The sequence below is a fragment of the Apodemus sylvaticus genome, chromosome 3, assembly GCF_947179515.1.
Source record: "Apodemus sylvaticus chromosome 3, mApoSyl1.1, whole genome shotgun sequence".
NCBI classification, from domain to species: Eukaryota; Metazoa; Chordata; class Mammalia; order Rodentia; family Muridae; genus Apodemus; species Apodemus sylvaticus.
The window spans coordinates 101,701,125-101,773,213 of record NC_067474.1 but is presented as its reverse complement, the minus strand read 5'-3'; the positions used below and the strand labels follow the sequence as shown (position 1 = coordinate 101,773,213).

The following is a 72,089-nucleotide window of genomic DNA, read 5'->3' as shown; positions in this document are numbered from 1 at the left end:
ACCACAGATGTACCCATGCACACTCACACAGAGTTATTGAATTCATTTACTATGTATGCATTGCTCTTTAAGAGACATTTCAGCCTTAGCTGTCTCCTTTACTCTAAGTGGAACGTGATGCCCAAGGCTCCTTGTGTTTATGTAACCAGGCAGTGATTGAGCAGAACCTTCCCAGCACAGAGTCTCTTCAGGATGGACAAACAGATGGTGCTTTTCCTCTTTGTTCCCCCAAGTGACTCACTACAGACAAAGTGCTTCCTCTGACATCTCTCTCTATATTTCTGTACATTTGTCATGACAGTGCTTGCATTCTATTTGGTGTATTGAACAAATAGCATTTCCAATTTAGAGAAACACCAGAAACAAATTCCTGTTGGTCACATGGTCATGCTTCACTGGTCCTTCAAAGTCAGGATCAACATTTACAGTAAGTTCTGCAGGGGTCTTCAGCGTCTAACTATTACCCTGACCCTCAACACTGTTTCTTCATTTGGTGTGGATGTGTGTAGGGAGCTGACAGAGGAATGCCTGGACTTTTGGAGTTGGAGCTGAGGTGAAACACAGAGTTGAGCAAAGGCTATAGACCAAATGATCCTTGGCCTTATAATCTTACTTTTTATGCTTTATTAAGCTTTGGTTTCTTTTTTCGTTAACTCTGTGGTCTTGATAGAATGCTGTATCTTTGTTTTATAAATCAATGTGCTTTATGAAATTCTGTATCTGTATTTTTAACTCCCCATGCATATTTAAACTTTGGGAGCTTGTCGCTTTATTATGGTTCTGTGCTTAAATAAACACACACACACACACACACACACACACACACACGCGCGCGCGCGCGCGCATTGAGTGAAGAAAAATTTGGATGCACCATATCTTTTACTGCTTTCAGCTTCTTATAGCTTTTCAACAAAAAGTTCTCTATGTAAGAAACAATTAGCTTGTAGGTAAAAATGTTACAAAAACAAGGGAATTAAAAAAGGCATCAGTAACAAGTTCACAGGAATGTTGCATACTCTACGATCATTGTAAGTCCAAAACAATAGTTTTTACATGGCCTTGCCTTATCCTAGTGCACATTTGTGGCTTCATCCTTGAACCTGAATGTTTTTCTTTGAACACAAATTTGTCCCAAGCATGTTAATCTTTTAGTGCAATTATGAAAAGCTATGGTATTTATTATTATGCACCCTCTACTTACTATTATAAGGAGTGGGCACATTCTATTCTTGATTCTAACTTTATTACATCTTTCTAGAAAAAAAATCTGAAACCATCTCCTAAAATGTTCTTTCTAGAATTACTTGAATCAAATAAGGAATTCTTTAAAAATCATTAATTCATCTAAGCAATATTAATTCATGAAAGTTCATCTTTATGTTGATCTGCAGGGAATTTACCAAATAGGATGGTTTGATGCCCAGGAATTATTAGATCTTATAATAGTGATAGGGAAGGCATGTAAATTGCAAGAAGCAATACTGAGATGAAGTCTTTCAGAGTCTTGCTTCTCAGAGTTCACCCATAATAAACCATTCAAAAAAACAGTGGGCCATCTCCAAGAAAGTCATCCACTAGAATTTGCCTGTCCTACACAAATCCTGACAGAGTCTGACCCAAAGATGGTGCTTCTTCTGAAATTCCATGGCACTTATTCAATAGCTATCACATTTACTAGCATTCAGCTATAGAGAGAACCTCATCCTCAGCCCTCCATCTTGTACCTAACTGCACAGGAGTGCACTTACAAGCATGACTTCAGAACTCATCCTGGAAGTGATGTCCCCTTGGTTTTGGATTCATAAACAATACAAGACTACTGTTTTCAGCTATAGAATTCATGTGAAGAACTTGTGTTTTCAATTGAACACATAGTACATGAGTACCTGAGTAAGGGAAGTCAGAGACTGGTTAAGTGTAGGAATGAGTTGATCACAAAAGACTAAGTCACAATTTGACAGTAGAAAGATATTCTGCCTTCCTTCTGCACACTGTGCTGGTTGCATATATAGAAGATTACTGTGTACTAGAGAAATATAAATATTTAGATTTTTCCCATCAATGAATGAGAAATAGGAGATGTGTGTATCTACTCATGTAAACACTAAGCATTGACATATGCATCCACAATACTTGGCACCCTGGCCTTGTATCTAACTTCTATACTGCAGAGTATTAGTTTAAAACATTGATAATACTGGGCATCCATCCTGTGTACAGTCTCCAAACCTAGACACTATTGTGGATGCCAAGAAGTGTTTGCTGAAAGGAGCCTGATATACCTGACTCCTGAGAGGCTCTGACACAGCCTGACAAAGACAGAGGTATCCAACCAATGGACTGAGCATGGGGTCTCCAATGGAAGAGTTAGAAAAAGGACCCAAGAAGAGCTGAAGAGGTTTGCAACCCCATAGGAAGAACAACAATATCAACCAATATGACCCCCCAAGAGCTCCGAGAGACTAAATCACCAATCAAAGAGTACACATGGAGGGACCCATGTCTCCAGTTGGATATGTAGCAGAGGAAGGTCTTGTCATGCATCAATGGGAGGAGAGGCCCTTGGTCCTGGGAAGGCTTGATGCCCCAGTGTAGGTAAATTTGAGAGCAAAGAGGTGGGTGTGGGTAGGTGGGTGGGAGAAGACCCTCATAGAAGCAGGGGGTGGATGGGATAGGTTGTTTCTAGTGTGGGTAGGGGGAACTGGGAAAAGGGATAGCATTTTATTTTATTTTTTTTTTTTTTTGGTTTTTTTTTTGTTTTTTTTGAATCTTTTTTTTATTCGATTTATTTTTTATTTACATTTCAAATGATTTCCCCACTCCCAAAGAGTCCCGTAAGCCCCCTTCTCTCCCCCTGTCCTCCCACCCACCCCTTCCCACTTCCCCGTTCTGGTTTTGCTGAATACTGCTTCATTGAGTATTTCCAGAACAAGGGGCCACTCTTCCTTTCTTCTTGTACCTCATTTGATGTGTGGATTATGTTTTGGGTAATCTAGGTTTCTAGGTTAATATCCACTTATTAGTGAGTGCATACCATGATTCATCTTTTGAGTCTGGGTTACCTCACTTAGTATGATGTTCTCTAGCTCCATCCATTTACCTAAGAATTTCATGAATTCGTTGTTTCTAATGGCTGAATAGTACTCCATTGTGTAGATATCCCACATTTTTTGCATCCACTCTTCTGTTGAGGGATACCTGGGTTCTTTCCAACACCTGGCAATTATAAATAGGGCTGCTATGAACATAGTAGAGCATGTATCCTTATTACATGGTGGGGAATCCTCTGGGTATATGCCCAGGAGTGGTATAGCAGGATCTTCTGGAAGTGAGGTGCCCAGTTTTCGGAGGAACCGCCAGACTGATTTCCAGAGTGCTTGTACCAATTTGCAACCCCACCAGCAGTGGAGGAGTGTTCCTCTTTCTCCACACCCTCTCCAACACCTGCTATCTCCTGAATTTTTAATCTTAGCCATTCTGACTGGTGTAAGGTGAAATCTCAGGGTTGTTTTGATTTGCATTTCCTTAATGACTACTGATGTTGAGCATTTTTTAAGATGCTTCTCCGCCATCCGAAGTTCTTCAGGTGAGAATTCTTTGTTTAACTCTGTACCCCATTTTTTAATAGGGTTGTTTGGTTTTCTGGAATCTAACTTCTTGAGTTCTTTATATATATTGGATATTAGCCCTCTATCTGATGTAGGATTGGTGAAGATCTTTAGGGATAGCATTTTAAATATGAATAAAGAAAATAAACATTGGTAATATTTGAAAAGATGTAAAGAATGAAAAGGTCAAAGTAGATTTTTTTAAAGAAAAATTTATAGAACGTGGAAAATTAACTGGATATATATGTATTTGTTACACTGAAGAAAATATAAATCTGTATCAAATTAAAGTAGAAAATAAGTTAGATAATCAATCAATCAATAAATAAATAAATAAATAAATCTGAATGGGTGGAGAACAAATGTCTTTAGAGATTTACAAATCATTGCTCACTACTGCAGAAGCATCTAGGCAATTTGTTTCAATTCATGTCAAAATGGCTGATATTTTTGAGATGGTAGAATCTGGGCAGTGCAATGCAGTGTCCTAGTCCAGGAGAGTCCTCTCTACTTTATTGCAGGACTTGCTCTTTCTCCTCACTTAGACTTGCCAGCAACTTGACTGAGGAAGAGAGGGCTCTCCAGACTTCTGCTCTGACCACCTCCCAGGCACAGGGGCTGTTTCTTCACTCTCAGGTACACAGTGATCCCGTGGAAGTATTTTTTTAACAGCCAGTTCCTGCACCCCCACCTGCTGCATCAGACAGATTTTGCAGTGTCATTCTGCTGGTGGAGGTCATTGCAGAGTGAGTCTAGGAGGGCTGCATCCCAAGCAGCAGATGAGTCCTTTGATGTGAAGAGGGTCAGGACCTGCTGGGTCAGCACAAACAGGACAGGGATGGCTTGAGCCTTCTGCATGCTGGGCTTCCACCTTCTCCTGGGTGAATCCAAAGTCCTTCCTGTCCTTCAGGCAGGAGACAGGGGAGAGTGTTCTCATTTGTACCAGGAGTGTAAAGGCTCTCTTGTTCCTGAGGTTATGAGTCTGAGGCAGGTCACATCTAAGAGAGAAAATTGACCAGTAGCTCATCACCACCAGGATCATCAGGAAAGCACAGAGCCTAACCATTGTGGATCTTGCAGATGCTGCTGGAACTCTAGGCCGTTTTATCCTGAACCTTCCCCTCTAGGTTCTCTGAAGACCCTTCTATGTGGATGTGTCTTAAATAGGAGAAAATCACTAGTTTCTAATTTCTAAATGTCTTCCCCTGTCTTTCCAATTTTTTCTCTGTTTTTAACCGATTTTTTTTGTGTGTGTGTCTGGGCATTTTTTTATTAATGATTTTAGTTTTCATTATTACGCCAACTTTCTCTGCTCTCTTCAACAAAGCCATTTAGAACTTTTCCACTGAATGAATAATCATTATCTTTTACAATATATATTGTATATATATATATATATATATATATATATATATATATATATATATATATCGTATATGTGAAATTTACTCATTTAATAAAAGAATGAAGAAAATTTCACCCAAAGTATGTTCTTAAGAGCTGTTGAATTGTTTATTCACCAGTATTCTTACAGCACATACATGAGTATCTGATTGGTTTCCCAGCACCCATGTAAATTCAGGTACAGCAGCACATATAACTATTCCTGAAACTTGGAAAGAGAAACAGACAGGTCCCTAGAAATCAATCCCATACCATCTAAGTATTAGTTGGAGTTTCTTCCAAGTGACTAAAGACTGTTGGAAGCCTTTGAAATCACAGATCAGGCAGAAGAAAGAAATTCAAAATTGTCTCCATCATTTTTTTCCTTTTTGTAGGGAAGGGTTCATTTGTGTGTTCTCTCCGTGGCCTCAAAGCATAAGACTCAAATAATGACTTTGAAATCAAATTTTAATTTTTCAACTATACCTCAAATATATTCCATATAAATAGTAAGTCTCATTTCCAATAAAAACAATCAGCATGGTAGAAAGTCAAAGTGCATACATGTATGAAAACACACACCAAGTATCCAGACTGGCTTCATATCTAAATATTGCTCTTTTGGGAACAATTATTTAGTCTGTCTACAATGTCTTCCTTGCTTCTTTGAAGTTGGAAATGATGCTTTCATGGTTCTATGAGTTTCCCTTACTATGTAGACACTGGGCAGAGCTTTCATAGCACAGATTCTCTTCAGAACAAAGAAGTAGATTATGTTATTGCTATTGTTATTCCCATTGGTGACTTATTACAGTTGACAGAGCTTCGCTGATAGTTCTCTCTCAGGAACCAGTTCCTGCAGGTGATGAGGTTGTGCCTCACTGTTTCCTCAAAGTCAGGATGAAGACAGACATCTCCCTTTCTGTCCACCCTTTGTGCACTGATGTCTATGGTGTTCCTCAGCCTATAATAATTGCACCCACCCTGAAGTCTGATTCAGTCTCTTTTGTCTGCCTATCTCTCTCCCTATCTCCCTACCCTCCTTTCTGTCTCCGTCTCTTTGTCTCTTTCTATGTCTCTAAGTATCTCTGTCTTTCTGTGTCTGTCTCTCTCTGTCTCTCTCTGCCTCTTTGTGTGTGTATGTGTGTATAGAGTCTGATTTTAATATGATGCCATTTTTCCAAGTACCATGTTACTTGTTGGTGAGATTTGAGTCTACTCATACTTTCTGCTTCAGAGTAGCATGATATCTTTAGACCTCCCTCTAGAAACTTACCGCCTGAGAGGGCACTTACCACATCAAGATGCTGTCAAAACTCATACTGGATACGATGTGTCTTTGGTTTTCAAAAACCATAAATTCTAGAAGTCTGCTGTTCTTATGCCTCCTGTGTTCATACGGATGGATTTTTATTTCACTAGTGACCCATACTCCCAGGAATCAGAGAGTAAAGACTACTCAGACATTAACAGCAAAACAACGTTTTGTTTGTATTTTTGAAGACATTTTCCAGTTTTTCTTAATTTCATTCATAGCAATAAGTACTAATTGTTCTGAAAAATGATCTTTTTATAAAACACACTCAATCATCAAATACTTGTTCTGTTTGAAATATTTGTAAGAATATAGTGACACACTGTTGGTTGAACATTTGGTTGTTTTTCAAGAGAAAACACAAACTAAATTTGTTTTCCAGTTTGGTTGAAGTGAGGGAGGAAAGGGTCTTGCTTCCCCATCTCCATTCATCTCCAAACTGCGTGGAAGGGACATTCAGACTATTTCTCCACAGAGAAAAAACTTTACATCCTTCAGTTGTACACAAATCTTCATTTAATTGCACTAAATTTTGAAGTGGTAAAATTAAATTGTGGAATTCTGCCTTACTGTGTTTTCATTACATTTATTTCTTAATAACATCAGAGAGTAAAATGAAGCAAGTAGATAGTATGCACTCTAATGTTCATAACAGTTATTTCTTTCTTTCTTTCTTTATTTATTTATCCTACTTTCCTAGAGCGCAAAACACATATTTGATTTTACTACTGGAATAAAAACGTGGTGTCAGTGTCATGAAAGCAAAGAGAGGACATGACTTTGGCTCTTCTGATAGGGAAGTGATACCACTCATGTCAGTGACATTCAATATAGCACTTGTGGAAATCACATTTTATGATTTTTTCATTAAAATGATAATATGAAAATAGTTACCTAAGATTTAACGAAGTTTCAATAAAAGTGTAACAATATTACATTCACAAACAAAATCGTGATTCTCAAATACTCACAGAAGCATAAAGTGCAGTGGGGGTATCACAGCACCTGACTACATGTAGTACAGAGTTGTAGGCATCAGAACAGCAGAGCACTAACACAAAAGCACTGTGAGGCTCAGTGCTTTGAGATAGTTGTCCTAGAAATAAATATAGACAGCTACATCCACCTGAATTTCACTGAATTAGCAACAGCACACATTGGAGCTGTGGCATCTCTTCTGTAACTGGGACTGGGAGAATGAAATTAGATCTCTGTCTGCCACTGTGGACAACAATCAAATCAAAATAAAGAAAGGCCTGAATGTAAGTACAAAAAAAATCTGAAGTTGGTAAAACAGACACAGAGATAAAAACTTCACCATAATGAGAGGCAAGGGCTTTATTAAAAGGATCCAGACAACCCAGGAAACAACAAGAAGTAAGAAATGGGAAATTGGCACAACAACTAATATAAAATGTCAATGCTTCTGCTTAGCAAAGGAAAAAGGGGAAAGGATAAAAATCCCAAGGAGACACTATTCTCGAGGCAACAGCCCTCCTTCTGCCTTGTAAATGCCCTCATGTTTTACAGGCTTTAACAGCCAACAGGTCCCAGACACTCAGTCTAGAAATACGAGGCAGTTACACAGCCTGGAAAGTCAGAGTTAGCCCCCAGAACACCCTGCACTCAGTCTTTAGCCCTTCCTTGCTCTCTGGGATCTTTCTCAGACTGACAGAAGCACACATAGATTTCGATCATACTGTTGTTTCCACTAGTGTTCTGCCAGAGACTTTCTCTTTGCTTCCCTTTCCTCTCAAGCATGAAAACCCCCATTCCCCACTCCAAACACACTACATAATCACAGAATTGCCCCCCTCTGAATTATACATTATAGTTTAGTATTTTCATTATGTTGTACCTCCATGGGCACCAAGTTTCTTAAACACTTTGCATGCTTCAGATATGCACTTAAAATGACCCTTTGTGAGACCTACACCACATCTGGCACAGAGAGGATACCGCTTCCTGATGCTCTCTAGAGAACTGACAGGAGCAGGATATTAGTTCACCTAACCCCTTTCTGCTGCTTCTACCCCTTCCTCCTCCCCTGTCACCACCTCTGGCAGTCAGGGGTGGGAGAACTGTGCCACATCTGGCACAGAGAGGACACCACTTGCTGATGCTCTCTAGAGAACCAACAGGAGCAGGGCATTTGAGAATTAGCAGAAGCAGGGCATTTGATCCTTGTCAAGTCTGCCACAGGGGAGATCCCATCTCCTGATACTTCCTGGAGAATCAGTTGTTTGCAGGGCATTGGACAGGAAGAGAATCCCAGGAATACAGAAGCACTGGCCAGCAGGATAGAGAAAATAGTGTCAGCAAAACCAGCTAACACCAGAGATAACGTGATCCAAGATCATTGCCACTAGAAACCAAGGCAGCATGGCACCATCAGATCCCAGCTCTCCCACAACAGCAAATCCTGCATACTCCATCACATCAGAAAAGCAAGAACCAGATTTGAAATCACATCTCATATCACTGATGAAGGACTTCAAGAAGGACATAAATAACTACCTTAAGGAAATACAAGAGAACATGGGTCAACAGGTAGAAGCACAAAAAACCCTTAAAGAAGGACAAGAGAATATGGATCAAAAGGTAGAAGCCCTTAAAGAGGAAATACAAAAATCTCTTAAAGAAATATGGGAGAATATGGGTCAACATGTTGAAGCCCTTAAAGAGGCAATACACAAATCCCATAGGGAATTAGCAGAGAACATGGGTCAACATGCAGAAACCCATAAAGAGGAATCACAAAAATCCCTAAAACAAACACAAGAGAACATGGATCAACAGGTAGAAGCCCTTAAAGAGGTAACACAACAATTCCTTAAAGAATTTCAGGAAAAAACAAACAAACAAGTGAAGGAACTGAGCAAAACTATCCAGGATCTAAACCTGGAAATAAAATCAACAAAGAAATCACAAAGTGAGACATCTCTGAAGATAGAAAACCTTGGTAAGAATTCAGGAGTCATAGATGCAAGCATCAACAACAGAATACAAGAGAGAGAAGAAAGAATCTCAGATGCTGAAGATTCCATAGAAATCATTGACTCAACAGTCAAAGAAAATGCAAAATGCAAAAAGCTTGTATCCCAAAACATCCAAGAACTCCAGGACACAATGAGAAGACCAAACCTAAGGATTATAGGAATAGAAGAAAGTGAGGATTTACATCTTAAAGGCCCAATAAATATCTTCAACAGAATTATAGAAGAAAACTTCTCTAACCAAAAGAAAGAGATGCCCATGAACAAACAGGAAGCCTACAGAACTCCAAACAGATTGGACCAGAGCAGAAACTCCTCCTTTCACATAATAATCAAAACACCAAATGCACTAAACAAAGAAAGAATATTAAAAGCAGTGAGAGAAGAAGGTCAAGTAACTTATAAAGGCAGACCTATTAGAATTACACCAGACTTCTCTCCAGAGACTATGAAAGCTAGAAGAGCCTGAGCAGATGTCATACAGACCCTAAGAGAACATAAATGTCAGCCCAGACTACTATACCCAGCAAAACTTTCAATTACCATAGATGGCAAAAACAAGACATTCCATGACAAAAGCAAATTTACACAGTATCTTTCTACAAATCAAGCTCTGTAAAGGATAATGGGTGGAAAATACCAACACAAGACAGCGAACCACACTGTAGAAAAATCAATAAGGTAATCTTTCATCAAACCCAATAGAAGATAGCTACACAACCAGAATGTCAACTTTACCTAAGAAGATAACAGTAAGCAACAATCATTTTTCCTTAATATCTCTTAATATCAATGGTCTCAATTCCCCTATAAAAAGACATAGACTAATGGACTGGATACTTAAACAGGACCCAACGTTTTGTTGCATGCAAGAAGCCTACCTCAGTGATAAACACAGGCACTATTTAAGAGTCAAAGGATGGAAAATAATTCTCCAAGCAAATGGTCCCAAGAAACAAGCTGGAGTGGCCATTCTTATATCAGATAAAATTGACTTTCAACCAAAAGTTGTCAAAAAAGATAAGGAGGGACACTTCATACTGGTCAAAGGAAAAGTCTACAAAGATGAACTCTCAATTCTGAACATCTATGCTCTGAATACAAGATCACCCACATTCATAAAAGATACTTTAATAAAGCTCAAAATGCACATTGTACCCCACACAGTAATAGTGGGAGACTTCAACACCCCACTCTCAAAAATGGACAAATCATGGAATCAGAAGCTAAACAAAGATACAGTGAAACTAACTGAAGTTATGAACCAAATTTATCTAACAGATATTTATAGAACATTCCACCCTATAGCAAAAGAATATGCCTTCATCTCACCACCTCATGGTACCTTCTCCAAAACTGACCATATAATTGGTCACAAAACAGGCCTCAACAGATACAGAAATATTGAAATTATTCCATGTATCTTATCAGATCACCATGGCCTAAGGCTAGTCCTAAGCTCAAGCAAAACACACATACACATGGACCTTGAACAATGTTCTTCTTAAGACAGCTTGGCCAAGGAAGAAATAAAGAAAGAAATTAATGACCTTTTAGAATCGAATGAAAATGAAGGCACATCATACCAAAATTTATGGGACACAATGAAAGCAGTGCTAAGAGGAAAACTTGCCTCAAAAAAGAGAATGGAGAGAGCTTACACTACCAGCTTGACAGTACACTTGAAAGCTCTAGAACAAAAGAAAGCAAATACCCCAAGATTAGTAGACGGCAGGAAATAATCAAACTTAGGGTAAAAATCAACCAAACAGAACCAAAAAGAACTATGAAAGAATGAACAAAACAAGGAGCTGGTTATTTGAAAAAATCAACAAGATAAATAAACCCTTAGCCAGACTAACCAGAGCGCACAGAGACAGTTTCCAAATTAATAAAATCAGAAATGAAAAGTTAGACATAACAACAGAAACTGTGGAAATTCAAAAAATCATCAGATCCTATTACAAGAGTTTATTTATACTCAACAAGGTTTGAAAACCTGGATGAAATGGACAACTTTCTAGATACATACCAGGTACCAATGCTAAAACCAGATCAGATAAATCATGTAAATAGTCCCATAATGCTGAGGAAATAGAAGCAGTCATTAATAGTCTCCCATCAAAAAAACCCAACAAAACAAAACAAAAAAAAACAAAAACAAAAAGCCCAGGACCAGATGGGTTTAGCAGGGAATTCTATCAGATCCTCAAAGAAGTGTTAATACCAATCCTGTTCAAAATTTTTTCACGAAATAGATACTCAAGGAACACTACCGAATTCATTCTATGAAGCCACAATAAGGCTTATATCTAAACCAAACAAAGACCAAAGAAGGAAGGAGAACTTCAGACCGATCTACCTCATGAACACTGATGCAAAAATACTGAACAAAATCCTGGCCAACTGAATCCAAGAATGCATCAAATCTATAATTCAACACGATCAGGTAGGCTTCATCCCAGGGATGCAGTGATGGTTCAGTATATGGAAATCTGTAAATGTAACCCACTACATAAACAAACTAAAGGGAAAAAAAAAAACCACATGGTCAGGAAGCTCAAGAAGAAGGAGAACTTAAGGGTGCTTTGGTTCCTCTAAGAAAGGGAACAAAATACTCACAGAAGCGATAAGGGAGACAATGTGTGGAGCAGAGACTGAAGTAAAGGCCACCCAAAGAGTGTCCTACCTGGGGATTCATCCTATAAACAGTCAACAAACCCTGACACTACTAAAGACGACAAGAAGTATATACCAAAAGGAGCATGCCATGGCTGCTTCCTAAGGAGCCCTGCCAGAGATTTACAAATATAGAGGCAGATGCTAGCAACCAACTATTGGACTGGGCATGGGGTCCCCAATGGAGGAGCTGGAGGGTGGTCCAGAGGAGCTGAAGGGGTTTACAGACCCATGGGAAGAACAATGATTTGGGCTACCTAGATGCTCCAATACTCCCAGGGACTGAATCATAAACCAAAGGGCATACATTGTTCCAGCCAAAAATGTGGCAGAGGAAGGCCTTGTTGGGCATCAGTGGGAGGAATGGCCCTTGGTCAGGTAAAGGCTCAACAAAGGCCCCAACAAAGGGAAACCGAGGGGGGGAGGTGGGAGTATGTAGGATGGAGGGGCATATACGTGGAGGCAGGGCAAGGGAGGAGGAGTTGGGGTCTTTGGGGAGGGGGGAAATTGGGAAAAGGTTTACCATGGCAATGTAAATGAAGATGATATTCAATTAAAAAAATGAATACATCATGCCATCTCATTCTTTGAGACAAAATTGTAATCCTGTCTTCCTTGGCAACAGAAATTTCATAGAAGACTAAAACGGCAGCCGGCCTCTAGACAGATGTACTGGCAAAGTTACAATTAAATTCTGCATTCACTCAGTCTCAGCTCGCAAGGAAACAAAAAGCAACAGACAGCACTAAGTATAGCATTCCTCGGCTTATCATCAGATCTACACACTAGCATATGTAGAAGAAGGGGTGTTCCCACTCAACACATGTATTCCCAGGGGGCAGCTGGGAGATGCACCTCTAGCAGGGGCTCTCAGGACATCAGTCTCAACGCCCTGAGAACCTTTCTGCCCCTTCATTCAGTTTAGCAATATGAGTTTCCCTACCCTGTCCAGACATGGCTTCACAGTTCCAAGTTTAAGAGGAATCCTGTTGTCAGTTCTACCCTATCCACTCACTCTACTTTTTTTTTTATTAAGTATCTTCTTTATTTACATTGCCAATGGTAAAACCTTTCCTAATTTCCCCCTCCCAAGAGCCCTCCTCCGCAAAGATTCCCAACCCCTCCTTCCACCCCCTGCCTCCATGTATATACCCCTCTGCCTGACACATTCCCAACTCCCCCCAATCCCCCAGCCATTTCCCTTTGTTTTAACCATGTGTTCTCTTTAGCATGTAACAGTCAGAAGACAACTATGAATAAGGAACACAGGTATTTTACCAAGATGCACATAGGGCCTCTGGCTACAGCTGTCCTCTGGGTGTAGTGGTACTAGGGTCTTTCCTTCATCCATCCTCTTCCCTGCACAAGTCCTAAGTGCAGATGATGCAAGTGAGAGGATTAACAAAGGCCAGGCCCAGAAGACAGCCCTCCCCATAGACTAGTCTAACCTTTTATTGTTTTTAACATCCTTTAGGCACTGGGACTTACTACCTGGAGACATTAACTGAGATGCACACCTAACCAATGGCTAGACAACTTGAACCAACCAACAGCTACAGTGCCTTTTTCTGAGTGCTAATCTTGCCCTAGCCCACCTCCATTACCTAGTAACAGTATCTGCTCAAAGGCCAAACTTAACCTCCATTTTCCCAGTGTGAACCTTCCTATGAAAGAGCAAAATAATCCTTAAAAAGTGCTGTCAGCCCTCTATTTTTACCATGGTGTGCATTTTTATATTTATGCATTAGGGTAAGCATGTGTGCACATGGGTGCCACTGCACTTGTGGGGAGGCTGAAAGACAAGCTGCAAATTACCTTTCTCCTATCAAGTGGATCATGGAAATCAAACTCAGGTCACCAGGTTGGTGGCAAGCACCTTTACATGCTGAGCCACCCTACCAGTCCATTTTGCAGTTCCTTACTGTTTTGAGACAAAGTCATTTACCCCTGGATGACGCAGAGCACAGAGATCAACCTTCCGCAGCCTGAAATTAAAGGCATGCATTAACACATCAAGTCTATTATGCACTTAAAAGGCTAGAGACCAAATGTTCCCAATAAGCACTTCAGTTTCCCCAGCAAGGTTCCACTGCAGTGAATACACTGCACACCTAACAAAGGCTGTGGTCAGAAACTGCCTTCTAAACAGCAAGGTTCTTCTCTAGCCCCTCTTCCAATTCTCTCCACCCCGGAGTCCTGTGGATGCATCTGTCATATTTTTGTGGGATACTAACAATTTCACTTCCTAAGTGGCTTTATGGTATTTTCCCTACAAATTTTAACATAATTTACAAACCTGTCTTTTCACTAACTGTACTTTGTCACTCACTGGCACTTCTTTACTGTCTAGGAAGACTAGGTGCTGCAAATTTGTACATATGTCTCCTATACATTGCAAAGTAAGATGCACATCAAGGAACAATGGATAATCTTGCATTACCAAACTTGCATTAGCATTAGACCTTTCTTTTTTTTCTTCCTCCCTCCCAGATGCTCACAAGCAAGACTGCATTGCAAAGAAGCAGTTTCTCTTTCTAGTTCCAAAAGACAGCACTTCACCAAGAGTCTAAAAAGGACAGTCTACAACACGCATTACTTATGTCTATTGTTAAAAAGGCACTGCAGCTGTTGGTTGGTTCAAGTTGTCTAGCAATTGGTTAGGTGTGCATCTCAGTTAATGTAACATCCTGGGTGAAATATAACTTTATGCACTACTAAACACCTAGGAAGACTAAATGTTTCAGATGGGGACATACATTTGTCCCTTCTATACATAGTAGTGCTGAAACCACACACACGAAACTAGTTAGATCTCAAAATGTCTTCTGCTGAGAACATTCTGGTGACACAGGCACCTTTCACTTGGATGATACACCTCTTGCCCAGTATGTACAATATATACAGTATAGCAAAGTTACATGAGATTCACACAGTACACAGGTTGATGGGTAAGCTAGAAATGTCTAGTACACTAATGGAATCATTATGCAGTTCCTTCCATCCCACCTCTTAACTCCACTGAAAAAGTCCCGCTGGCACACTGCTCTCAGGGGTGGGTTAACAATTCTGTTTCTACACACAGTATTTCTCCAGTTTAAAAAACTATATACACAAAATATTATTCTATTACTTGTACCTTTAAATGTATTAAGCGATTTTAAATATCTAAAAGACTAGCTGTTTCATGTAAGAACTTAACTGCTATTGACACAGCACTGGTAAATAAAACTGTATGTAAAGCAATGGTTGCTATTTGAGTATCTTCTAAATATAACCATTTGGGCTACAACCTGCTTTCTTCTCCCTTCAAACTGGTAGACAAATACAGGCAGGTGTGATGCTCAGAAAGAGCTGAACAAATTCCTATCCCCAAGCCACTTGCAGAACAAAATTTTCTATGAATTTTAACAGTGTACACTATGTGCTAAATTTACTGCTCTGCCATGCACTGGCAACCGCTTTTACATCTAAAGTCTAGAGGTTGAAAATTTACACATTTCTCCATTTTATACAGTATACATACAGCAAAACAAAAAGCAAGTATATAGAAATGGCATCTGGAAAGGTCCCATATACACACACTACTACATGACCTCTGTCACTGCCTCCCAGCACCTCCTCCAAACCCATGAGCAAGAACAGACATTTCTGCTCAGAGGGCTCATCATTCTGCTCCCAAGAGACAATGGTTCATGAGTTTTTGCAAAAAGATATTATAAAGTGGTATTTCACTACCTCTACATTTAACATACGTTGGGCACTTCTAAACATCTAGATAGACCAGATGTTTCAGGTAAGGACTGTTGTCCGCTATGTACACAGCAGTCCAGTAAATTGCACACATGAAACTAGAGTAAATAAAAATTCTTTAACACAAAATGTAAAAAAAGTATTGTTCACTAACTCTACTTTGTCCTACACTGGCAACCTCTTTAACATCTAGAGTGACCAGATGTTGTAAATTAGGACTCCTTTGTCCTTCCATACACTGTGTACACAGAGAAGACAAACAAACTGGGATCATGGTTCCTTTCCACCCACGGACCACGGGGGCTTAGAGCTCTGGACTTCCTTCTCCTGGGAACCAGGGCACAAACACAGTGTGGTCAACTCAGGAGAGGTTTGGCTATCCCTCTCCAAACAATATTTCCAACGAATCCTAAGTAAAAGGTATTTACAGAATGTTTTACTGCTTATAAAATATGTGCGGCACTTCAGAACAGCTAGAAAGACATTCTCCAAAAACCTGGCATTTTCAAACTTACTCAAATACACACACACACACACACACACACACACACATACACACAAGCACACAAATACAAGGTGGGGGTAAGAAATGAGGAATAAAATGCATACACAATATAATGAGAGAGAGAGAGAGAGAGAGAGAGAGAGAGAGAGAGAGAGAGAGAGAGAGAGAGAGAGAGAGAGAGAGAGAGACCTTGTCTTCACAGGAGCAGTCTGGCTCTGGACCTCTTCCTCCTCCTGCTGGATCCTATAAGCTACTGAACAAACAGGGATGAGTGTCTCTTCTGGGTCTTTCTAGAGGCGACCTAAACAATTCCATGTCAAGGTCACTTGTAGAAGACATGTCTACAATCTTCTTTTTATGGCGACTGGGTACAAAAGTAATTCCCTACCTCTACTTTACCCTGCTTCTGTGATCTCTACAATGAGATGTCCAGATTTAGCCAAAAGTCTAAAAGAATTGGGGAAATGCTGAGAGCAGCTTTTCCAGTTACATACACAGGCCTTCTCCAGGGGCAGACTAAGTCTTCGCCAGTGTGTGATTGGCCGCATGCTGTTGTCCTGTCTCGGCCTATCAGCTGCAGGAATTCTCTGGTGGAGTTCTTGGGTCACTTAAGTAGCCTATCATGTCATCTGCAAATAGTGATAATTTGACTTCTTCCTTTCCAATTTGTATCCCCTTGACCTCCTTATGTTGTCTAATTGCTCTAGCTAGAACTTCAAGTACTATATTGAAAAGATATGGAGAGAGGGGGCAGCCTTGTCTAGTCCCTGATTTTAGTGGGATTGCTTCAAGTTTCTCTCCATTTAGTTTGATGTTGGCTACTGGTTTGCTGTATATTGCTTTAACAATGTATAGGTATGGGCCTTGAATTCCTGTTCTTTCCAAGACTTTTAGCATGAAAGAATGCTGAATTTTGTCAAATGCTTTCTCTGCATCTAATGAGATAATCATATGGGTTTTTTCTTTGAGTTTGTTTATGTAGTGGATTGAATTGATGGATTTCCTTATATTGAACCATCCCTGCATCCCTGGGATGAAGCCTACTTGATCATGGTGGATGATCATTTTGATGTGTTCTTGGATTCGGTTGGCAAGAATTTTATTAAGTATTTTTGCATCAATATACATAAGGGAAATTGACTTGAAGTTCTCTTTCAGTGGGCTCTCAATGCTTCAACAGTTTGTACTCTCCATTACTCTTTCTTCTTTCCTGGGGTATTGGTTTGATGGTCAACATCTACAATTCTGTTCTATTTCTCTTTTCTACTTTCCTAGAAAGTAAACACTGGTGTTGGTTTGTGGCACTGAACCAAAACTACAATCTCATTGAATATGAAACCTGAAAAAAGAACTGAGATGTCATCTAAATGACAAAGTAGTAGCAAAATTATTAGCTAATAAGATAAAAAGGACAAGATCTAAGTCCATTAATAAGAATGCTATGAAAGTGACTATATTTTCAAGTGATCTTCAGTATCAATGAAATAAAAAACTTTCGGTAATATTTCTCTCAGAAATATCATACTTAAAATATATGTGGAGCCATGAGGATAACAAAGAAGAGCAGTGCTGTGTCCTTACTGTCTCAGACCTGTTAGAGATTAGAGCTAACATCTAAGAGAGGATTCCTGCACTGGCCAGTGCTTACCACAGGAGCCTCTGGCAGTCCATACCAATGAACAGAGAGACTCACAACTAGTCACTGAGCAGAAAACAAAGGGCTAATTTCCTGGCCTTGGGGACCATTAAAGAAGAAGATCCAGAAGAATTCGAAGAGCCAGAGGCAGTGGAGGACTGCAGCAAGCCATGTTCTCAGACACAACAGGGCAGTTATTCATGTGGACTGAGGGTGGCTATGGCTGAGTGAACAAGACCTGCTGGGAACACAAACAGTGACAGGGACTGCCTGCAGTAGACTGGGGTGGAGACATCTCAGAAGCCCACAGCAGCTCCTTGTAGAAAAGGATGGTATCTGGGACCCTGAGAAGCAGAATACACCCCCCCCAGGTGACCCACCAACTGAAATAAGGGACTGCGTGCAGTAGGCCTGGATGGAGACATTTCAGTAGCTGTCAGCAGCTCTTTGTAGCAACAGCTGCTCCCATATCTCCTAAACTTAACCCTGGACAATGGCTGTATCAATTTCATTTGTGCGTGAGACTATATTTCAGTTGGCCTTGGTGTGCATAATTATTTTATTATATCTGACTTTCTTACTTCGTTCACATTCTGCTCTGGTGAATTCTGTGAAACTATATGTTCCCTGATGTAATGATTCTTAAACAATTAAAAATTGAGGCATGGGGCACAGCCCAGCACAGCACAGTCCTAATGGCCCAGGTGCATGCTGTGTGTTCTCATCTTAGAAACAATGCAATAACTGCACAATGGTAGTTCCAGATTAATGCTTGATTTGCAAAGAAAGTTTGACAAAATTATTAGAAAATGAATTAGATCCAACATTGGGACCCCAAAGAATGAAAAAAATTATTAAAGTTATGAAATAAGTTTTGTACATTTGAGAGTGGTTCCTGGATCCTGGATAAGTAGGTATAGAGCATGTTCAAACTTAGATTAGTAAAACTAAGTAAAAACACTGGGACTCTTAGGAGAGTCATTGTGTGCAATGTGTAGAAGTGGAAAGCTAGGGGAACTACAGAGTTAAGGGTTAACTTGATTCTTTCTGGCCACTCCCTGGCAGCTTTGCCCCTGTCATTTATCATTAGAGCTTCACAAGGAAATGTAAGTAGCTGGTCTCGGAGCTCTGATCTATGAAGTATAATAGTTTAAGTTAAAGTTTAAATAATGAAGTATGTAATTATTATTATTTTGGGTTTAGGCCTGGGAATAGAGAAGCTTGATATTTTGGGGAATAATTGTAATTCTTGAATCTTTGTGGGATGTGGTTATTCTTTTGAATTTGATTTGACAATGATTATACAATGTCTTTTTTACATGCTTTTGTAGTATCAATAAAAGACTGGGGCAAGAAGCAGACAGGAGAGCTTGTGGAGAGAATGCAGAGAGCGAGGAGTGAGCACGTGAAGAGCAATGAGAGAGCGAATGCGGAGAGCATGAGAAGAGCTTGTGAGGAGTGAGTGAGGAGAGAATGTGAGGTGTGTGTGAGGAGTGTGTGTGTGTGAAAGGAGAGTGCATGTGGTGTGTGTGTGTGAGGTGTGTGTGAAGAGTGTGTGTGAGTGAAAGGAGAGTGCATGTGGTGTGTGTGTGACAGATGTGTGTGCTAAGAGTGTGCGTGAGTGAAAGGAGAGTGCATGTGGTGTGTGTGTGAATGAAAGGGGAACACACAGAGGTGTGTGTGAGAATGCAAGAAAAGCACACAGGTGAAAGGCAGAGTGCGCAGGAGAATGTAGAGTGTGTGCAGCCTCGAGCTGCGAGCAAATGAGCAAGAGACAAAGAGAGCAGAGAATGAGAGAGAAGAGAGGCTTTAAGCCTTGAAAAATTGCCTGTCAGCTTGTACCCAAAAAGTAGTCTGTGTATATTTATTATGTGCCTTCCATATATCCCTGATTCCAGTTGAGAACTGATCCTGTGTCAAGGCTGGACCCGGTCAAAGACCAAGCCAGACAAAATAGCAGCTTGGAAAATGGAGGCAATTCCACCTCCACATAAGAACTATGTCAGCTGATGGCTGCTGGGAGAAGGAGATTCAGGTGTCCTTAGGGATGGGGCCCCTGAGAGCAGCTACCCATGCTCAAAGAGCTGGTACTATACCATGCACAACTACTAGTTCAAAGAATTTGGAGCTGGAGGAGGAAGAGGAGGAGGAGGAAGAGGAGGAAGAGGAGGAGGAGGAGCAGGAGGAACAGTAACAGCAAAGAAGTAGTAGAAAATGGGAAGAGGAAAGGTCCAGGAAATAGAGAAGGAACAGTTAGTGGTGTTTCAAAGGGTTGATTTTTAAATCATTTCACTTCCCTGGTGGGATTTTTTTCCCAGGACTGGTTTATAGGGCTATTATGAATTGGGTTAACTCCCAGGTTCTACTTGTCTTGCTTTTCTGTACTATATAGGCAAGCTAGTCATTCTTCTTGATAAGTTTTGTGTTACTGTACATGATCTCCTCATACTTAGACCTCAAACAATTGAACTCATTAATGATAAGAAAAGATGATAGGTATATGAGATCAGAGAAGTCAGATCCTAAATTAATCCAGGGAAGATTTGGTTAAGGAGGACTAAGGAATATGACAGGAAAAAAGATTTTCTTGCTTTCTACTGTACAGTATACTGTCTGTACATCCAAAAAATACAGCATACTATACAGAAGAAGATGAAAATATTGAGGGTTTGTCTGAATATTGTACAGTGTATGTGTCTACCTTCTCTGATATTTGGAAACTGTTCATTTGTACAATATTTATAGTGAAGGCTCTGATATTAAAAATATTTGATAATGTTAAAGAAATACCAAATTGACTAGTCAAAAGTATCTTATAAAGCAAATTTATTTGAATACAAAATAATTTAATTGAAAATGTTAATTTGCTACATTAAAAGATATGACTGAAATATTTAACAAAAATGCCTTAAATTATTAATAGCACTATAAATAGATCAATAAATAAATAAATAAATAAATAAATAAATAAATAAATAAGAGCAAATGGATGCAGATACAAACATGGTTTTACATATTGAAAATAATTGCTGGATACTGCTGAAAAATAGGGATGTTGATTGTATTCATACTGAAAGTAATGAGAGTTCAAAAAGAGAGCTTATACTGTGAGATGCAGAGTTCTAGTCCAGGGGATGTCCTCTCCACTTTGTCTCAGGACTCACTCCTCCTCCCTTAATCTTGCCAGTAACTGCTTTGAGGAAAACAGGGCTCTTGAGACTTCTACTCTGACTACCTCCCAGGCACAGGGACTGTGTTTCTTCTCTCTCAGGTACAGAGTGATCCTTTCGAAGTATTTCTTCACAGTCATCATGGAGTCTTCCTGAGTCAGGGGAGGTTCCTGCACCCCCAACTGCTGCACACAGTCTTTGAGGTCCTTGACCTGCTCATTGAGGCTATTGCAGAATGAGTCTAGGAGCGTTGCATTCCAAGGAGCAGATGAGTCGTCTGGGCACAAGAGGTTCAAGATCTGTTGAGTCAGATTTCGCAGTAAAGGGATGGCTTGAGCCTTCTGGATCTGCTGGGCATCCACCTTCTCCAAGGGGAATCCAAAGTCCTTCCTGCCCTTCAGGCAGGCAAAAGGGGAGAGGCTCCTCATCTGTTTCAGAAGTTTCAAGTTCTTGAGGTTCTGAGTCTGAGGCAGGTCACATCCTAGAGAGCAGGTTGACCAGTAGCTCATCACTATCAGGATCATGAGGAAAGGAAAGAGCCTGGCCATTGTGTTCTTGCAGATGCTGATGGCTCTCTGGGCTGTGTGTTTGAGTCTTCTCCTCTAGGTTGTCTGACAAGCCTGCTGTGTGCATCTATCTTAAATAGGGATAAACACAAGTTTCCCCTTTCTGATTTCCCTCCCCTTGCTTCCCAATTCTCTTTTCACTTTCTTTACCTCACTCTCTGCTGTGTCTGGGCATTTTATTCTCAATGGTTTGGGTTCCATCATTGCTTTCTCTTTCACTGCTGCCCTCAGAAAGCTACTCTACAGGGTTTCTCTTTAAATTACACTTAAATTGTCTTTAAAGTGTTAATTGTGTTAAAGTGTTGTGCAAAAAGGTTTCTAAAGTAGAAGTATGTTGGAGCCTGGAAGGGGCACTGCACACTTTAATCAAGAAGAGGCAGGCAGGTGTCTGACAACAATGCCAGCCCAGTCTACAGAGCAAGTTCCCGACAGTCAGAACTACACAGAGAAAACCCTCTCTCAACAAAAATCATACTGATGTATTGGGTTACTTCAACTTTTCAATTGTTTAAAGGCTAAAAATTAATTTATTTTCTGTATATCACCTCCACTATTTGTAATATTAATTTTCATGAAAGGTTTATTATGCCATCACTGTATATTAGCTATTTATCTGGTGGTTTTCATGGCATCCCGAGGGCTGTATGTGAAAAAGCTTTATTCAAGCTTGATATGCTGGGTTTGATTTCTGGAACACAGGGATGCAGTAGACAAGCAAGGCCTGGAAGGTGGCCTCTGGCCATCACATTCATAACTAGGCAAGCTTGTGCCTGCATACTCACTTTCTGTGTGCTACTCTATCTCAGTAGGTGTCTGCCTCTCATTCTCTCTCTCTCTCTCTCTCTCTCTCTCTCTCTCTCTCTCTCTCTCTCTCTCTGTCACTCTCTGTCTCTCTCTCTCCCTTACACACACACACACACACACACACACACACACACACACACACACACACACACACACATATTTACACACACTCACTCATCATGCATATGAATACACAGACCCACTCTTAAAGAAAGATGGACAGAAACATATACACACACTCACACAATACACACATACCCATAACCTACACACATACTCACATACAGAGATAAGCATTCTTACACACAAATGCACACATGCTCACACTCATAAACAAACATACACAGAGACACACAAATAGACATTCTCACATGTTTATCCTCAAACATACACACACAGAGACCTACAAAAAATATCCACACATATACAAACCCAGACATACATTCATACACTCACTTAAAATATCATAAATACACACATTCCCACAATACTTATACATATATAAAGAACTCCCCATTCATTCATACACACACACATATTCTTTCAGTTTTCAACCCATCAACAAACACTAGACAAACATTTAAACACATATACACATACGTTTACAGATTTCCCCATAAACATATGCCATCATTTAAACAAACACTCACACATACACATGTACAAAAGTTCCCACACATTTTTACAAAATCTCACAAACCTTTGCAAACACAGTCACATTCCACCATAATACTACACACATAAACTCATACACACACTCATGAACAGACATATACATGTAGATCCTCATACAAAATCACATGCATACATACCCAAATATACACACACAAACAAACACACAAATACAGGCACACATGCTGTTAAATACAAACACACTGAGTGCAGACAGACACATGGACACACATGCACATTTACTCACATAGATAAATGCGTGCAGCTACACATACACACACATGCACACAGACAGACATTCACACACATATACAAGAATAATAAGGTATTTAAAATCTCAAAGCTTAAATTTTCATTTATTTTGTCTTATAACTTTAGACCATTAGCACCATGGATTTCTGAATCCATTGCATAGTGGGAAGACCATATGTCTCAAAAAACTTTGCTCATTTCGTGCTTTCCAAGAGGCAGACTGGGAAAATCTGTCCTTAGGATGGATCTCCTAACCATCCTCCCTCAAAGCCTCACTACCTAATGGTCTACTCATCTGACATAATCAATGGGTTTGCATTGTAAAGTTTGTTCCTAGAGGATAAGATGAAGGAGTAAGTGCCCTGTGAACCAACTTCCCTGAATACCAACATCCAACTTGTTCATCCGCAGTGACATTTTGCACCCAATCCAAAACACACAGGTAAGTATCTGAAATTTGTATTTAAATGCTTGAAATCTCATACTCTGTGGCACCAGTACTATTAAAACCATGCAAATCAACATGCAATGTTTATAATTATACTCAGGATATTAGAGTATCAGTCAGAACCATACACACTGTTCTTATCAAATCACAATAGAAGAGGGTCTAGCTTCTCTGCACCTCCTCACAGCAGTTTTCAAAGTCTTTGCACCCATTTTGAAAGGTAGAAATACATTTAATTTATTCAATGGCAACAATGAGTGTTCTATGTATGGTTTTACCTATTAAAAAAATTCTCTGTAGGAGAATAGTAAACTCACTATTTCCCTTGTGGCAAAAAAATGTATCTAATGAGAGTATTTGCTCTTGTGCTGTTGATAACACTAGTTTTTTCTACTTTGAGGGTATTCACTGTCAGACACCTTGGAACTATGTTTCCTTGTCTCTCTATGTCTACTAATGCTGGTAATGATTTCCTTGGTTTGCAAACCTTTCTCATGGCCATGCTTCACTGGTCCTTCAAAGTCAGGATCAACTTTTACAGTAAGTTCTGCAGGGTTCTTCAGCATCTAACTATTACCCTGACCCTCAGCACTGTTTCTTCATTTGGTGTGGACGTGTGTAGGGAGATGACGGTGGCCTGCCTAGACTTTTGGAGTTGGAGCTGAGGTGAAACACAGAGTTGAGCAAAGGCTATAGACCAAATGATCCTTGGCCTTATAATCTTACTTTTTATGTTTTATTAAGCTTTGGTTCCTTTTTTCGTTAACTCTGTGGTCTTGATAGAATGCTGTATCTTTGTTTTATAAATCAATGTGCTTTATTAAATTCCATACTGTATTTTTAACTCCTCATGCATTTTTAAACTTTGGGAACTTGTCGCTTTATTATTGTTCTGTGCTTAAATAAACACTGAAAACTCTGTATTACCTGTTTCTGCTCTGTATTTCAATAAGCGCTAAAACTTAACTAGTTATGCTTAAATAAGCCTTGGGGAAACAACTATATCTCTCTCATTATTTATGTTTAAATAAGTGGAATATCTGTTGGTTATCACATTTTTTTTAGCAGCAAGGAATTAAGTACAAGAATTTGTTGCTAGAACTCCTTTCTTTGGCAAGTAAGCCAGGTGCTTCTCACAGGCCAGGCAAGAGGCAAAAAAAAAAAAAAAAAAAAAAAAAAAAAAAAAAAAAAAAAAAAGAGTCAACTCTTTTTGAACTGGAAAGGAAAAGGGAAAGGAAAGGAAAGAAGTCACTCAGATTTCTTTCTCTCTCTCTCTCTCTCTCTCTCTCTCTCTCTCTCTCTCTCTCTCTCTCTCTCTCTCTAAACACACACACACACACACACACACACATAAATACACACTGAGTGAAGAAAAATTTGGATGCACCACATCTTTTACTGCTTGCAGCTCCTTATATATTTTCAACAAAAAGTTCTCTATGTAAGAAACAATTAACTTGTAGGTAAAAATGCTACAAAAACTGGGGAATTACAGACAGCATCAGTAACAAGTTCACAGGAGTGTTGCATACTCTAAGATCATTGTAAGTCCAAAACAATAGATTTTACATGGCTTTGCCTTATCATAGTGCACACTTGTGGCTTCATCCTTGAACCTGAATGTTTTTCTTTGAACACAAATTTGTCCCAAGCCTGTTAATCTTTTTAGTGTAATTATGAAAATTCATGGTATTTATTATTATGTACCCACTACTTACTATGATGAGGAGTGGGCATAGTCTATTCTTGATTCTAACTTTATTACATCTTTCTAGAAAAAAAAGCTAAAACCATCTCCAAAAATGTTCTTTCTAAAATTACTTGAATCAAATAAGGAATTCTATAAAAATCATTAATTCATCTAAGCAATATTAATTCATGAAAGTTCATCTTTATGTCGATCTGCAGGGGAATTACCAAATGGGATGGTTTGATGCCCAGGAATTATTAGACCTTGTAATAGTGATAGGACAGGCATATAAATAGCAAGAAGCAATAGTGAGATGATGTCTTTCAGAGCTTTGCCTCTCAGAGCTCACCCATCATAAAGCATACACTTTTATACTGCAGAGTATTAGTTTAAAACATTGATAATACTGGGCATCCATCCTGTGTAGTCTCCAAACCTAGACACTATTGTGGATGCCAAGAAGTGTTTGCTGAAAGGAGCCTGATATACCTGACTCCTGAGAGGCTCTGACACAGCCTGACAAAGACAGAGGTATCCAACCAATGGACTGAGCATGGGGTCTCCAATGGAAGAGTTAGAAAAAGGACCCAAGGAGAGCTGAAGAGGTTTGCAACCCCATAGGAAGAACAACAATATCAACCAATATGACCCCCCAAGAGCTCCGAGAGACTAAATCACCAATCAAAGAGTACACATGGAGGGACCCATGGCTCCAGTTGGATATGTAGCAGAGGAAGGTCTTGTCAGGCATCAATGGGAGGAGAGGCCCTTGGTCCTGGGAAGGCTTGATGCCCCAATGTAGGTAAATTTGAGAGCAGAGAGGTGGGTGTGGGTAGGTGGGTGGGGGAAGACCCTCATAGAAGCAGGGGGGTGGATGGGATAGGGTATTTCTGGTGTGGGTAGGGGGAACTGGGAATAGGGATAACATTTTAAATATAAATAAAGAAAATAAACATTGATAATATTTGAAAAGATGTAAAGAATGCAAATGTCAAAGCAGATTTTTTCAAGAATAATTTATAGAACATGGAAAATTAACTGGATATATATGTATTTGTTACACTGAGAAAATATAAATCTGTATCAAATTAATGTAGAAAATAAGTTAGATAATCAATCAATCAATCAATCAATCAATAAATAAATGTGAATGGATGGAGAACAAATGCCTTTAGAGGTTTACAAAGCATTGCTCACGACTGCAGAAGCATCTATGCAACTTGTTTCAGTTCATGTCAAAATGGCTGATATTTTTGAGATGGTAGAATCTGGGCAATGCAATGCAGTGTCCTAGTCCAGTAGAGTCCTCTCTACTTTGTTGCAGGGCTTACTCTTTCTCCTCACTTAGACTTGCCAGCAACTTGGCTGAGGAAGAGAGGGCTCTCCAGACTTCTGCTCTGACCACCTCCCAGGCACAGGGGCTGTGTTTCTTCTCTCTCAGGTACACAGTGATCCTGTGGAAGTATTTTTTACAGCCAGTTCCATCTCCCCCACCTGCTGCATCAGACAGATTTTGAGGTCATTGAGCTGTTGGTGGAGGTCATTGCAGAGTGAGTCTAGGAGGGCTGCATCCCATGCAGCAGATGAGTCCTTTGATGTGAAGAGGGTCAGAACATCCTGGGTCAGCACAAACAGGACAGGGATGGCTTGAGCCTTCTGCATGCTGGGCTTCCGCCTTCTCCTGGGGGAATCCAAAGTCCTTCCTGTCCTTCAGGCAGGAGACAGGGGAGAGTGTCCTCATTTGTACCAGGAGTGTAAAGGCTCTCTTGTTCCTGAGGTTATGAGTCTGAGGCAGGTCACATCTAAGAGAGAAAATTGACCAGTAGCTCATCACCACCAGGATCATCAGGAAAGCACAGAGCCTAACCATTGTGGATCTTGCAGATGCTGCTGGAACTCTAGGCCATTTTATCCTGAACCTTCCCCTCTAGGTTCTCTGAAGACCCTTCTATGTGGATGTGTCTTAAATAGGAGAAAAACACTAGTTTCTATTTTCTAAATGTCTTCCCCTCTCTTTCCAATTTTTTTCTCTGTTTTTAACCGATTTTCTTTTTGTGTCTGGGCATTTTTTTTATTAATGATTTTAGTTTTCATTATTATGCCAACTGTCTCTGCTCTTGTCAACAAAGCCATTTAGAACTTTTCCACTGAATGAATTATCATTATCTTTTACAAAATATATATATTGTATATGTGAGATTTACTCATTTAATATAAAGAATGAAGAGAATTTCACCCAAACTATGTTCTTAAGAGCTGTTGAATTGTTTATTCATCAGTATTCTTACAGCACATACATGAGTACCTGATTGGTTTCCCAGCACCCATGTAAAATCAGGTACAGCTACACATATAACTATTCCTGAAACTTGGAAAGAGAAACAGGCAGGTCCCTAGAAATCAATCCCATCCATCTAAGTATTAGTTGGCATTTCTTCCAAGTGACCAAAGACTGTTGGAAGCCTTTGAAATCACAGATCAGGCAGAAGAAAGAAATTCAAAATTTTCTCCATCATTTTTTCCTTTTTGTAGGGAAGGGTTCATTTGTATGTTATCACCATGGTGTCAAAGCACAAGACTCAGATACTGACTTTGAAATCAAATTTTAATTTTTCCACTAAACCTCAAATACATTGCATATAAATAGAAAGTCTCATTTCCAATGAAAACAATCAGCATGGTAGAAAGTCAAAGTCCATACATGTAAGAAAACACACACCAAGTATCCAGACTTGCTTCATATCTAAATATTGCTCTTTTGGGAACAATTATTTAGCCTGTCCCCAATGTCTTCCTTGCTTCTTTGAAGTTGGAAATGATACTTTCAGGGTTCTGTGAATTTCCTTTACTATGTAGACATTGGGCAGAGCTTTCATAGCACAGATTCTCTTCAGAACAAAGAAGTAGATTATGTTATTGCTATTGTTATTCCCATTGGTGACTTATTACAGTTGACAGAGCTTTGCTGATAGTTCTCTCTCTCGGGAACCAGTTCCTGCAGGTGACGAGGTTGTGCCTCAATGTTTCTTCAAAGTCAGGATGAAGACAGACATCTCCCTTTCTGTCCACCCTTTGTTCACTGATGTCTATGGTGTTCCTCAGCCTATAATAATTGAACCTACCCTGAAGGCTAATTGAGTCTCTTTTGTCTGCCTGCCTATCTCCCTCCCTATCTCCCTACCTTTCTCTCTGTCTCCATCTCTCTTTGTCTCTCTCTGTGTCTCTCTATATCTCTAAGTGTCTCTGTCTTTCTGTGTCTGTCTCTCTCTGTCTCTCTCTGCCTCTTTGTGTGTGTATGTGTGTATAGAGTCTGATTTTAATATGATGCCATTTTTCCAAGTACCATGTTCCTTGTTGGTGAGATTTGAGTCTACTCACACTTTCTGCTTCAGAGTAGCATGATATCTTTAGACCTCCCTCTTGAAACTCACCGCCTGAGAGGGTGCTTACCACATCCAGATGCTGTCAAAACTCATACTGGATATGGCGTGTCTTTAGTTTTCAAAAACCATAAATTCTAGAAGTCTGCTGTTCTTATGCCTCCTGTGTTCATATGGATGGATTTTTATTTCACTAGTGACCCATACTCCCAGGAATCAGAGAGTAAAGACTATTCAGACTATAACAGCAAAACAACATTTTGTCTGTATTTTTGAAGACATTTTCCAGTTTTTCTTAATTTCATTCATAGCAATAAGTACTAATTGTTCTGAAAAATGATCTTTTTATAAAACACACTTAATCATTAAATACTTGTTCTGTTTGAAATAGTTGTAAGAATATAGTGACACACTGATGGTTGAACATTTGGTTGTTGTTCAAGAGAAAACACAAACTAAATTTGTTTATCCAGTTTGGTGAAGTGAGGGAGGAAAGGGTCTTGTTCCCCATCTCCATTCATCTCCAAATTACATGGAAGAGACATTCAGACTATTTCTCCTGAGAGGAAAAACTTTACATCCTTCAGTTCTCCACACATCTTTATTCTACTTTCCTAGAGAGTAAAACACATATTTGGTTTTACCACGGGAATAAAAATGTGGTGTCAGTGTCATGAAAGCAAAGAGAGGACATGACTTTGGCTGTTCAGATAGGGAAGCAATACCACTTATGTCAGTGACAATCAGTATAGCACTTGTGGAAATCACATTTTATGATTTTTTTCTTTAAAATGGTAACATGAAAATAGTTACCTAAGATTTAAGGAAGGTCCAATAAAAGTGTAACAATATTACATTCACAAACCGTATCATGATTCTCAAATACTCACAGAAGCATAAAATGCAGTGGGGGTATCACAGCACCTGACTGCATGTAGTACAGAGTTGTAGGCATCAGAACAGCAGAGCACTAACACAAAAGCACTGTGAGGCTCAGTGCTTTGAGATAGTTGGCTCAGAAATAAATATAGATGGCTACATCCACCTGAATTTCACTGAATTAGCAACAGCCCACATTGGAGCTGTGGCATCTCTTCTGTAACTATGATTGGGAGAATGAAACTAGATCTCTGTCTGCCACTGTGGACAACAATCAAATCAAAATAAAGAAAGGCCTGAATGTAAGTGCAAAAAAAAATCTGAAGTTGGTAAAACAGACACAGAGATTAAAAACTTCACCATAGTGAGAGGCAAGGGCTTTATGAAAAGGACCAGACAACCCAGGAAACAGCAAGAAGTAAGAAATGGGGAATTGGGTGTTGGCGGCCGTGGTGGTGGCAGCGGCGGCGGCAGCAATGCAGCAGTGGATGGTCCAGCTGAAGGGCCATCAGCAGTGGTACCAAGGCGACACAGGGTCCAGTTAGGCCCTGCGCCCACGACCACTGACCTTCGCTGACAAGCCGGGCTACAAGCAGCTGCGGTTTTGCGGTGCCTTTTGCTACACGAAAGCCACTTCAGAACTCGGCCTCCCGCCAGTCAGGAGAGGCTCACCTCCATCTTGGTTTCGGACTCCAGAGATATCAGACAGACTGAGGTACACAAACATAATCCGAGGCCAACACTGTGGGGGTCTGAGCCCGACGGGCGTTGGCCTGCACCCAGGCCCTGGGCTGTTCAGGGGGCCATCAGGGTGCTAACCCAGCCAGGAGGTTTTTTGCCCTGGCCTGCGTGCGCACCGCCATTTTGCCTACAGGACGACAGAGAGCTCTGGTGGGCAGAGCCGTAACAGGCATAGCCTGAGGCTAACAAAGCGGGGGTCTAGGCCCCAAAATGCCCAGGACTGACCCCAAGAACTGGGCGGCTTGGGGGGCCATCTGGGTGTCAACCTGCCCAGGAGGTTGTTAGCACAGCAGACTCTCCCTGCGCTTTCAGGGAGCGCGAGTGCGCACGCCCGCCTTCCTGGTCACCTGGCAGACCGAATTAACAGTCATAGCCCTAGGGGAACTTTGCTCAGACCTTGGCCTCCCAGGCTTTTGCCTGGACTCAGGGCCTGGGCGGCCAGGCTAACCTTGTGTGCGCCAGCCCGGTTGGGGGATCGGCTGCCCAGGGGAGTGATCAGAACACAGGGGAGGTCCTGGCAGCATACACTCCCTGGGGGTGCACACGGGCTCCATCTGGTCCATAGACACAATCTGGGGCAAGGCCTCAGGCGGGAGCCCTAGGCTCAACGCTCTCTGCTTCCGGATCCAGATCAACCTGGGCGGCGGCACCACATCTCCAGGTCCTGCAAGAGGCTAGAGGGGCTTCCGGGCGGCCAGCTGGGAGAAGTCAGTGTGCTCCTGTGAATCCAGCGGGCATCATCAGGAGCCTTCGAGTGCCTGCTTCGGGATCTGAACAGCCTGGGCAACAGCACCCTGTCTACAGGCAGTGCAGGAGGTAAGCTGTGCACCAGAGGCCAACTGGGAAGGGGCAGCTTGCACTGGTGAGTCCAGCATTGACAACACCAACTAACACCAGTGAGAACTAGATGGCAAAAGGCAAACCCAGGAACATCACTAACAAAAATCAAGGCAAAATGGCACATCTGAACCCAATTCTCCTCTACAAACATGTCCTGGATACCCCATCACACCAGTAAAACAAGATTTGGATTTAAAATCACTGGTCATGATGCTGGTACAGGAACACATGAAGGACATAATTAAAGAAATTCAGGAGAAAATGGATCAAAAGTTGGAAGCCCTTGCAAGGAAAACACAAAAATCATTGAAAGAAATCCAGGAGAATACAAAAGCCAACAATGAGGAAACGCAAAAAACACTTAAAGAAATACAGGAGAACTTTGGTCAACAGGCTGAGGTCATGAAAGAGGAAACACAAAAATCTCTTGAAGAATTACAGGAAAGCACAAACAAGCAAGTGAAGAAGCTAAGCAAAACCATCCAGGATCTAAAATCAGAAGTAGAAACAACTAAGAAAACTCAAAGGGAGACAACATTGGAGATAGAAAGCCTTGGGAAGAAATCAGGGGACAGAGATTCAAATATCAACAACAGAATACAAGAGATAGAAGAAAGAATCTCAGATGCTGAAGATTCCATAGAAACCATGGACTCAACAGTTAAAGAAAATGCAAAATGCAAAAAGCTTGTAACCCAAAATATCCAGGAAATCCAGGACACAATGAGAAGACCAAACCTAAGGATTATAGGCATAGATGAGAGTGAAGATTGACAACTTAAAGGGTCAGCAAATATCTTCAATAAAATTATGGAAGAAAACTTCCCTAACCTAAAGAGAGAGATGCCCATGAATATGCAAGAAGCCTACAGAACTCCAAACAGACTGGACCAGAACAGAAATACTTCCTGCCACATAATAATCAAAACACCAAATGTTCTAAACAAAGAAAGAATATTAAACGCAGTAAGAGAAAAAGGCCAAGTAACATATAAAGGAAGACCTATCAGAATCACAACAGACTTTTCACCTGAGACTATGAAGGCTAGAAGGTCCTGCGCAGATCTCATGCAAACTCTAAGAGAACACAAATGCCAACCAAAACTACTATATCCAGCAAAACTCTCAATCACCGTAGATGGAGAAACTAAGATATTTCATGACAAAACCAAGTTTACCCAATATCTATCCACAAACCCAGCCCTACAAAGGATAATAGGAGGAAAACACCAATACAAGAAGGGAAACTTCACCCTGGAAAAAGCAAGATAGTAACCTTTCATCAAACCCAAAAGAAGTTAAGCAATCAAATTTAAAAAATAATGTCAAAAATGATAGGAAGTAACAATTACTATTCCTTAATATCTCTTAACATCAATGGACTTAATGCCCCAATAAAAAGACACAGACTAACTGACTGGATACGTAAACAGGACCCTACATTTTGCTGCTTACAGGAAACACACCTAAGGGTCAAAGACAAACACTACCTTAGAGTAAAAGGCTGGAAGACAATTTTACAAGCAAATGGTCTCAGGAAACAAGCTGGAGTAGCCATTTTAATATCAGATAAAATTGACTTTCAACCCAAAGTCATCAAAAGAGACTCTGAGGGACACTTCTTGCTGGTCAAAGGAAAAATACAACAAGAAGAACTCTCAATCCTGAACATCTATGCTCCAAATGCAAGGGCACCCTCTTTCGTAAAAGAAACTTTATTAAACTCAAAGCATACATTGCACCTAACACAATAATTGTGGGTGATTTCAACACTGCACTTTCCTCAATGGACAGATCAGGAAAACAGAAACTAAACAGGGACCCAATGAAACTAATTGAAGCTTTGGACCAATTAGATTTAACAGATATATATAGAGCATTCTATCCTAAAACAAAAGAATATACCTTTTTCTCAGCACCTCATGGCACCTTCTCCAAAATCGACCATATAATTGGTCACAAGACAGACCTCAACAAATATAAGAAGATCGAACTAATACCATGCCTCCTATCAGATCAGTATGGAGTAAAAGTGGTCTTCAATAGCAACAAAAACAACAGAAAACCCACATACACGTGGAAACTGAACAATATTCTACTCAATGATACCTGGGTCAAGGAAGAAATAAAGAAAGAAATTAAAGACTTTTTAGAACACAATGAAAATGAAAACACAACATACCCAAATCTATGGGACACAATGAAAGCAGTGCTAAGAGGAAAACTCATAGCCCTGAGTGCCTCCTAAAAGAGAATGGAGAGAGCATACATTACCAGCTTAATGACACACCTGAAAGCCCTGGAACAAAAAGAAGCTATTTCACCCAGGAGGAGTAGAAGGTAGGAAATCATCAAACTCAGAGCCGAAATCAATCAAGTAGAAACAAAGAGAACCATACAAAAAATCAACAAAACCAGGAGCTGGTTCTTTGAGAAAATCAACAAGATAGATAAACCCTTAGCCAGACTGACCAAAGGGCACAGAGAATGTATCCAAATTAACAAACTTAGAAATGAAAAGGGAGATATAACAACGGAAACTGAGGAAATCCAAAAAATCATCAGATCCTACTACAAGAGCCTGTACTCAACACAACTGGAGAATCTGGAGGAAATGGACAATTTCCTTGACAGATACCAAATACCAAAATTAAATCAGGACCAACTAGACCATCTAAACTGTCCCATAATGCCTAAAGAAATAGAAAGAGTCATAGAAAGTCTTCCAACCAAAAAAAGCACAGGACCAGATGGTTTCAGTGCAGAATTCTATCAGACCTTCAAAGAAGAGTTAACACCAATACTCTTCAAACTATTCCACAAAATAGAAACAGAAGGAACACTACCCAATTCCTTCTATGAAGCCACAATTATGCTGATACCAAAGCCACACAAAGATCCAACAAAGAAAGAGAACTTCAGACCAATTTCCCTTATGAACATCGATGCAAAAATACTCAATAAAATTCTTGCCAACCGAATCCAAGAACACATCAAAACGATCATCCACCATGATCAAGTAGGCTTTATCCCAGGGATGCAGGGTTGGTTCAATATACGGAAATCCATCAATGCAATCCACTACATAAACAAACTCAAAGAAAAAAACCACATGGTCATTTCATTGGATGCTGAAAAAGCATTTGACAAAATTCAGTATCCTTTCATGCTTAAAGTCTTGGAGAGAACAGGAATTCAAGGCCCATACCTAAACATAGTAAAAGCAATATACAGCAAACAGGTAGCCAGCATCAAACTAAATGGAGAGAAACTTGAAGCAATCCCACTGAAATCAGGGACCAGACAAGGCTGCCCCCTTTCTCCTTATCTTTGCAATATTGTACTTTAGGTACTAGCTGGGGCAATTCGACAACATAAGAAGGTCAAAGGGATACAAATGGGAAAGGAAGACATCAAACTATCATTATTTGCAGAGGACATGATAGTCTACCTAAGTGACCCACAAAACTCCACTAGAGAGCTCCTACAGCTGATAAACAACTTCAGTAAAGTGGCAGGTTATAAAATCAACTCAAGCAAATCAGTGGCCTTCCTATACTCAAAGGATAAGCAGGCTGAGAAAGAAATTATGGAAATGACCCCCTTCACAATAGCCACAAACAGTATAAAGTATCTTGGGGTGACTCTTACCAAACATGTGAAAGATCTGTATGACAAGAACTTCAAGACTCTGAAGAAGGAAATGGAAGAAGACCTCAAAAAATGGGAAAACCTCCCATGCTCATGGATCGGTAGAATCAATATAGTTAAAATGGCCATTTTGCCAAAAGCAATATACAGATTCAATGCAATACCCATCAAAATCCCAACTCAATTCTTCACAGAGTTAGAAAGAGCAATTATCAAATTCATCTGGAACAACAAAAAACCCAGGATAGCTAAAACTATTCTCAGCAACAAAAGAAAATCTGGGGGAATCAGTATCCCTGACCTCAAGCAATACTACAGAGCAATAGTGTTAAAGACTGCATGGTATTGGTACAGTGACAGGCAGGAGGATCAATGAAACAGGATTGAAGATCCAGAAATGAACCCACACTCCTATGGCCACTTGATCCTCGACAAAGAGGCTGAAAACATCCAATGGAAAAAAGATAGCCTTTTCAACAAATGGTGCTGGTTCAACTGGAGGTCAGCATGCAGAAGAATGCGAATTGATCCATCCTTGTCTCCTTGTACTAAGCTCAAATCCAAATGGATCAAGGACCTCCACATAAAGCCAGACACTCTGAAGCTAATAGAAAAGAAACTGGGGAAGACCCTTGAGGACATCGGTACAGGGAGAAAGTTTATGAACAGAACACCAATAGCATATGCTCTAAGATCAAGAATTGACAAATGGGACCTCATAAAATTACAAAGTTTCTGTAAGGCAAAGGACACCATCAAGAGGACAAATCGGCAACCAACAAATTGGGAAAAGATCTTCACCAATCCTATATCAGATAGAGGGCTAATATCCAATATATATAAAGAACTCAAGAAGTTAGACTCCGGAAAACCAAACAACCCTATTAAAAATGGGGTACAGGGTTAAACAAAGAATTCTCACCCGAAGAACTTCAGATGGCGGAGAAGCATCTTAAAAAATACTCAACTTCATTAGTCATTAGGGAAATTGCAAATCAAAACAACCCTGAGATTTCACCTTACACCAGTCAGAATGGCTAAGATTAAAAACTCAGGAGACAGCAGGTGTTGAAGAGGGTGTGGAGAAAGAGGAACACTCCTCCACTGCTGGTGGGGTTGCAAATTGGTACAACCACTCTGGAAATTAGTCTGGCGGTTCCTCCAAAAAATGGGCACCTCACTTCCAGAAGATCCTGCTATACCACTCCTGGGCATATACCCAGAGGATTCCCCACCATGTAATAAGGATATATGCTCTACTATGTTCATAGCAGCCCTATTTATAATTGCCAGATGCTGGAAAGAACCCAGGTATCCCTCAACAGAAGAGTGGATGCAAAAAATGTGGTATATCTACACAATGGAGTACACTATTCAGCCATTAGAAGCAATGAATTCATGAAATTCTTAGGCAAATGGATTGAGCTAGAGAACATCATACTAAGTAAGGTAACCCAGACTCAAAAGGTGAATCATGGTATGCGCTCACTAATAATTGGATATTAACCTAGAAAACTGGAATACCCAAAACATAATCCACACATCAAATGAGGTACATGAAGATAGGAGGAGTGGCCCCTGGTTCTGGAAAGACTCAGTGAAGCAGTATTCGGCAAAACCAGAATGGGTAAGTGGGAAGGGGTGGGTGGGAGGACAGGGGAAGAGAAGGGGGCTTATGGGACTTTCGGGGAGTGGGGGGCTAGAAAAGGGGAAATCATTTGAAATGTAAATAAATTATATCGAATAAAAAAATTTAAAAAAAAAGAAATGGGGAATTGGCACAACAAATAATATAAAATGTCAATGCTTCTGCATAGCAAATGAACAAAGGTAAAGGATAAAAATCCCAAGGATGCACTATTCTCCCTCTGTCTGCCTTGTAAGTGCCCTCATGTTTTACAGGCTCTAATAGCCAACAGGACCCAGACACTCGGTCTAGAGATATGAGGCAGTTACACACCCTGGAAAGTCAGTGGTAGCTCCCAGAACACCCTGCACTCAGTCTTTAGCCCTTCCTTGCTCTCTGGGATCTTTCTCAGACTGACAGAAGCACACATAGCTCTAGATCAAACTGTTGTTTGCACTAGTGTTCTGCCAGAGACTTTCTCTTTGCTTCCCTTTCCTCTCAAGCATGAAAACCCCCATCCCCACTCCAAACACACTACACAATCACAGAATTGCCCCCCTCTGAATTATATATTATTCTTTAGTATTTTCATTATGTTGTACCTCCATGGGCACCAAGTTTCTTAAACACTTTGCATGCTTCAGATATGCACTTAAAATGACCCTTTGTGAGACCTGCACCACATCTGGCACAGAGAGGACACTGCTTCCTGATGCTCTCTAGAGAACCAACAGGATCAGGATATTAGTTCACCTATCCCCTTTCTGCCCCTTCTACCATTCCCTCCTCCCCCGTTGCCACCCATGGCAGTCAGGGGGCGGGGGAGAACTGACAGGAGCCGGGCATTTAAGAATTAGCAGGAGCAGGGCATTTGATCCTTGCCAAGTCTGCCACAGGGGAGATCCCATCGCCTGATATTTCCTGGAGAATCAGCTGTTTGCAGGGCCTTGGACAGGAAGAGAATCCCAGGAATACAGAAGCACTGGCCGGCAGGATAGAGAAGATAGTGTAAGCAAAACCAGCTAACACCAGAGATAACGTGATGCAAGATCATTACCACTAGAAACCAAGGCAGCATGGCACCATCAGAACCCAGCTCTCCAACAACAGCAAATCCTGCATACTCTATCACATCAGAAAAGCAAGAACCAGATTTGAAATCACACCTCATATCTGGTGAGTCCAGCAGGCCCCTGCAGGAGCCTTCAAGTGTCTGCTTCGGGATCTGAACAGCCTGGACCACAGCACCCTGTCTCCAGGCAGCACAGGAGGTCAGCTGTGCACCAGATGCCACCTGGGAAGAGGCAGCTTGCACTGATGAGTCCAGCATTGACAAGACCAACTAACACCAGTGAGAACTAGATGGCAAAAGGCAAACACAGGAACGTCACTAACAGAAATCAAGTACCTGAACCCAATTCTCCTTTAACAGCATGTCCTGGATACCCCATCACACCAGTAAAACAAGATTTGGATTTAAAATCACTGGTCATGATGCTGGTACAGGAACACATGAAGGACATACTTAAAGAAATTCAGGAGAAAATGGATCAAAAGTTAGAAGCCCTTACAAGGGAAACACAAAAATCATTGAAAGAAATTCAGGAGAATACAAAAGCCAATAAGGAGGAAACGCAAAAATCCTTTGGGTATATGCCCAGGAGAGGTATAGCAGGGTCCTCAGGAAGTGCCATGTCCAGTTTTCTGAGAAACCGCCAGACTGATTTCCAAAGTGGTTGTACCATCTTACAGCCCCACCAGCAGTGGAGAAGTGTTCCTCTTTCTCCACATCCTCCCAACACCTGCTGTCTACTGAGTTTTTGACCTTAGCCATTCTGTCTGGTGTAAGGTGAAATCTCAGGGTTATTTTGATCTGCATTTCCCTAATGACTAATGATGTTGAGCACTTCTTAACGTGCCTCTCGGCCATCCGAATTTCTTCAGGTGAAAATTTTTTGTTTAGATATGTACCCCATTTTTAATAGGGTTATTTGGTTCCCTGGGGTCTAACTTCTTGAGTTCTTTGTATATATTGGATATTAGCCCTCTATCAGATGTAGGGTTGGTGAATATCCTTTCCCAATTTGATGGTTGCCGTTTTGTCCTTTTGACAGTGTCCTTTGCCTTACAGAAACTTTGTAATTTTATGAGGTCCCATTTGTCAATTCTTAATCTTAGAGCATAAGCTATTGGTGATCTGTTCAGGAACTTTTCCCCTGTGCCCATGTCCTCAAGGGTCTTCCCCAGTTTCTTTTCTATTAGTTTCAGTGTCTCTGGTTTTACATGGAGGTCCTTGATCCACTTGGAGTGAAGTTTAGTGCATGGAGATAAGAATGGATCAATTCACATTCTTCTGCATGCTGACCTCCAATTGAACCAGCACCATTTGTTGAAAAGGCTATCTTTTTTCCACTGGATGTTTTCGGCTCCTTTGTCGAAGACCAAGTGACCATAGGTGTGTGGATTCATTTCTGGATCTTCAGTTCTATTCCATTGGTCCACTTGTCTGTCATTGTGCCAATACCATGCAGTTTTTAACACTATTGCTCTGTAGTATTGCTTGAAGTCAGAGATACTGATTCCCCCAGAATTTCTTTTGTTGTTGAGAATAGTTTAGCTATCCTGTTTTTTTTTTCTATTCCAGATGAATTTGAGAATTGCTTTTTCTAACTCTGTGAAGAACTTAGTTGGGATTTTGATGGGGATTGCACTGAATCTGTAGATTGCTTTTGGCAAGATGGCCATTTTAACTATATTAATCCTGCGGATCCACGAGTATGGCAGATTTTTTTCCATTTTCTGAGGACTTCTTCCATTTCCTTCTTCAGAGACCTGAAGTTCTTGTCGTATTGATCTTTTACTTGTTTGGTTAGAGTCACACCAAGATACTTTATGTTGTTTGTGGCTATTGTGAAGGGTGTCATTTCCCTAACTTCTTTCTCAGCCTGCTTATCCTTTGAGTATAGGAAGGCAACTGATTTGCTTGAGTTGATTTTATAACCAGCCACTTTGCTGAAGTTCTTTATCAGCTGTAGGAGTTCTCTGGTGGTGGTTTTCCGGTCACTTAAGTAGACTATCATGTCATCTGCAAATAGTGATAATTTGACTTCTTCCTTTCCAATTTGTATCCCCTTGACCTCCTTATGTTGTCTAATTGCTCTAGCTAGAACTTCAAGTACTATATTGAAAAGATATGGAGAGAGAGGACAGCCTTGTCTAGTCCCTGATTTTAGTGGGATTGCTTCAAGTTTCTTTCTTGTTTAGTTTGATGTTGGCTACTGGTTTGCTGTATATTGCTTTAACAATGTATAGGTAGGGGCCTTAAATTCCTGTTCTTTCCCAGACCTTTAGCATGAAAGGATGCTGAATTTTGTCAAATGCTTTTTCTGCATCTAATGAGATGATCATATGTTTTTCTTCTTTGAGTTTGTTTATGTAGTGGATAGCATTGATGGATTTCCTTATATTGAACCATCCCTGCATCCCTGGGATGAAGCCTACTTGATCATGGTGGATGATCATTTTGATGTGTTCTTGGATTCGGTTGGCAAGAATTTTATTAAGTATTTTTGCATCAATATTCATAAGGGAAATTGGCCTGAAGTTCTCTTTCATTGGTCTCTCAGTGCTTCAACTGTCTGTACTTTCCATTACTCTTTCTTCTTTCCTGAGGTATTGGTTTGATGGTCAACATCTACAATTCTGTTCTATTTCTCTTTTCTACTTTCCTAGAAAGTAAACACTGGTGTTGGTTTGTGGCACTGAACCAAAACTACAATCTCATTGAAGATGAAACCTGAAAAAGGAACTGAGATATCATCTAAATGACAAAGTAGTAGCAAAATTATTAGCTACTAAGATAAAAAGGACAAGATCTAAGTCCATTAATAAGAATGCTATGAAAGTGACTATATTTTCAGGTGATCTTCAGTATCAATGAAATAAAAAACTTTCGGTAATATTTCTCTCAGAAATATCATACTTAAAATATATGTGGTGCCATGAGGATAACAAAGAAGAGCAGTGCTGTGTCCTTACTGTCACAGACCTGTTAGAGATTAGAGCTGACATCTAAGAGAGGATTCCTGCACTGGCCAGTGCTTACCACAGGAGCCTCTTGCAGTCCATACCAATGAACAGAGAGACTCACAACTAGTCACTGAGCAGAAAACAAAGGGCTAATTTCCTGGCCTTGGGGATCATTAAAGAAGAAGGCCCAGAAGAATTGGAAGAGCCAGAGGCAGTGGAGGACTGCAGCAAAGCCATGTTCTCAGACACAACAGGGCAGTTATTCATGTGGACTGAGAGTGGCTATGGCTGAGTGAACAAGACCTGCTGGGAACACAAACAGTGACAGGGACTGCCTGCAGTAGACTGGGGTGGAGACATCTCAGAAGCCCGCAGCAGCTCCTTGTAGAAAAGGATGGTATCTGGGACCCTGAGAAGCAGAATACACCGCCCCCCCCAGGTGACCCACCATCTGAAATAAGGGACTGCCCGGAGTAGGCCTGGATGGAGACATTTCAATTGTCCTCAGCAGCTCTTTGTAGCAACAGCTGTTCCCATTTCTCCTAACCTTAACCCTGGACAATGGCTGTATCAATTTCATTTGTGCGTGAGACTATATTTCAGTTGGCCTTGGTGTGCATACTTATTTTATTATATCTGACTTTCTTACTTCGTTCACATTCTGCTCTGGTGAATTCTGTGAAACTAGATGTTCCCTGATGTAATATTCTTAATTCTTTAATTGTTTAATTTTTAAACAATTAAAAATTGAGGCATGGGGCACAGCACAGCACAGCACAGTCCTAATGGCCCAGGTGCATGCTGTGTGTTCTCATCTTAGAAACAATGCAATAACTGCACAATGGTAGTTCCAGATCAATGCTTGATTTGCAAAGAAAATTTAACAAAATTATTAGAAGATGAATTAGATCCAACATTGGGACCCCAAAGAACAAAAAAAAATTATTAAAGTTATGAAATAAGTTTTGCACATTTGATAGTGGTTCCTGGATCCTGGATAAGTAGGTATAGAGCATGTTCAACCTTAGATTAGTAAAACTAAGTCAAAACACTGGGACTCTTAGGAGAGTCATTGTGTGCAATGTGTAGAAGTGGAAAGCTAGGGGAACTACGGAGTTAAGGGTTAACTTGATTCTTTCTTGCCTCTGCCTGGCAGTTTTGCCCATGTCATTTATCATTAGAGCTTCACAAGGAAATGTAAGTAGCTGGTCTCGGAGCTCTGATCTCTGAAGTATAATAGTTAAAGTTAAAGTTTAAATAATGATAAGTTTGCAATTATTATTATTTTGGCCATAGGCCTGGGAGTAGTAAAGCTTGATATTTTGGGGAACAATTGTAATTCTTGATTCTTTGTGGGACATGGTTATTCTTTTGAATTTGATTTGACAACGATTATACAATGTGTTTTTTACATGCTTTTGTAGTATCAATAAAAGACTGGGGCAAGAAGCAGACAGGAGAGCTTGTGGAGAGAATGCAGAGAGCGAGGAGTGAGCACGTGAAGAGCAATGAGAGCGAATGCGGAGAGCATGAGAAGAGCTTGTGAGGAGCGAGTGAGGACAGAATGTGAGGTGTGTGTGAAGAGTGTGTGTGAGTGAAAGGAGAGTGCATGTGGTGTGTGTGTGTGAGGTGTGTGTGAACAGTGTGTGTGTGAGTGAAAGGAGAGTGCATGTGGTGTGTGTGTGAGGTGTGTGTGAAGAGTGTGTATGTGAGTGACAGGGGAGTGCATGTGGTGTGTGTGTGAGATATGTGTGAAGAGTGTGTGTGTGAGTGAAAGGGGAGTGCATGTGGTGTGTGTGTGAGGTATGTGTGAAGAGTGGGTGTGAGTGAAAGGGGAGTGCATGTTCTGTGTGTGTGTGAGATGTGTGGGAAGAGTGTGTTGTATGAGTGCAAGGAGAGTGCATGTGGTGTGTGTGTGAGGTGTGTGTGTGAAGACTGTGTGTGTGAGTGAAAGGAGAGTGCATGTGGTGTGTGTGTGAGATGTGTGTGAAGAGTGTGTGAGTGAAAGGGGAACACACAGATGTGTGTGTGAGAGTGCAAGAAAAGCGCACAGGGAAAAGGCAGAGTGCGCAGGAGAATGCAGAGTGTGTGCAGCCTCGAGCTGCGAGCGAATGAGCTAAAGACAAAGAGAGCAGAGAATGAGAGAAGAGAGGCTTTAAGCCTTGAAAAATTGCCTGTCAGCTTGTACCCAAAAAGTAGTCTGTGTATATATTTATTATGCGCCTTTCAGATATCCCTGCTTCCAGTTGAGAACTGATCCTGTGTCAAGGCTGGACCCGGTCAAAGACCAAGCTAGACAAAATAGCAGCTTAGAAAATGGAGGCAATTCCACCTCCACATGAGGACTATGTCAGATGATGGCTGCTGGGAGAAGGAGATTCAGGTATCCTCAGGGATGGGGCCCCTGAGAGCAACTACCCATGCTCAAAGAGTTGGTACTATACCATGCACAGCTAATAGTTCAAAGAAGATGGAGCTGGAGGAGGAAGAGGAGGAGGAGGAAGAAGAGGAGGAGGAAGAGGGGGAGGAGCAGGAGGAGGAGGAACAGTAACAGCAAAGAAGTAGTAGAAAATGGGAAGAGGAAAGGTCCAGGAAATAGAGAAGGAACAGTGAGTGGTGTTTCAAAGGGTTGATTTTAAAATCATTTCACTTCCCTGGTGGGATTTTTTCCCCAGGACTGGTTTATGAAGCTATTATGAATTGGGTTAACTCCCAGGTTCTACTTGTCTTGCTTTTCTGTGCTATATAGGCAGGCTAGTCATTCTTCTTGATATGTTTTGCGTTACTGTACATGATCTCCCCATACTTAGACCTCAAAACAATTAAACTCATTAATGATAAGATGATAGGTATATGAGATCAGAGAAGTCAGATCCTAAATTAATCAAGGGAAGATTTGTTCAAGGTGGACTAAGGAATATGACAGGAAAAAGATTTTCTGCCTTTCTACTGTACAGTATACTGTCTGTGCATCCAAAAAATACAGCATACTATACAGAAGAAGATAAAAATATTTAGGGTTTGTCTGAATATTGTACATTGTATGTGTCTATCTTCTCTGATATTTGGAAACTGTTCATTTGTACAATATTTATAGTGAATGCTCTGATGTTAAAAATATTTGATAATGTTAAAGAAATACCAAATTAACTAGTCAAAAGTATCTTATAAAGCAAATTTATTTGAATACAAAATAATTTAATTGAATATGCTAATTTGCTACATTAAAAGATATGACTGAAATATTTAACAAAAATGCCTTAAATTATTAATAGCACAATAAATAAATAAATAAATAAATAAATAAATAAATAAATAAATAAATAAATAAGAGCAAATGGATGCAGATACAAACATGGTTTTACATATTGAAAATAATTGCTGAATACAGCTGAAAATTAGGGAGGTTGATTGTATTCATACTGAAAGTAATGAGAGTTTTGAAAGAGAGCTTATACTGTGAGATGCAGAGTTCTAGTCCAGGGGATGTCCTCTCCACTTTGTCTCAGGACTCACTCCTCCTCACTTAGTCTTCCCAGTAACTGCTTTGAGGAAGACAGGGCTCTCGAGACTTCTACTCTGACCACCTCCCAGGCACAGGGACTGTGTTTCTTCTCTCTCAGGTACAGAGTGATCCTTTCGAAGTATTTCTTCACAGTCATCATGGGATCTTCCTGAGTCAGGGGAGGTTCCTGCACCCCCAACTGCTGCACACAGTCTTTGAGGTCCTTGACCTGCTCATTGAGGCTATTGCAGAATGAGTCTAGGAGAGTTGCATTCCAAGGAGCAGATGAGTCGTCTCGGCACAAGAGGTTCAAGATCTGTTGAGTCAGCTTTTGCAGTAAAGGGATGGCTTGAGCCTTCTGGATCTGCTGGGTATCCACCTTCTCCAAGGGGAATCCAAAGTCCTTCCTGCCCTTCAGGCAGGCAAAAGGGGAGAGGCTCCTCATCTGTTTCAGAAGTTTCAAGTTCTTGCGGTTCTGAGTCTGAGGCAGGTCACATCCTAGAGAGCAGGTTGACCAGTAGCTCATCACTATCAGGATCATGAGGAAAGCACAGAGCCTGGCCATTGTGGGTCTTGCAGATGCTGATGGCTCTCTGGGCTGTGTGTTTGAGTCTTCTCCTCTAGGTTGTCTGACAAGCCTGCTGTGTGCATCGATCTTAAATAGGGGCAAACACAAGTTTCCCCTTTCTGAATTCCCTCCTCTTGCTTCCCAATTCTCTTTTCACTTTCTTTACCTCACTCTCTGCTGTGTCTGGGCATTTTTTCTCAAGAGTTTGGGTTCCATCATTGCTTTCTCTTTCACTGCTGCCCTCAGAAAGCTACTCTACAGGGTTTCTCTTTAAATTACACTTAAATTGTCATTAACCACTATTCCACAGATATATAGTCTCTGTCTAAAATTTACACATCTATTGCAAACACAAAATTTCTTCTACTATTGTATTTAAAAGTTATTGTAATTCATTTTACAATTAGTTTTATTTTATTTATACCATTTACATAAACATTAGTGTTAAATGTGTTAAAGTGTTAATTGTGTTAAAGTGTTGTGCAAAAAGGTTTCTAAAGTAGAAGTATGTTGGAGCCTGGAAGGGCCACTGCACACTTTAACCAAGAAGAGGCAGGCAGGTATCTGACATCAATGCCAGCCCAGTCTACAGAGCAAGTTTCAGGACAGTCAGAACTACACAGAGAAAACCCTGTCTCTACAAAAATCATACTGATGTAATGGTATACTTCAATTTTTCAATTGTTTAAAGGCTAAAAATTAATTTATTTTCTGTATATCGCCTCCACTATCTCTAATATTAATTTTCATGAAAGGTTTACTATGCCATCACTGTATATTACCTATTTATCCAATGATTGCCATGGCATCCGGAGGGCTGTATGTGCAAAAACCTTATGTTCAAGTTTGATAAGCTTGGTTTGATTTCTGGAACACAGGGATGCAGTAGACAAGCAAGGCCTGTAAGGTGGCCTCTGGCCATCACATTCATAACTAGGCAAGCTTGTGCCTGCATACTCACTCTCTGTGTGCTATTCTGTCTCAGTAGGTGTCTGCCTCTCATTCTCTCTCTCTCTCTCTCTCTGTCTCTCTCACACACACACATATTTACACACACTCACTCATCATGCATATGAATACACAGACCCACTCTTAAAGAAAGATGGACAGAAATATACAAACACACTCACACAATACACACATACCCATAACCCACATACACATACTCGCATACAGAGATAAGCATTCTCACACACAAATGCACACATGCTCACACTCATAAACAAACATACACAGAGACACACAAATGCACACATGCTCACACTCATAAACAAACATACACAGAGACACACAAATGCACACATGCTCACATTCATAAACAAACATACACAGAGACACACAAATAGACATTCTCACATGTTTATGCTCAAACATACACACACACAGACCTACAAAAAAATATCCGCACATATACAAACCCACACATTCATTCATACACTCACTTACAAACTCATTAATACACACATTCCCACAATACTTATACATATATGAAAAACTCCCCATTCATTCACACACACACATATTCTCTCAGTTTTCAACACATCAACAAACACTAGACAAACATTTAAACACATATACACATACGTTTACAGATTTCCCCATAAACATATGCCATCATTTAAACAAACACTCACACATACACATGTACAAAAGTTCCCACACATTTTTACAAATTCTCACAAACCTTTGCAAACACAGTCACATTTCACCATAATACTACACACATAAACTCATACACACTCATGAACAGACATATACATGTAGATCCTCATACAAAATCACATGCATACATACCCAAATATACACACACAAACAAACACACACATACAGGCACACATGTAGTTAAATACAAACATACTGAGTGCACACAGACACATGGACACATATGCACATTTACTCACACAGATAAATGCGTGCAGCTACACATACACACACATGCACACAGACAGACAGACATTCATACACATATACAAGAGTAATAAGGTATTTAAAATCTCGAAGCTTAAATTTTCATTTATTTTGTCTTATAACCTTAGACCATTAACACCATGGATTTCTGAATCCGTTGCATAGTGGGAAGACCATTTGTCTCAAAAAACTTTGCTCATTTCATGCTTTCCAAGAGGCAGACTGGGAAAGTCTGTCCTTAGAATGGATCCCTTAACCATCCTCCCTCAAAGCCTCACTACTTAGTGGTCCACTCATCTGAAATAATCAATGGGTTTGCATTGTAAAGTTTGTTCCTGGAGGATAAGATGAAGGCATCAGTGCCCTGTGAACCAACTTCCCTGAATACCAACCTTGAACAGTTCAACCCCAGTGACATTTTGCATACAAACCAAAACATAGAGGTAAGTATCTGAACTTTGTATTTCAAATGCTTGAAATCTCACACTCTACAGCACCAGTACTATTAAAACCATGCAAATCAACATGCAATGTTTATAATTATGCTCAGGATATTGGAGTATCAGTCAGAACCATACACACTGTTCTTATCAAATCACAATAGAAGTGGGTCTAGCTTCTCTGCACCTCCTCACAGCAGTAAGGGATCTGCAGTCATTCTTTTGTACTGCAGATTTCAAAGTCTTTGCACCCATTTTGAAAGGTAGGAATACATTTAATTTATTCAATGGCAACAATGAGTGTTCTATGTATGGTTTTATATATTAAAAAAACTTCTCTGTAGGAGAATAGTAAACTCACTATTTCCCTTGTGGAAAAAATGTATCTAGCTAGAATATTTGCTTTTGTGCTGTTGATAATACTAGTTTTTTCTACTTTGAGGGTATACACTGTGTCAGACACCTGAGAACTATGTTTCCTCATCTCTCCATGTCTGCTAATGCTGGTAATGATTTCCTTGGCTTTGCAGACCTTTCTCAATGCCCTCTGTCTGCTGGGTCTCCATAGCCTTCTAATGCCTCTGACTTGGAATCTTAAACCAGAAAGTCTGTTTTTCTGTCATTCCTGTGGATCCACATAGGTGTCTGAAGTATAATATTCAAATGATGAGGAAGATGAAAGAAATGTAGGAATCCAGTGAGCATGTTCATAGGACTAGAATAGAGAGAACAGGATCCTATAGCTTGTGTCTCCATCTAAAAGTCCTTTACTGCTTTGGGAGAATATAGCACTCACACACACACACACACACACACACACACCACAGATGTACCCATGCACACTCACACAGAGTTATTGAATTCATTTACTATGTACGCATTGCTCTTTAAGAGACATTTCAGCCTTAGCTGTCTCCTTTACTCTAAGTGGAAAGTGATGCCCAAGGCTCATTGTGTTTATGTAACCAGGCAGTGATTGAGCAGAACCTTCCCAGCACAGAGTCTCTTCAGGATGGACAAACAGATGGTGCTTTTCCTCTTTGTTCCCCCAAGTGACTCACTACAGACAAAGTGCTTTCTCTGACATCTCTCTCTATATTTCTCTATATTTCTGTACATTTGTCATGACAGTGCGTGCATTCTATTTGGTGTATTGAACAAATAACATTTCCAATTTAGAGGAAAAAACAGAAGCAAATTCCTGCTGGAATTGCTTCACTGGTCCTTCAAAGTCAGGATCAACTTTTACAGTAAGTTCTGCAGGGGTCTCCAGCATCTAACTATTACCCTGACCCTCAGCACTGTTTCTTCATTTGGTGTGGACGTGTTTAGGGAGATGACGGTGGCCTGCCTGGACTTTTGGAGTTGGAGCTGAGGTGAAACACAGAGTTGAGCAAAGGCTATAGACCAAATGATCCTTGGCCTTATAATCTTACTTTTTATGCTTTATTAAGCTTTGGTTTCTTTTTTCATTAACTCTCTGGTCTTGATAGAATGCTGTATCTTTATTTTATAAATCAATATGCTTTATGAAATTCCGTATCTGTATTTTAAACTCCCCATGCATTTTTAAACTTTGGGAACTTGTCTCTTTATTATTGTTCTGTGCTTAAATAAGCACTGAAAACTCTGTATTACCTGTTTCTGCTCTGTGTTTCAATAAGCACTAAAACTGAACTAGTTATGCTTAAATAAGCCCTGGGGAAACAACTCTATCTCTCTCATTATTTGTGTTTAAATAAGTGCCAATATCTGTTGATTATCACATGCTGTTTAGCAGAAAGGAATTAAGTAAAAGAATTTGTTGCTAGAACTCATTTCTTTGCCAAGTAAGCAAGGAAACTCTCATAGGCCAGGCAAGAGGCTAAAAAAAAAAAAAAAAAAAAAAAAAAAAAAAAAAAAACCGAGTTAACTCTTTTTGAACTGGAGAGGAAAAAGGAAAGGTTAAGGAAAGAAGTCACTCAGATCTCTCTCTCTCTCTCTCTCTCTCTCTCTCTCTCTCTCTCTCTCTCTTTTTCTCTCTCTCTCTCTTTCTCATACACACATACACACACACACACAAACACACACATACGCACACACACACACATTAAGTGAAGAAAAATTTGGATGCACCATATCTTTTACCACTTTGAGCTTCTTATAGCTTATCAACAAAAAGTTCTCTATGTAAGAAACAATTAACTTGTAGGTAAAAATGTTACAAAACGGGATTTACAGAAGGTATCAGTAACAAGTTGACAGGAGTGTTGCATACTCAAAGATCATTGTAAGTCCAAAACAATAGTTTTTACATGGCCTTGCCTTATCCTAGTGCACACTTGTGGCTTCATCCTTGAACCTGAATGCTTTTCTTTGAACACAAATCTGTCCCAAGCCTGCTACTCTTTTTAGTGTAATTATGAAAACTCATTGTATTTATTATTATGCAGCCACTACTTACTATTACAAGGAGTGGGCACATTCTATTCTTGATTCTAACTTTATTACATCTTTCTAGAAAAAAAAGCTGAAACCATATCCTAAAATGTTCTTTCTAAAATTACTTGAATCAAATAAGGAATTCTATAAAAATCATTAATTCATCTAAGCAATATTAATTCATGAAAGTTCATCTTTATGTTGATCTGCAGGGAATTTACCAAATAGGGTGGTTTGATGCCCAGGAATTATTAGATCTTATAATAGTGATAGGGAAGGCATGTAAATAGTAAGAAGCAATACTGAGATGAAGTCTTTCAGAGTCTTGCCTCTCAGAGTTCACCCATAATAAAGCATTCAAAAAACAGTGGGCCATCTCCAGGAAAGTCATCCACTAGCATTTGCCTGTCCTACACAAATCCTGACAGAGTCTGACCCAAAGATGGTGCTTCTTCTGAAATCCCATGGCACTTATTCAGTAGCTATCACATTTACTAGCACTCAGCTATAGAACCTCATCCTCAGAACTCCATCTTTTACCTAACTGCACAGGAGTGCACTTACAAGCATGACTTCAGAACTCATCCCTGAAGTCATGTCCCTTTGGTTTAGGATTCATAAATAATACAAGACTACTGCTTTTAGCTGTAGAGTTCATGTGAACAACTTGTGTTTTCAGTTGAACACATAGTACATGAGTTGCTGAGTAAGGGAAGTCAGAGACTGGTAAGTGTAGGAATGCGTTGATCAAAAAAGGCTAAGTCACAAGGCAGTAGAAAGATTGTCTGCCTTCCTTCTGCACACTGAGCTGGTTGCAAATATAGACGATTACTATGTACTAGAGAAATATAAAGACTTAGATTTTACCATCAATGAATGAGAAGTAGGAGATGTGTGTATCTACTCATGTAAACAGTAAGCATTGATATATGCATCCACAATACTTGGTACTCTGGCCTTGTATCTAACTTTTATACTGCAGAGTATTAGTTTAAAACATTGATAATACTAGGCATCCATCCTGTGTACAGTCTCCAAACCAAGGCACTATTTTGGATGCCAAGAAGTGTTTGCTGAAAGGAGCCCTATATACCTGACTCCTGAGAGGCTCTGACAGAGCCTGACAAAGACAGAGGTATCCAACCAATGGACTGAGCATGGGGTCTCCAATGGAAGAGTTAGAAAAAGGACCCAAGGAGCTGAAGGGGTTTGCAACCCCATAGGAAGAACAACAATATCAACCAATATGACCCCCCAAGAGCTCCCAGAGACTAAATCACCAACCAAGGAGTACACATGGAAGGACCCATGGCTCCAGTTGGATATGTAGCAGAGGAAGGTCTTGCCAGGCATCCATGGGAGGAGAGGCCCTTGGTCCTGGGAAGGCTTGATGCCCCAGTGTAGGTAAATTTGAGAGCAAAGGGGTGGGTGTGGGTAGGTGGGTGGGGGAAGACCCTCATAGAAGCAGGGGGTGAATGGGGTAGGGTGTTTCTGGTGTGGGTAGGGGGAACTGGAAAAGGGGATAATATTTGAAATACAAATAAAGAAAATAAACATTGATAATATTTGAAAAGATGTAAAGAATGAAAAAGTCAAAGCAGATTTGTTTAAGAATAATTTATAGAACATGGAAAATTAACTGGATATATATATGTATTTGTTACACTGAAGAAAATATGAATCTGCATCAAATTAAAGTAGAAAATAAGTTAGATAATAAATAAATAAATAAATAAATAAATAAATAAATAAATAAATAAATAAATAGATAGATAATAAATAAATAAATCTTAATGGATGGAGAACAGATGCCTTTAGAGATTTACAAAGCATTGCTCACGACTGCAGAAGCATCTAGGCAACTTGTTTCAATTCATGTCAAAATGGCTGATATTTTTGAGATGGTAGAATCTGGGCAATGCAATGCAGTGTCCTAGTCCAGGAGAGTCCTCTCTACTTTGTGGCAGGACTTACTCTTTCTCCTCACTTAGACTTGCCAGCAACTTGACTGAGGAAGAGAGGGCTCTCCAGACTTCTGCTCTGACCACCTCCCAGGCACAGGGGCTGTGTTTCTTCTCTCTCAGGTACACAGTGATCCTGTGGAAGTATTTTCTCACAGCCAGTTCCTGCACCCCCACATACTGCATCAGACAGATTTTGAGGTCATTGAACTCCTGGTGGAGGTCATTGCAGAATGAGTCTAGGAGGGTTGCATCCCAAGCAGCAGATGAGTCCTTTGATGTGAAGAGGGTCAGGACCTGCTGGGTCAGCTCACTCAGGACAGGGATGGCTTGAGCCTTCTGCATCTGCTGGGCATCCACCTTCTCCTGGGGGAATCCAAAGTACTTCCTGTCCTTCAGGCAGGAGAGAGGAAAGAGTGTCCTCATTTGTGCCAGGAGTGTAAAGGCTCTCTTGTTCCTGAGGTTTTGTGTCTGAGGCAGGTCACATCTAAGAGAGAAAATTGACCAGTAGCTCATCACCACCAGGATCATCAGGAAAGCACAGAGCCTAAGCATTGTGGATCTTGTAGATGGTGCTGGAACTCTAGGCCGTTTTATCTTGAACCTTCCTCTTTAGGTTCTCTGAAGACCCTTTTATGTGGATGTGTCTTAAATAGGAGAAAAACACTAGTTTCTATTTTCTAAATGTCTTCCCCTCTCTTTCCAATTTTTTCTCTGTTTTTAACCGATTTTCTTTTTGTGTCTGGGCATTTTTTTTATTAATGATTTTAATTTTCATTATTATGCCAACTTTCTCTGCTCTCTTCAACAAAGCCATTTAGAACTTTTCCACTGAATGAATTATCATTATCTTTTACAAAATATATATATTGTGTATGTGAGATTTACTCATCTAATATAAAGAATGAAGAGAATTTCACCCAAAGTATGTTCTTAAGAACTGTTGAACGGTTCATTCATCAGTATTCTTACAGCACCTGATTGTTTTCCCAGCACCCATGTAAATTCAGGTGCAGCAGCACATATAACTATTCCTGAAACTTGGAAAGAGAAACAGACAGGTCCCTAGAAATCAATCCCATCTCATCTAAGTATTAGTTGGAGTTTCTTCCAAGTGACCAAAGACTGTTGGAAGCCTTTGAAATCACAGATCAGGCAGAAGAAAGATATCAAAATTTTCTCCATCATTTTTTTTCCTTTTTGTAGGGAAGGGTTCATTTGTATGTTATCACCATGGGCTCAAAGCACAAGACTCAGATACTGACTTTGAAATCAAATTTTAATTTTTCCACTAAACCTCAAATACATTGCATGTAAATAACAAGTCTCATTTCCAATGAAAACAATCAGCATGGTAGAAAGTCAAAGTGCATACATGTATGAAAACACACACCAAGTATCCAGACTGGCTTCATATCTAAATATTGCTCTTTTGGGAACAATTATTTAGCCTGTCCACAATGTCTTCCTTGCTTCTTTGAAGTTGGAAATGATGCTTTCATGGTTCTATGAGTTTCCCTTACTATGTAGACACTGGGCAGAGCTTTCATAGCACAGATTCTCTTCAGAAGGAAGAAGTAGATTATGTTATTGCTATTGTTATTCCCATTGGTGAATTATTACAGTTGACAGAGCTTTGCTGATAGTTCTCTCTCTCAGGAACCAGTTCCTGCAGGTGAAAAGGTTGTGCCTCACTGTTTCCTCAAAGTCAGGATGAAGACAGACATCTCCCTTTCTGTCCACCCTTTGTGCACTGATGTCTACGGTGTTCCTCAGCCTATAATAATTGCACCCACCCTGAAGGCTAATTCAGTCTCTTTTGTCTGCCTGTCTATCTCTCTCCCTATCTCCCTACCCTTCTCTCTGTCTCTCTTTGTCTCTCTCTGTGTCTCTCTATGTCTCTAAGTGTCTCTGTCTTTCTGTGTCTGTCTCTCTGTCTCTCTCTGCCTCTGTGTGTGTGTATGTGTGGAGTCTGATTTTAATATGATGCCTTTTTTTCCAAGTACCATGTGACTTGTTGGTGAGATTTGAGTCTACTCACATTTTCTGCTTCAGAGTAGCATGATATCTTTAGACCTCCTTCTTGAAACTCACTGCCTGAGAGGGCACTTACCACATCCAGATGCTGTCAAAACTCATACTGGATATGGTGTGTCTTTGGTTTTCAAAAACCATAAATTCTAGAAGTCTGCTGTTCTTATGCCTCCTGTGTTCATATGGATGGATTTTTATTTCACTAGTGACCCATACTCTCAGGAATCAGGGAGTAAAGACTACTCAGACAATAACAGCAAAACAATGTTTTGTCTGTATTTTTGAAGACATTTTCCAGTTTTTCTTAATTTCATTAATTTCTTAATTTCATTTTCATAGCAATAAGTACTAATTGTTCTGAAAAATGATCTTTTTATAAAACACACTCAATCATTAAATACTTGTTCTGTTTGAAATATTTGTAAGAATATAGTGACACACTGATGGTTGAACATTTGGTTGTTGTTCAAGAGAAAACACAAACTAAATTTGTTTATTCAGTTTGGTTGAAGTGAGAGAAGAAAGGGTCTTGCTTCCCCATCTACATTTATCTCCAAACTGTGTGGAAGAGACATTGAGACTATTTCTCTAGAAAGGAAAAACTTTACATCCTTCAGTTGTACACACATCTTCATTTAATTGCACTATATTTTGAAGTGGTAAAATTAAATTGTGGAATTATGCCTTACTGTGTTTTCATTACATTTATTTCTTAATAACATCAGAGAGTAAAATGAAACAAGTAGATAGTATGCACTCTAATGTTCATGACAGTTATTTATTTATTTATTTGTTTTTTGTTTATTCTACTTTCCTAGAGAGCAAAAGACATATTTGGTTTTACCACGGGAATAAAAATGTAGTGTCAGTGTCATGAAAGCAAAGAGAGGACATGACTTTGGCTGTTCAGATAGGGAAGCAATACCACTCATGTCAGTGACATTCAGTATAGCACTTGTGGAAATCACATTTTATGATTTTTTTCTTTAAAATGATAATATGAAAATAGTTACCTAAGATTTAACGAAATTTCAATAAAAGTGTAACAATATTACATTCAGAAACAAAATCGTGATTCTCAAATACTCACAGAAGCATAAAGTGCAGTGGGGGTATCACAGCACCTGACTGCATGTAGTACAGAGTTGTAGGCATCAGAACAGCAGAGCACTAACACAAAAGCACTGTGAGGCTCAGTGCAATGAGATAGTTGTCCCAGAAATAAATATAGACGGCTACGTCCCCCTGAATTTCACTGAATTAGCAACAGCCCACATTGGAACTGTGGCATCTCTTCTGTAACTGTGATTGAGAGAATCAAACTAGATCTTTGTCTGCCAGTGTGGACAACAATCAAATCAAAATAAAGGCCTGAATGTAAGTGCAAAAAAAAAAATTTGAAGTTGGTAAAACACAGAGATTAAAACCTTCACTATAGTGAGAGGCGAGGGCTTTATGAAAAGGACCAGATAACCCAGGAAACAGCAAGAAGTAAGAAATGGGGAATTGGCACAACAAATAATATAAAATGTCAATGCTTCTGCAAAGCAAATGAACAAAGGTAAAGGATAAAAATCCCAAGGAGACACTATTCTCGGGGCAACGGCCCTCCTTCTGCCTTGTAAATGCCCTCATGTTTTACAGGCTCTAACAGCCAACAGGTCCCAGACACTCAGTCTAGAGATACGAGGCAGTTACACAGACTGGAAAGTCAGAGTTAGCCCACAGAACACCCTGCACTCTGTCTTTAGCCCTTCCTTGCTCTCTGGGATCTTTCTCAGACTGTCAGAAGCACAGATAGATCTAGATCAAACTGCTGTTTGCACTAGTGTTCTGCCAGAGATTTTTTCTTTGCTTCCCTTTCCTCTCAAGCATGAAAACCCCCATTCCCCACTACAAACACAGTACATGATCACAGAATTGCCCCCCTCTGAATTATACATTATAGTTTAGTATTTTCATTATGGTGTACCTCCATGGGCACCAGGTTCCTTAAACACTTTGCATGCTTCAGATATGCACTTAAAATGACCCTTCGTAGCCCTTTCTTTATCTATTTGTTTGAATATCCATGAGGCTTTTGGGTTCTTTTTGGCTACAATGAGACCGTGGATGGTAACCAGGCTAGCGGCATGACCAAACACTCAAACCAGGCAGCTAAGGTTCAGAGAGACTTCCAAGCACGGATGGACAAACAGAAGCAGTCCAAGAGACATGAAGACAATGCTGCATAGGGGAGGCTGGACAATGACAAAAGCATCCTCAGCCAGCTGCCTTCTCTGCTGCCTGACACAGCCTGTTGGAATTTGCTCATGGGTGGGTCAAATTGATGATGAGAAGCTGGACAGTAATGATAATGTGATATCAAGATAGTTTTAGAAAAAAGAGAGTTCGATAAAGGATGTATTTGAAGCACACAGCACTTTCACACATAAAAAGAATAGGAAGGGAGAAATGTAGGCAATTTGAACTTCTATTTCTTTTTAGCAGACCTCTTAAAATTCTTTCCTGTTATTCAGTGGGTCATCCTGCCATGCCACATATAGAAAAACACCAAGAGCCCATATGCTCCCTTTAGCTGTGTGCATTTCTTTGGAGTATTGGTTTTTGTTTTTGTGTGATTCCCAAAATTTGAAGTGAATCAGAAGGCTACTTTAAGAGGAAAACTGGGTGGATTTAAAATGTGAAGAGTGTTACAGTGTTTTCAACATCACAATTATGACTGTGGGCATCTTTCCCAAGGGTCTACTTACTATCATTGTAGTGCCAGAATAATTTAAGAATAGACCCAGGCCAGTTGTAAAAGATTTCTCTCTTATGTGCTCTTTGTATTGGAAAGTCGTTTTACTACCAGGTGACTAGTTGTGCCTTTTCCCTGTTCCAACTGAGAGGCACAAATTCAAACACCCCAGATAGTCTGTGGTCTGTGTGCAATGTGACAAAAACTATAGTTGTACCTGATCCTTGCCTGATTCTTGAAGCCTTACCTGGCTGTCTGCATTGTTGCAAACATGAGGGTAACTGTGGCTACTATTTCGTTGAACTTCCTTTTTGGTTTTTCTCAACATCTTGAATATGCAAAATTCAGGGTTTGTTGAGGCAACCCCATCCCACGTGGCTTCAAGTGCAGACGCCCTTTGTTGTGTTGTTTTATCTAGTCTGTCTTCAGGGCCTCCAGATGTGCATCCTCATAGATGGAATCTTTGATTCCAGTTTGTCGTTGTTTCCGCATCATCTCGATTTCTTCACCATCATTTTTGCTCACATCATGTGTTAGTTTCTGGAGCCGTTTTTTTGGTGTCCTTCTATATTTTATGCTGTCAGCTTGGAATATTCCTTTAAAATTGTTGTTCAGGAATCCCATCGTGTGGTTTTCATCTGAGAGATGTGCTTGATTTTCTCCATGGCGGCTTGCAAAGGAAGCCTGGTTTTACTTTTTAAAGTTCGCGCCAGACGTTATTCAAACACCAGGTTCTGTTTTGAGACTGCCAGCCTCATTTTCTGTCCTCTAAGGCCTTGGCAATCACTGCAATTAGAGGAATTCTACCTTTCCCTGTAACTCTGATAGTTTCTTACAGCAGAATCTGTCCAGTCCATCAATTCTAATTCTTGAAGTAAATATCACAAACTGCCACAATCTTAACTTGTGGTTGCAACAGCATAAATCTTACCACTGTTTTGTTTTGCTACGCAAAAAGTGGGTGTTGCTTTCAATAAGCTGTAATATGAGAAGCTATTAATTACAGGAACTAAACAAAATGCCAAGTAAAAACATGAAAAGTCAATTGTTGCAAAATGCGGTGAAATATGAAAATAAATTTGTTGTTGTATGCACTGTATAAATCTCATAAGTACATGAAGATAAATAAATGGTAGGTAGATGAATAAAGAAATATCAGGTCGGTCATCTCTGAGAGACTGATCTCCCTGGATAGGAATCTATTTCTCATATATATGTTTAGCATTATGTACGTCCTAAATTCAACTCAATCAAATGTGACCAAAGTGTTAATAGGAGTCACTTGAAATAAGAAAAGCCCAAGTCTGAGGGGTCAGAGCACCCAAGAAGAATGGCTTCCAGAGGACCCAGGTCCACCTTTGCTTCATCAATTCGCAACATTCTTTTTGCAGTGGAAGCTCTGGCTTCCTCATGGACAACCCCCCAGGCACAATCCCTGTTTGTCTTCTCTTTCAGGTAGAGATGGATTCCCATGAAGTATCTCAAGAGCATTTGTAGGGTAGATCTCCCCCTCCCATCACCTCCACTGAACATGCTGCTGGTCCTCCAGTTGCTGAAGGAGTCTGTCAGGAGAGCTGCATTCCAGCATCAGAGGAGCCTGTCTGTGAGCAAGTGCTGGAGGGTGGAATCTTCTGGAGTCTCACCTGGAGGAAAGACATAACCTGGAAGTCCCTCTGTTACTCCTGCAAGAGGAAGAAGAGACTCTTCTCCTTTTGCCCAGGAGCACAAATGTTTTCCTGCTAAGCATTGGAGAACTCTGAGGGAGCTCAGACACCAGAGGTCCAACAAGGCATAGCTGCACATCACCAGAATGGCCAGCAGAGGGAGCAGGAGGGCCATGGGGAAATGAGGATGCCACTGGTCTGGCTGAGCTGGGGCTGGGTCAGGCTTGGACTCTAGGTTTTGTGAAAACAGCCTGTGTATGCCTGGTTTCTGTGCAGCGAACACAATTGCCATGTCTGAACATCTCCCTACAGTTTACTTCTGTATTTTTGTTTGAGTGTTCTCAATGCGACCTGAGAGCACAAGCCTAAAATAATAATTTTGCAAGGAAGGTGAATGTTCTCAGTAAACCAGATACTCCATTCCAAACGGAGATTATCATTCCAAGGAGTTTGATCTGTTCTCAAAAGTGTGTATATGTATGTAGTCATTCACTTACAAACACATCCACAACTACAGCCTTTCTACATATTTAAGTATTGGTCTGGTGTAGGGATGAATGTTTAGGCACAGTCTGCACCTCTCTTTTCCACCCTTCGTTTCCATGCAGAGCAGTGCCCTTGAAGCTCCGTGGGTTTCTGAAGCTATTCGCGACTTGTGGAACCATTCTCCGGCAAGGCAGCACTCCGTAGCAGAGCGTGGTTGTTTTATTGTGACAGTGACTCATCACTTCTGAACCAGCTTCCCTGAGGTTTTTGCCCTCCAGGAACACATTCTTGCAGACCATGTGGTTGTGTGTCACTGGTCTCTCTGAGTCACCATTAATGGCCTCTGCCCTCTCAGCCTACAGTTTTTCATCCTGAAAGAAGAATGCTGCAAATTGATGAAGCAAAGGTGGACCTGGGCCCTCTGGAAACCATGCTTCTTGGCGCTCTGACCCCTCAGACTTGGGCCTTTCTTATTGCAAGTGACTCCTATTTACACTTTGGTCATTTAATTTGGTTTAATTTGGTCATTAAATTTAATAATTAAAATAAATTAAATTTGATTTAATTTGGTCATTACTTAAATAATGTTAAACATATATATGATAAATAGATTCCAATCCAGGGAGATCAGTCTCTCAGAGATGACATTTCTAATGTTCTCCCTGCTGTAACCATCCTGAGTATAGGTTCTTCTTAGCTGTGTCTGAGTGTGACAGTTCTAACCCTAAGGCAGCACTGCTTCCCCTTCACCATGTGACTCAGGCAGAGTCTGTCATCTGATCTTCCACACTTTCTGATGGACAGTGACAAATGTTTCTCGGCATCCCACCTCACCCACCTTACACCCAGAGAGCACAAACACTTCAAACTCCAGTTCTAGAATTGCTGTTCCCTTGGCTTTCCACTTTATAAAATCCTCGTGTTTGTGTGTGTGTGAAAGGCTTCGACAGAGACTCATCTCCCTCACAGAGAAATGTTGGGAAACTGCAGAAGCTAAAAACAAAAGTGGATTTTTATTCCATGCCTGAAAATAAAATGTCCAAGTTGTCATAATTCTATTTTTAGTAGACAAATTGTAAAGCCCAACCAACTGTTTTTGAAGAAATTCCATTTGGTTCAAGACCAGGGGCTCAACTCCAATTCCAGAAAGAAAATGACAGAGTCCTCCTGAGCAAGCCATTCTACGGCAACCCACCCCGTTAGCAACAGCCAGTCAAGCTGTAACGACAGGGTCAAGGCGCATATAGATACCTTAAGACATCCTGCAGAGAATAGATAACTTAGTCACCCTTTTGTCAGGTGGTTTTGTCCTCGTGTTTGGTTTCTGCATGTTACACCCAGAAATGCAGTTTCTATGATATTAACTTCCTGGATGCATATGGAAATTCACCAAGCTTTCGGTAACTACAGTAAACATCCTACACCCCTAGACTTGGGGTGCTCACCCCACGCTACAGTGGAGACAGTGAGAGACCTTATTAGCAAGTTCACATATGTGTTTGCATCACAATTGGCTCCTCATTGGTTCGGGGCTGTGAGGCGGTCCGTGTCCCTACAACTAGGGCATAATAAGATAGTTTGTATCTTGTAAATAATATATCTGCAATCAATCTTCTTAAACCTGAAGACTTTATATATTTGACAATTTGACAATGACAATGATGGATTGATGAATTACCTTTCCTGGCCCCTAATCATTCACAAACTAGTGTCCTATCTGTGTTTATGTCGGCAGTCTGATACACTAACCATATTCCACACTGCCCAATGACACCATCCTTGCCAATTTGTCAGGGACATACCATTTCTGTGCTACAGCCGGGAAATGCAGTCCTGTGTCTGCAGTCTGTGCTCTAAACTTTTCTAGTGTTTTCACAATGTGACAGTGGCTTAATGGTTGACACTTGTTTTCTTCATTCAGTACATACTTCTTCATGTTGAAGTAATGAAATTACAGAGAACTAAAAGAAAGACTGAAGAGTGGAATCATACTTCTCTATGTCTCTTCACATTTTATTTCTACTTTTCTAAAAATTAAAATAAAGAATATATCTGATAATAAATAAATAGATAGATAGATAGATAGATAGATAGATAGATAGATAGATAGATAGATAGATAGATAGATTCCGTAGGGGTTTTGTGGCCCTAAAATAACTTGTTGAAACTTCCATTGTCATAAAGCTAAAGGAAGTGACCTTCACGTCTGAAAGAGGGGCGTGTCAGTTGGGGAAACGTGGTGCGGTAAGGCTGCATGGTGACTCAGGACAGGAGCAAGGTGAGAGCTGTTCGCTGACATAGAAGTCCACAAAGACAGGTGTAAGTGGATGTGTCTGGCAGAGACTCTGACAGAGAGCCATTCCTATGCAGATCCACTGCCTTTGTGAGGCCAGAAACTTGTACTTTCTCTCACTTACTGGAGTCTCAAAAAGCTTTGAGGACATAAAGGAGGGACCAGACTAGCTTCTGAAAGACTGGCGACCAGACCCCAATCAGGGCTAAACAAACTCCAGATGGCAGGATTCTATGTTAGTAATCCTTCAAGACCATGAAAATACTATGTCCAGAAATCTAAAAGATAATAGAAAAGGAATTAGATGAATTCTAAACTTTTGTTATTAATTGTGATAACAATTAAGATGACATTACTATAAAGCAATGCTAGTAATGGGACTTACATTGCTGTGAGGACTTTGAGAATATTCACTCACATACTTACCTGGCAGGGGAGAAATCATAAGATGGAGAATATCACTCAGCCCTCTCCGTAACACTGTTTGAATGGTATTCATTTAAAGAACATCTAGGGGAAAATTAATCTTCAAAGTTAAAACAAAGAGTTGAGATGTGATTTGTCTGCAACAGTCCTTAAAAAGAAAGGAAGAATGGAAACGCAGAAATTCAGAGCCCAGGAAAATCCATAACATAAAACCTGTAGAGCAGAGAAGAGGATGGGATAACAGCAGATTAAATAGGTATTTTTCTGTGTGTTAGAAATAATTCAAAATACCTTTTAGGTTTACTGTGTGTGTGTGTGTGTGTGTGTACATGTACCATGGATAGTTGAATGCCTTTATCTTTGTTTACAACTGGCATTAAAGCAGATTTCCCCCCTACATTTTGTCCCTGTATTATGGGTTTCTCTAGTTGTATAGGCTGTCATCCTGGTTTTACAAATATTTAACAAATCTGTAACAGAACTGTCATGTCTGCAGTGCTGTCCTCACTGACAAATGCAGATGTTCACTGGACTGTGTCACATGGAGCATCTCTCCTGGCCTCCAGATGAACCTGTCAAAGTGTTCATGTACCAAGGGCCATCTTGCTTGGGCCACAGTGGGGTCACTGGCACTTGACAGATGCCTGGGAGGCTGGCATGGCGTCCTGGGGCTGGCAGTGATGAGTCTGTTTGCTTCATAGGAAGTCACAGTGAGTGGAGCTCGGGAGGACTCTTCAGTGGGTTCCACTGCAGTGGAGTTTCCTTCTGCTAAAAGAGAAGACAGGTTGGACCTGGTGATACAGCAGCCCACAAAGGTGGGGCAAGAGAAGTGTAAGTTTAAGACCTGTTTGGGCAACTTACCAAACATTTAGGGCAGTTGTACCCTGGAACCCTAAAAAATGGCAGTGAGATGGGGATCGAGTCTGAGGGGGAACGTTTGGCTAGCATGCATAAGGTTCTCCTTTGAGTCCCTAGGAATGAAATGAATGGAGAATGAAAGAAAGAAGAGGAGAGATTTGAACTGGGAGGTGTGGCTCAGTGGAAGAACAATTCTCCACTGTACATGAGGTGTCCTGGGCTCCAACCCTAGCATTAGTGAGGAAGGGGAAGGAATGGAGAGCTGGTGTGTAACTTACTCAGGAGTGGGCTCATCACCAACACCATATCAAACCGGAAATGGTGGCAAAAGCCTGTAATCCCACACCTCTAACAGTAGAGACATTAGGACTGAAGTTCTAAGTCATGCTCTGTTATATAGTGAATGGCTTTGAATTCATCATGATCTCCCTGAGATCCTCACTCAAAATAAGAAAAGTCAGAAAGAAAAAACAAAATAAAGCTTTTTGTTTAAAGAATACATTGCCAGGTCCATAATTAACTGTCACACTTAACTGACCTTATGCCACTCACATTAATGACTAACGCTCTGATATATCCATAGAGGTTCCAGGTTCTTTGTTGCGTGGAGCCTAATCCTCAGGAATTGTTATAAACTCAAACATGCCTAGTCAGAGCATAATGCACCAAGCAGAAGGAAGAATGGGAACTGATCCAGAAACCTGATTGAACTACGTAAAAGCCGTAAATTAACCTTCTTTAATTTGACTCTGCTGCCAAAAGCAGTTTTGATTTCTCAATCCCACTGTTGTTGTTGTTGTTGTTGTTGTTTTCTCCTTCTGAGCAGACCTTGAACAACTTCTCCCTAAATGTACTCAAAGGCGTTGACCCTGTGTACATGCATACACTATCTGCAACACATTTGTATTTTAAAGAAACTGAATTATGGATAGTATCTAAGGGTTTCCCTGGGATGCCTGCGTTCCAGGGATAAGCTTCTCTGCACTGTGATAATGTGCTATTTTTTAGGGAAAACACACACACACACACACACACACACACACACGCATGCACACGCACATGCACACTCAAACACACACATTAGCAAAAGATGCTAAAATAACCTATAGAGCCCTTTTCAAATAGTCCAAAGGTTTCTGTGGTCTGAGTCACCCATGCTGGGGACACTGGCTGCTGGGGCCTCCTCCCTCAAACAACAATAGGCTCTCAGAAGTCTCTTCAGTCATCTCCCTTTTCTAAATTGAAAACGTTGAATTTAAATGGTTAACTCCCCATAGCCCAATGGCATTACTCCATCCCTCGGAATGCTCTAGAAATGCTGTATGCCACTCTGCTTTCCTTCCATGTCCTCTGGCAGGACACATTTGTGTTCTAAGCAAACGGACTTCCTGTGCTTTGTCTTCTGGTGGGGTAGGGAGGAAGAAGCACCTGAACAGGTTAAAGATGGGCTCAGGCATCCTTAGCTGATTCACTGGGAGTTGCCCTGTGTGGTTAAAGCTCTTGATTTAAACATGTTCTGTGTATTATTAGACATCAGTGGGTCTTGACCACTGCAACTCAGGAATCAGGAAGTTTCAAAATTCAAGTCACGGCCACAGTCATACTCTTGGTTCCGAGGTGCTAAATTGTAGTTAATTCTATCTGACCGTGTGTACTGATCTTCCCCAAAACTCTGTGTTCAAGGAGTCACTGCAGCCACCATCCTGTGCTCCTTGTTATGTGGACTAGACACTGCCCAGCAGCGCTTCAGCCGAAGGATTAACATCTGGTGTTTTCATCAGTCAGATGTTGCTTATTGAGTAGGTCAATACTCTTCCACTCATCCCACCCACACCCAGCCCATCTTCTCAGTTCTGTAATTTGGCAAATACATAAAAAGTCAGTGTTGCCTTATGAAATAAAATATATCTATAGAGAAGTCCAGGATAATTTGTCAGTACAGAGAAAATAATAAAACTTTCAGATATAATTATTTATATTTAAAAAAATTAATGTTTACATTCCAAATGATTTCCCCTTTCCCAGTTCCCCCCTCCCCATATGTCCCATAAACCTTCTCTCCATTCTCCAATCACCTCTCTCCTTTTTCTCTGTCCTGATACTCCCCTCCAATGCTAGATCAAGCCTTTCCAGGATCAGGACCCTCTCCTTACTTCTTCAATAGAAAATAAAAAATATATAATAAAAAAATACCTTTCCAAAAAAAAGGAAAGAAAAAAGAAAAAGCCATAGATATTAGCATTCTTTTGTTTTTGTTTTTGTAGACCATTTTTATTAAACTAATAAAATTTATTTTAAAATTAAAAAAAATTGATGATACAAGCAATGACACAAATAGAAGTGGTCAGAGTGAGAGGATGTTATGCAATCACAATGTCAGCCAAGCTTACAACACCAACTCCCCACAAAATGGTTTCTAGGGGCTAGATCCTCTCAGGAAGGAGAGGATCTTGCTGTTGCTGCCTGTTGTTTACAAACAGATGTCCATGATGCTAAGGGAACTTAGTGAGTCAGGTGGAGACTCTGGGGAGCCCGGGTCCAGAGCGGCTGCGGAGAAGAGAGCCCCAGGCTGGAGCCACGTGGCCTGCCGGTGCCAACGTGTTGATCTTTTTTTATATTTCCCACAACAGGTGGCAAATCAACATGTTGGACAAGAATCCACTAGAAATTTAAGATTATTAGCCTGAGAGTTAGAGGGGGGTTTTGTTTTGTTTTTAAGTGAGTAGCTGGGTAGCCCTGAGATGAGTCACGTGGACTCAAGGGTGGGTGGGTGTGGGGAATTGAAACAAAGAAAGCCCTGAGGTCCCCTGCTGTGGGGAGTTGCAGGCTGCTCTGAGTCAGGAGAAGGAGGATGGAAGTTGCCTGCTTCTTCGGTCAGAGATGGATTGAACTGTCAATTTATAAAATTGGGATTATTTGCTTTTAGGAAAGATTTATATACAGATTTTGTTCGAATCATGTGGGGATTTTTGCCCCACGAGCTGGAACTAGAATAAGGATAATTAGTCACTGACTCCAAGTAGAAAGGACAGTGATAATTACCTGCTATAAACAGGAATTAATTAATAAATGCCTGTAGCTCCAGCTAGAGAGCTCAACAGACAGATATTATAACAGGTATTAATAAAAATTAATGTCTGTGGCTCTAGGCAGAGAGTCGAATAATAAGATGGTATAAAGACAGTTGGCTCTAATATGCCCCACAGAATACTCAAATTCTGTGTAACGTGAGACCCTCGGGAATCTTGGGTTATTATCCTGCATGGCAAATAGAAAAGGCCTAAGAATAGGCACATACAGTACTTTAGTTTTATTTTTGTTTTGGATTGTTTAAACTTTCAAAATGGGTGTTTTTTAGTTTTGTGGTTATATTTTTCCTTTGGGGGAGAGGTAATATAAAGGTTTTTCTGGTTACTGACTCAAGGATATACTAATTTGAGAGAAAGGTATTGTCTTTGCATTTTTAGAAAAGGTGATTAATGTCTACACACCTTCCAGAGTACTATGGATCAGATGTAATAGAGGGAGACACCCCCCATCCCGAGAACTAGATTTCAGAGAATCAAACAAAAAAGTTATCTTGATGATACTAAAATTTTGTTTTGAGATTTGTATATTACAGAATATGCAGCCTTGGTGAGTCAGACATGGTGAACTGACCTGCTTGAACTCCTAATGTCATGAGCTTTCAGCCAGATCCAGTCAGAGCACATCAGAGGCTAAAACAATCCTCAGTGGCCTTCTTAAGGCCAACCAACTCCCCATTTTCCCTCCCCTCCCCGCACTTCAAAAATGTCTCAATGCCCATATTCAGTTTGACAGAGTTATGAAGAGTCGGTATCCCAGTTCCCTGGGATTTGGGGCTGGAGGTGGTTATTCTAAGGTTGTCTTTCAAGGGAATTTAGAAATTGTCATAATTGGAACAGGGAGGAAATAGCTAGAATTGTATAGCCATAATCTCTTTTGGCAGAAATCATTATAATTGTTACTAGTTGAAGTCATAATTTCTTATTTTGGTACAGAATTTATTTTGATATAGAATCAAGGTTTCATTGGTATAAATTTCTTCTATTGATACAAAAATTTTGTAAGTACAAGGCTTGGACCAAGTCCTTCTATAAATGCCATTATAAACTGATCTGAGGGGCTGGTGAGATGGCTCAGCGGATAAGAGCGCTAACTGTACTTCTGGAGGTCCTGCGTTCAAATTCCAGCAACCACATGGTGGCTCACATCCATCCATAATGAAATCTGATGCCCTCCCTCTTCTGGTGTGTCTGAAGACAGCTACAATGTACTTACCTATAAATAAAGATTTTTTAAAAAAACACACAACTACTTATCTGAGAGTTTAAACCTATGAATTAAGGGCCAGATAACAAATTTTTGGCTCTGAGTTTATTGTTAGGGTGTTTTTAATTTATTTATTTATTTTTATTTTCTAAATTCTTTGTTTACATTCCAAAACACTTTCCCCTTTCCCAGTTCCCCCCTCCCCATATGTCCCATAAGCCTTCTTCTCTCCACCCATTCTCCAATCACCTCCCTCCTTTTTCTCTGTCCTGGTACTTCCCTACAATGCTGGATCAGGCCTTTCCAGGATCAGGGCCCTTTCCTTACTTCTTCATGGGAGTCATTTGATATGCTACTTGGCTCTTGGGTATTCAGAGCTTCTGGGCTAGTTAATAACCACTTATCAGTGATTGCATTCCATGTATATTCTTTTGTAATTGGGTTACCTCACCTAGGATGATATTTTCCAGTTCCAACCATTTGCCTAAAAATTTCATGAATTCATTGTTTTTAATTGCTGAGTAGTATTCCATTGTGTAAATATACCACATTTTCTGTATCCATTCCTTCATTGAGGGACATCTGGGTTCTTTCCAGCTTCTGGCTATTATAAATAAGGCTGCTATGAACATAGTGGAGCATGTGTCCTTATTACATGCCAGAGAATCCTCTGGGTATATGCCCAGGAGTGGTATAGCAGGGTCCTCCAGTAGTGTCACATTCAGTTTTCTGAGGAACCACCAGACTGATTTCCACAGTGGTTGTACCATCTTACAGCCCCACCAGCAGTGGAAGAGTGTTCCTCTTTCTCCACATCCTCGCCAACACCTGTTGTTGTCTCCTGAGTTTTTAACCTTAGCCATTCTGACTGGTGTGAGGTGAAATCTTAGGGTTGTTTTGATTTGCATTTCCCTAATGACTAATGATGATGAGCATTTCTTAAGGTGCTTCTCAGCCATCCGAATTTCTTCAGGTGAAAATTCTTTGTTTAGATCTGCACCCCATTTTTTAACAGGGTTATTTGGTTCCCTGGGGTCTAACTTCTTGAGTTCTTTGTATATATTGGATATTAGCCCTCTATCTGATGTAGGGTTGGTGAAGATCTTTTCCTAGTTGGTTGGTTGCCATTTTGTCCTTTTGACAGTGTCCTTTGCCTTACAGAAACTTTGTAATTTTATGAGGTTTGTTAGGGTGTTTTCAAGATATTTAATTAGAAATAGCTAAGAGTAATTAATGGACAACAGTCCAGATTACTTTAAATAGATAGTTGGTTTTCAAAAATATCAGAAAGCCACAGAGTGTGACATTTAATGCTATTTATTCACTTCCTGTTGACACAAATCTGCTTCCCATTCATGGATTCAAAGAAGCATCTGAGAACCTCCAGGTGAGTCTCTGTATTGTGGCTAGGTCGCCACTGGGCAGAAATTGCCAATCTTTCCTGCAGACCTGTACTGTTCTTGAAAGGATACAGTTTATAAGTTAGGACAGCTTAGTTCTGTGGAGACAGAAGAGGCTAGTCCTTAATAACTCCTATGTTTCAAAAGTCTATCGGATGATCCTGGGCTAGAAGGCTGAAGACAGATGCTCCAAGTTCCTGACTTACTGGGGCTGTATAGGTAGGCAGCTGTCACTACAGTTTGTCTCAGTTCTGGAAGCTGTGTTAGGCTTCCTATATATTTTCAGTTAATATTGGTTGTTCTGGGATTTCTGAGAGGGTGAAAGACTACTTATAGTCTCATAGCCAACCCAGACTATTCACATTGAGAGAATAGATTGGAGAGGATGGTTTTCAGATGACATACAATCTAAAGCCAGGACTTAACTCGAGTGTAAAATTATAAGTCTATTAAGTTAGGATAGATGAGAATGTTCTGATTTAATGACAAAAATGATGGACTGGGTGTTAGGTCTATCTTATACCTTATAAATTACAAAATGATAACAGTTGTGCTCTATTTATATTTGAGAGAAAAGCTTTTTTTATTTGAACAGAATGGGTAATGTGCAGCAGGATTTTCCATGTTCAATTAAATTATTTATACAACAAGAAGCCTATGATTGGACAGGGAAAGGGGGGGCAGAGAGATGAGTGGCAGAGATGGAGGAGACAGGTAGGAAGATGGAAGCAAGATGGAGGATGAACAGAAAGATTCAGAAGGTTTTTAAATAGCCACAGATAGATATAATATTATATAAGGATAGAAAAATTGGGGTAATTTGTCTAATCTAGGTGGGCAGCTTGTACCATTATCAATTGGCTCTGAATTTATTGTGTGGGCATCTTGTGTACTGAGAATTTATTGATATATAAACCTGACTAATTATAAGCATCTAGAGTTTTGATTTTACCAGATTAACTGGGAGTTGTGACAACCAGCCTCTGGGGGTAAATGATTGAGAAGAGGCAAGTGTCCCTGAGGGAAGTGAATTGAGCTGGGAAGACTGCGATCGATTGGTTGATCTGTTGCTGCATGGGGCTAGCCACAGAGGCATTAAGGCTGCACTGCCAGGGCAGAGAGTAGCTGGGGGTAGCAAGGGGACTTACTGCTCTTTTGAATATTTCCTGTAATACCATGGTCAATTTTAAAATTTTAAGAAAGTCTTTTCTCTGCAAAAAGAAAATGGTACGTGAGGAGATCCATTTTTAAAGTGTGTAAAACTTGACAGCGTGTGCACATGTATGAATTATCACACCATACTACGTAAAGATGGACAATTTTCATAATTTAAGGTATCAACTAAGACGAAATTCAATTAAAAACACATCCATGTCACCCTGAGCCCTTGGAGAGGAGAGAAGGCCAGAGACAAAGTCCTTCTCCGTGTAAACCCTAGCCCTGATCCAGTAACAGGGCTGGAGCAATGCACAAGTTGTTCTCTGACCACAGTCAGAGACCGGGGGCTGGTCCCAGCTGAACTTAAAGCTCCCATCTTCCTCAGCAGTCACACTAACTCCTCAGTTACAATGTGCTGCAGATCTCCTTAGTGCCTGTGAATGCTGCACAGTCTACAGGTGTCAGGGGGCTGTCCTAACCATCTCTCATGTTGCTTTACCTACATCTATGCATTCTCAGTGAGATTGGTTCTGATGTGTGCTCATCCCTTCTCCAAAGGGGTAGGATGCTCTCTGAATTGTAAGGTCAACAGAAGGGACTTCTAGAAAGAAGGGACTTGTAAAACAACCTCTGATTAGAGACTTGCAATTCACATCAGATAGGAGGCAATGCTACATCCAGATAGGCACATACTTCCTCCCCTCCTGAGACCTGCAGAGCCCAGAAGAGTTAATATGTCAAGAGCTGTTGTCCTGTAAATGTAATAGTGGCAAAGGACACATTCTAAATGTGTTATTCCCATGACACTATCCATTGCCAAGAAAGAACACGTTTTCCTGAATTAGGAAGTTTTTCTACAAGATATAAAAGCCAAGCAAATGGGTTCATTCTGCTATAGTAATAAATTCATTGCAGGAAAAAATTGTTCATTAGCTCTAAGACGAGTGGATTTCTGCAGAGAAAGAAGACAAGTGGGTCTCCAGACTTCCCTGGCTTCCTCTATCCAGGTAGGTACTGGGGCACTTCTCTGGTGCTACTTTCTCAGCAAAAGCATAAGATGGTTCAGATTCTGATTTCCTTTTTCTACAGATATAATTACCCCATCTTAACAGATAGCATTCCCTAATTTTTAAAAAGCATCCTACACTACTGCTTGAGAAATGACTTAGCAATTGCAAGCACTGGCTGCTCTTCCATAGGACCAGTGTTCAATTCCCTGCACCACAGGGAGGCTCACATCTGTCTGTAATCTCAGTTCCAGGGGATACAATGCCCTCTTTTGGCATCCCCAGGCACTGCACACATGTGATATATATATATATATATATATATATATATATATATATATATATATATATATATGCTTACAAAGCACCCCTATGCATAAAATACAAATAAATCCTTTTTAAATTATTAAAATTATTCATCCAAAGAAAGTGGAAAAATAATTCCTCATTCGAGAATTTCTACAAAATGAGAACTCCATTCATCTTTTGTTTTTTATTAATGATTTTGTTCTCTTTTTGAGAAACTAAGGTCAGACACCACAAAGGAAAAGAAAAGGTTTTTGGAGTAAGTTTGAATTAAAGAGTGTGAATGAACAGAGCAATCAGGTACTTCTAGGGCGAGAGAAAGGTACTTACTGTGTACCTTTTCTTCAATGAAAGGTTTTCTTTTTTAAAGAAAAGGAAGAGAAGAAGAAGAAGAAGAAGAAGAAGAAGAAGAAGAAGAAGAAGAAGAAGAAGAAGAAGAAGAAGAAGAAGAAGAAGAAGAGAAAGAAGAAGAAGAGGAAGAAGAAGAGGAAGAGGAAGAGGAAGAAGAAGAGGAAGAGGAGGAAGAGGAGGAGGAGGACGAGGAGGAAGAAGAAGATTAAGTAGAAGAAAACTATGAGAAGTGTGCCGTGTGTGAAACCTCAAAGGATATTTCACTTTGGTACAGAACTCCAACTGTCTTCCAGTATTGCTACCTACAGTCTTGCCCTAGCTGAACATAGAGTAAGAGATAGTTCCATGTGAGGAGTAACTGGTTTTCAGTCTTTTTCAGAACTCTTCCGTGATAGGTTTTCTTGAGAAAAAAAATGCTCTGAAGATGTCTTCTAAGATATGTAAAAGATTTCAATATTGTGATGCACTTGTTTTATAAAAGTTTTCTTTCGATATGTTAGGATTACAAAAAAAAAAAAAAAAAAAAAAAAAAAGGTAAAAGGTCCTCAACAGAATGAATAAAATCCCCATTCAGTGATGGGATTTCAGAATGACCAGAATCGGTCCCAGTCCAGGTTGCTATCCTTGGTAAACTTACTTTCCAGGTAAAGCACTTCGCTGGGTTTTCCTTAACCCAGCACTACATTCTGCATACTTCCTTTGGGTGTAGCATTAAATTATATGCAACAGCTATTAGGAGTGCTCTCTGGCAGATGCATCACAAAACACAGACTTTTCATTTAACTTCTGCTTTCTATTTGTGGCTTCTGCTCTTTAGGGAAACTGTTGAGCTGAAACCAGACGGAAGAGAAAACAGCTATGTGTGTGAACAGGCAGAAAGGTGAAGAAAGAAATAAAAGACGTCACATGGCAAGGGTGATGGCTGTCTAATCACTAACTGAACATCAAAGGCCTTCTGCGTTTCCCTCCAAAAGTTTTCCCACTGACCTTTCATTTCCTAACTAAATGTAACGAGTCAATAAAGAGTTAAAATAAAGAGTCCTCCTGACCTGTGGTGCCTCTCTGCCTCCCCACACTTCACAACTTAATGTCATCTATTTAAGCTGCTTTCTTTGAAGTCAGCTACTGAGTAGTGGCTACATAGCCTAGGAATTTTAAAGAAAAAAATAATACATTGAAAAGTATTTTTCAATGTTTTTTTTGGGAGATACTTGGCCTTGAACAGCAGACAGGTTTTTTTGTTTTGTTTTGTTTTAATGATAGGGTACTGAGAGAGAATCAGAAGATAAAGAAGATGTTAGAGAAGATAAGAGTTTGAAGGATTTGCACAAACTATATCTCATGCCAAGCAAACTTATTTAAAAAGTATAGCACTGTATATACTATTTCCAGGGAAGAAATGGTAATCAGCAGAAACCACCATACAATAGAACTAAGTCAGCAAAATGCTAATAAAACAATGTTGTTCAAGAAGAACATAGGGTATCTCAGCAGCATTATAGATGGAGCACACAGCAGCCTTGGGACTATCACCATAGCCCCTTAGAGTAGGAAGAACTGGGTTCTCAGGATCCTAAGCCACAGCTCTCCCAGGGTACTGGCTCCAGCATATCATTGGCTCTGCCACACTGTGTTCCTTCTCCATAAAT

The 72,089-nt window shown here is 40.2% G+C and overlaps 3 protein-coding genes and 2 pseudogenes across 3 annotated transcripts; all 5 read right to left on the bottom strand.

Moving 5' to 3' along the window:
• Positions 1-4,120: 4,120 nt before the first annotated feature.
• Positions 4,121-4,674, bottom strand: LOC127680283 (interferon alpha-1-like; annotated as a pseudogene).
• A 16,358-nt stretch (positions 4,675-21,032) lies between these two features.
• LOC127679960 (interferon alpha-11-like) lies at positions 21,033-21,590 on the bottom strand. Its single transcript, XM_052175527.1, has one exon. It carries the CDS (start codon positions 21,588-21,590, stop codon positions 21,033-21,035), a length of 558 nt encoding a protein of 185 aa, XP_052031487.1.
• A 5,211-nt stretch (positions 21,591-26,801) lies between these two features.
• On the bottom strand, positions 26,802-27,344 carry LOC127679959 (interferon alpha-1-like; annotated as a pseudogene).
• A 16,684-nt stretch (positions 27,345-44,028) lies between these two features.
• On the bottom strand, positions 44,029-44,950 carry LOC127679958 (interferon alpha-11-like). Its single transcript, XM_052175526.1, has one exon. The coding sequence runs from the start codon at positions 44,689-44,691 to the stop codon at positions 44,134-44,136; it is 558 nt and encodes a 185-aa protein (XP_052031486.1). The 5' UTR covers positions 44,692-44,950; the 3' UTR covers positions 44,029-44,133.
• Positions 44,951-51,433: 6,483 nt separating this feature from the next.
• Positions 51,434-51,979, bottom strand: LOC127679957 (interferon alpha-12-like). Its single transcript, XM_052175525.1, has one exon. It carries the CDS (start codon positions 51,977-51,979, stop codon positions 51,434-51,436), a length of 546 nt encoding a protein of 181 aa, XP_052031485.1.
• Between the last annotated feature and the right edge of the window lie 20,110 nt (positions 51,980-72,089).

Bases quoted from the DNA above. Each gene is read 5' to 3' on its own strand.
- LOC127679958 (XM_052175526.1), bottom strand. From the start codon at position 44,691: ATGGCCAGGCTCTGTGCTTTCCTCATGATCCTGATAGTGATGAGCTAC.
- LOC127679960 (XM_052175527.1), bottom strand. From the start codon at position 21,590: ATGGCCAGGCTCTTTCCTTTCCTCATGATCCTGATAGTGATGAGCTAC.
- LOC127679957 (XM_052175525.1), bottom strand. From the start codon at position 51,979: ATGCTTAGGCTCTGTGCTTTCCTGATGATCCTGGTGGTGATGAGCTAC.